At 38.3% G+C, this 66,358-nt stretch overlaps 2 protein-coding genes and 1 pseudogene across 3 annotated transcripts; all 3 read left to right on the top strand.

Annotated features, from left to right (window-relative positions):
• The first annotated feature begins 4,750 nt into the window (after window positions 1–4,750).
• On the top strand, window positions 4,751–6,402 carry PGK2 (phosphoglycerate kinase 2). Its single transcript, XM_027525216.1, has one exon. The coding sequence runs from the start codon at window positions 4,869–4,871 to the stop codon at window positions 6,120–6,122; it is 1,254 nt and encodes a 417-aa protein (XP_027381017.1). The 5' UTR covers window positions 4,751–4,868; the 3' UTR covers window positions 6,123–6,402.
• Window positions 6,403–39,383: 32,981 nt separating this feature from the next.
• Window positions 39,384–66,142, top strand: LOC113881743 (cysteine-rich secretory protein 3-like). Its single transcript, XM_027524816.1, has 8 exons — window positions 39,384–39,498; window positions 50,834–50,904; window positions 57,624–57,740; window positions 59,171–59,258; window positions 60,709–60,857; window positions 61,415–61,509; window positions 62,056–62,144; window positions 64,236–66,142. The coding sequence occupies exons 2-8, from the start codon at window positions 50,836–50,838 to the stop codon at window positions 64,361–64,363; spliced, it is 735 nt and encodes a 244-aa protein (XP_027380617.1). The 5' UTR covers window positions 39,384–39,498; window positions 50,834–50,835; the 3' UTR covers window positions 64,364–66,142.
• LOC113881742 lies at window positions 52,876–54,631 on the top strand (annotated as a pseudogene). The gene has a single exon (XR_003508138.1). The product of XR_003508138.1 is annotated as an elongation factor 1-alpha 1 pseudogene (transcript).
• Window positions 66,143–66,358: the final 216 nt, after the last annotated feature.

The following is a 66,358-nucleotide window of genomic DNA, read 5'->3' as shown; positions in this document are numbered from 1 at the left end:
AGAAGAAAACTTTGAACATAATGGGCGTGCTTATGGTGTTAAGTTGTGGTGATGGTTACATGAGTGTATCTCCCAACTCATCAAGTTGTATACATCAAATATGTACAGCTTTCCACATGTCAATCATATCTCAATAAAGCATTTTATTTTAAAAAGAGAGAGAGACAGAAGAAACTGTGGGGAAAAAATAGACATGATGGAGAAGCAGTTATTGGATATCTTGACAAACAAAATCCGAAAACTTCTGAGCCAGAGCAACAGCAGGATATAGCATTGTCTACACACCTATGTAAACATAGGTAAATATTTGCTACAATAAAACACACATTTCAGGATGACGTAGACATGGGGTGACAGGAATAAAAGCAGTGAAAGTGACAAGGAGGCCTCCTCTGTTTATACTTTTCTCTCGTATCAACAACTACCAAACATCAGTCACTTCAGTCATGTCCAACTCTTTGTGACTCCACAGACTGTAGCCTGGTGGGCTGTCCATGGGATTCTGTCCATGGGATTCTCCCGGCAAGAATGCTGGAGCGGGCTGCCCCTTCCTCCAGGGGATCTTCCTGACGCAGGGACTGAACTCTTGGCTGTTGCGTCTCTTGCGTTGCAGGCAGATTCTTTACCCACTGAGCCACCTGGGAAGCCCATTAAACACCATGCTAGCCCCTAAAAAATATATACTTGTTGCCATGCACTGCCAACTTCTTCTGCTAATATTAAAATAAGAATTCAACTTTTTTCAGTATATTGACTGATAAAGCATGGCAACTAGGGGTAAATGTTGGTGTTTTAGCATTTTCATCTAGTAGGTGATGTTATCAATTGTATAATACATAATTATTGTATAAGCCAGTAAATAGGAAAAAGAAAAAAAAAATTACCGTGAAATGTCTTCAATACCAGGATCATCCTAATTTCAAAGAAGATAAATTGTGAAAAAAGCAGAGTATCTGAAACATGCCTGATATTATAACAAGTGTTCAAAATATTACTGAAAGTTTCTATCAAAACAATTTAAGACATGAATAAAAAAAAGGAAAGAGAAACTTAAGTGATTAAATGATCACTTAAGTCATTTGTTTGTTGCTTCTTTTGAGTTTTCTCTTTAAGAAACTTCAGTAAAGAAGTCCAATATAAAATCAACCTATCAACATAATGTTTTGCAATATTGGCAGTAACTATGGAATAATATAAAAATCCAGTTACCATTTGTAATAACATTAAAAACTCTAGAAATTGTGATTATTACTTATTTAGACAAGTTTTACTAAGATTGAAATACTATTTAGTTCCCCAAATTCATTTAAGTATTCTGGTAAAACAAACCTGTCCCGAGTTGCTTTACTTTTTTACAAAAGACAGCCTCAGTGAGATTAAAATACCTTTATTTAACTTCATTTAAATATGTTGCCTAGATATAAAGATTTTGGTAAAAAGTTGTCTTTTGCTTATTGAACTCTCAATCTGAAGCTTTTTCCTTGCATGTGATCTGCTTTTTCATTTTATAAACTTCAAAAAAAATTTTTTTCTTTCCCTGTCTTAATTCCCTTAGCATAATACCCTCAGGTATCATACATGTTGTGGCAAATGACAGAATTTCCTTCTTTTCTATGTCTGAATAATATTCCATTGTACATATATACCACATCTCCTTTACCCATTCTCTATTTGAAAGTTGTTAAGAGAATAAATCACAAAAGTTTTCATCACAAGAAAACAACATTTGTAACGGTGTGTGGTGATGGGTGTTAACTAGACGTTGTGGCAATCACTTTGCAATATACCCATATACTGAATCATTATGTGGTACACCTGAAACAAATTCAATGTTAAATGTCAATTATATATAAATATAAATAAACAATAGAACTGTAAAAGATTGTTTCTTGACATAGACGTTCGTAAAGGTTGTTTCCAGAGTGTGTGTTTGTTTCAAGTCTGTTTGTACTATGTTATGGGCTCTTTTAGCCTGAGACCTAACATGTTTACTCAAGTACAGGATGTCACTTTTTACAACTGTTCTTTCACCTTCATGCTCTCTCTATCCCTTTATGACGTCTCTGTGATGTATAAACAATTGTTAGTTCCCACACACCTGACTTTGTCCTTACTCTCTTCCTCTTGGTCCTTTTTAAATGTATTATGTAACGATTCCTCCACAAATTATCTGATCACTAATTCATTCTTTAGTTACTTTTTTATCTATTTTACTATGCAACCTATCACTTTGAGTTATACGTTTCAGCATCTTTTACATCCAATGTGTTCCAGTGTTTATGCTTTTTAGCTGCTTCATCAGCCTTCCTACTTACATTATCTTTTTTGCTTTAAGATTATTTTCCCATTTATTTTAATCTTGCATCTAATTCTCATGAATTTGACTTCTGAGTATATTGTGCTGTTTATTGCCTTTCTCTTTTAGTATGGGAGCACTCAGATATATTGAATTTTTCCCCTACAAATACTTTTTTTGCCTTGATTACTAACATCAGCAGGGTGAACCAAACTCAGGTGCTAATTTCATTTGTATGTGTATGTGTGTGTTGAAACTGGAAGAAAATATCAAACAAAAAACCTCTTACATTGCAGTGATTCCCTTTTCCTTATTCCTACTTCCACTGTGGGTATTATCTGTTCTGTAGGAAATATTACAGTTCATCCACTTTAATAACTTCTATCCTCATATCATCAGTTGAAAGGAGAGACTGCCAAACTGAAGTATAACTGTTCTTGACTCCTCACTTTAGTCCAACCCCAGCACCATCCTCATATTCTTCTACAATAAGAGAATTAGAACCAATTCCAAGACACTGGTTTAATGCTTCTCGTGTGGGGTTTCTTTCTCCCTTTTTTTCTGTTTCTTTCTCACTTGACTTTTTTTTTTTCTTTTGCTGAGTTGGGAACCCAGAACTTACTCATCAAGGCTCACGAGTTGTACACTCTTGCTGCTGTTTCTCTTCATTCTCTCCTGGTCACACTCGCTGCAACAGGACACAAGGGAGAGAAACAGTGCAACAAAAATCCTCCAACAGTAGTCCAGTAGCTCTTCTTGGGCTTTGGATTTCTCCCTTTCCTTCTCCCTTTCTGGCCCCCCTTTCCACACCCCTTGCCTTAAGAAACACAAGAGCTCAATAATCTTAGGTTCCCATAGGCCTCCTGTAGGTTTGGTAGCTGCTAACTCTTCAGAGTCCCTTGGACTGCAAGGAGATCCAACCAGTCCATTCTGAAGGAGATCAGCCCTGGGATTTCTTTGGAAGGAATGATGCTAAAGCTGAAACTCCAGTACTTTGGCCACCTCATGCAAAGAGTTGACTCACTGGAAAAGACTCTGATGCTGGGAGGGATTGGGGGCAGGAGAAGAAGGGGACGCCAGAGGATGAGATGGCTGGATGGCATCACCGACTCGATGGATGTGAGTCTGAGTGAACTCCGGGAATTGATGATGGACAGGGAGGCCAGGCGTGCTGCAATTCATGGGGTCACAAAGAGTCGGACATGACTGAGCGACTGAATTGAACTGAACTGAACTGAAAGGAAATCTACTTAATCACACTGGCATCTCCAGGACTAGATAAGAGACAGATAACCAGCATCTATGGCAAACGTCTCCATCTTGTACAGAAGTTATGGATGTCTGGCCATATGTTGATATGTATTCTTCCACAACATTTTGTTATGTTGAGTTCTCAAAATCAACCAATTATTACAATGTATACATTTAACACTTGATAAAATGTATTCATTGGCTAATCCATAGATAATGTTACTGCATGAGTTATAGCTTGTGGGATCTCAGGGACTGAACCCAGGCCGAGGCAGTGAAATTCCAGAATACTAACCACTAGACTACCAGGGAACTTCTCAATGAGTTATTTTCAAACTCACTCTGAACTGAGCAGAAAGTTACACAGTTTTTATACCTAAACCAATCAGCCACATATACTTTCTCCAAAAATAAAAACTCTCACTCATTTTCAATTCAAATATATGTTTTCATCCTCATGAAACCATGCTCTTTTCAGATGAATTTTAAAGTTATGCTGGTAGTGAAACAGAGAAAGAGGAGACAAAAAGATAAGGAGCTTCATCATAATTTTGTAGCCTGAAAGAAATGTCACCACTACATTGAGTGCTTTACTGGCACTCTCTCTGCTATGATCTTACGGGCTTCTCTTGAACAAGCCACCATCGTTCCCTCCCAGTAGTCTGAGAATGGAAGAAACAAGGTAACGATAATATGCTATTCCCACCCCACACCCGAGAATATACCTAAAGCCAAAGTCTAACACAAAACCATGCTCTTAACAGAGATATTTGTCAAGATAAGGAATAAAACAGAAGCATATTATATTGCCTTGAATAAACAAGGTGTCAGAGACCCATTACTTCAAATCTTTCCTTTAATGGGGCACTGCACAAGTTTTTACCCTCAATATAATCAGGATCTGACAGAATGAGGGCATTTTTTTTTCTTTTAAAAGAATTTTAAAAATTGTTAAAAGGGATATGGGAAAGAACCAGCAGGAAGTGTATACCTCAGAACCGCTCTAATTGCAGTTTCTTCACCTCTTCAACAGGCACCCCCAAGGCGCCAGTTCCGGGTTCACCTTCAGGGCCAGCAGTTAGAATCTGCACGACGCAGCACTCCAAATTCAGACTGACAGGACCATTGACAAATCACGAAGCCGGTTTCCTTTCCCTGGTCCAATCATGGCTGGCCTCGTGGGAGAGCTAGTGCTGGGAAGAAAGGGGCAGGCCAAGGGGAAAGGCGTTAGAAAACACCACGCACCCAACATCTCACCAGCAGTAAAGTGGTTCTCTTCAACACCGGGATCTATGTGTTAACCTGTCTTTGTATCGTCAAGATGTCTCTTTCTAAGAAGTTAACTTTGGACAAAGTGGATGTGAAAGGGAAGCGAGTCGTCATGAGAGTTGACTTCAATGTCCCCATGAAGAAGAACCAGATTACAAACAACCAAAGAATCAAGGCCTCTCTCCCAAGCATCAAGTACTGTCTGGATAATGGAGCCAAGTCAGTAGTTCTTATGAGTCATTTAGGTAGACCTGATGGTGTTCCGATGCCTGATAAATACTCCTTAGAGCCTGTTGCTGCTGAACTCAAATCCTTGTTGGGCAAAGACGTAGTGTTCCTAAAGGACTGTGTGGGTCCGGAAGTGGAGAAGGCTTGTGCCAGCCCAGCCACCGGTACAGTCATCTTGCTGGAGAACCTGCGCTTTCATGTGGAAGAAGAAGGGAAGGGCCAAGATCCTTCTGGAAATAAGCTTAAAGCTGAGCCAGATAAAATAGAAGCCTTCCGAGCATCCCTCTCCAAGCTAGGGGATGTGTATGTCAACGATGCTTTTGGCACAGCTCACCGGGCCCACAGTTCCATGGTGGGAGTGAATCTTCCCCAGAAGGTATCTGGATTCCTGATGAAAAAGGAGCTAGATTACTTCTCCAAAGCCTTGGAAAACCCAGAGAGACCATTTCTGGCTATACTTGGTGGAGCCAAAGTGGCAGACAAGATCCAACTCATCAAAAATATGCTGGACAAAGTCAATGAGATGATTATTGGTGGAGGAATGGCTTACACCTTCCTTAAGGTATTGAACAACATGGAGATTGGTGCTTCCTTGTTCGATGAAGAGGGAGCCAAGATTGTCAAAGAAATTATGACCAAAGCTGGAAAAAATAGTGTGAACATTACCTTTCCTGTTGACTTTGTCACTGCTGACAAGTTTGAGGAGAATGCTAAGGTTGGCCAAGCCACTGTAGCATCAGGAATACCTGCCGGCTGGATGGGTTTGGACTGTGGTCCTGAGACCATTAAGAAGTATGCAGACGTGGTGGGGCGAGCCAAGTTAATTGTGTGGAATGGACCTGTAGGCGTATTTGAATGGGATGCTTTTGCTAAAGGAACAAAAGCCCTCATGGATGAAGTTGTGAAAGCCACTTCCAAGGGCTGTATCACCATTATAGGAGGTGGAGACACTGCTACTTGCTGTGCCAAATGGAACACTGAAGATAAAGTCAGTCACGTGAGCACTGGAGGAGGTGCCAGTCTGGAGCTTCTGGAAGGTAAAGTCCTTCCTGGAGTGAATGCCCTCAGCAATCTGTAGTTGACAAAGTGTCCCTTCCTACTCTTTTCTGTCCACAGCCTTTAAGTAAACTTAGTACTTTCACATCTCAACTCAACTTTCATTAAAATGAACTTTTAAGTCAAAACTCAGGCAATATAACCAAAGTATGGACTGACCATCAGAAACTTGTAACATCAGCACAGCAACGCACTCATTTCAGTTATGTCATGCATTTGCTTACTCTCTTCAAGTTCTCATTTGAACTTTACCGTTGTGATTCATAGAAAGTGAGTTACTTATTAAAGTGAGTTGAATAAGCTGAAGCTCTCTCTCTTAATTTTAGACCAACTTTATTATTGTTTCACTACTTGAACCATGGAAACAAGATAAAAAAGGTTGCTGAGGAAGGGCAGGATAGAAGCTGACAAATTATTAAACATATTAAACAATGAAAGAGCCCAAATAAACTGAGAAAAGTAATTACATTTAAGAACTTGTGGGTACCATTAAAGCTCTGCTAAGGGGAAATTTTTTACTAAATAAGAAAAAGAAATAAAAGATACATATTAAACCTGAGAAATTAAAAGGGAAAAAAATTAAACCCAAGGAAGGAAATATAGCTGTGTGTGCAGATATACAAGAGTGCACGTGTGCAGATAAACAAGAAGTGCACGTACATGTCTGTTAGAATGGGAACTAAAAATTAAATCCAGATTTCAAATAAAGAAGAAATTGCTTTATTTTTAAAGTGGGTATTATTTAATAAATAGATAACATAACTGCTAAATCTTAAAATTGGATTTTTGAGATAAATAAAAATTATGTGCATATACATAGTTTAGTTATGGGGAAAAGTAGAGATGTGAAAGCACTTCCATATTAGAAAATAAAATAATAAAATACTAAGAAATGTACAAGAAATGAAAATGCTTATTGGAGAATATTTTGCTTAATTCTGTGAACCAAGAGCTAGTCCAGGGCAATGCTGCTAACAAATTAAGAGTGAAAATGAGCAGTAATTTATCCCAGCTGTCACGGCCTTTGTCCCATAGCCTCTGATCAATTCTATATATTCAACGTTCTGAATAATTAAGTTTAAAATTAAATCTTAATATACCTGAAATTTTACCATATTTCTAAGGACAATATTAATAGTGCCACAGTACCTATAGGGAATCTGAAGCAGTTAAGATATAGACTCACGTATAAAAGAAACTGACCATTACAGTATTTGAAGCAAGATTATAGCATGTTATTCTCTTGCATAGAAGTCTGGGTTAAATAGGTGCTCTCTTCTCCATGAGGTCATCTTGTGAAAAAACTTGCTCCTCCGAATAAGGGAGTTCCATGTGCCTAAGGTGTCCATCTGAGTTTTATTACCTGATAGGTAGCCCAAAGGGAAAGTTAGTACAAGACAGTGTATTTCTTTCAAATACCAAAAACTTGCAAGATTTTTTTTTTCACTTATTCTCTTGGCTGTTAGTTGTGTGATAAGTCCTTTTCTGCAAGGGAAACTTGGGAATGTATTCTCTCCAGTTGAGCAACTTGTGTTCAACTAAAAATCTGTTACTAAAAGGAAGTAGGATAGGAATAAGTACTGGGGTAAAAGTAATGGTTTCTGATGGACTGGTACTCTGGCCACCCAAGTATCTATGTATGAGTATCCATGCATCCCCCTTCCTACATGTAGAAGACATGCCTTCTTCAAGAGACACAATCAAGTATCTTATTCAGTTACTGCATTCCACTCAAAACTGGGTATCCCTGGGTGATACACAACCTTTTCTATGTGATCTATTGGGAAGTCTGGTGAGTTTAAAAAGTATAGTCATTTCTTTTTCTTACACGTCCAAAGCCCCTCTCCATACATACCCACCTGATGATACAAAAGTGGAAAAGAAATGGAATAACTGCAATAAAAATCTTCATCTAAAAAAAATCGTTGGTTCATTACATTTATGAAGTAAACATTGCTGGATAGAAATTTCTAGAACTCCTTGACGTGACAATAGGAGAATTTCCTTGATCACCCTCTGATTTTATTCTTTGGAAGGAAGTTACTTCATTGTCTATTTTTGGCCCCAGGTTTTATTATCCGGGAAATTTTCTTGTTTCTTAATCTTCCATGCCATCTTTTGAAGCAGATATTGGAAAGCTGGGCCACTTTAGCCACTGTACAGCTTTCCTAGCATCATCCTTGCTGATGAAGTTTAAGAAACCAAGAAATTCTTTATACAATCACACAATTAAAAGCCTTTGAAGACCAGACCTAGTGATTTTTCAACTTTCTCAAGAATCAAGATTTCTGATCTATTTCATTCCCTGTGAAAGTGTTCTTGGAAGGACAAATAGCCTTGAAGCAGGATCTTATTTCACTTCCCAGGAACTGAACCCAGCCTCCAGTCCACCAGGTAGACCACCAGACTAGAGGCTAGAAGCAAAATTCCCTGATTCTTACCCCTCTTTGAAACCAAAAATATTTCAAGGAGGCAAAAACTGCAAAACAGATACAAAGTTCAGTAATGGAAACACAGCAGGGAGAGCACACAGAGTAACAGTTGAAGTCAGAAGCAGGGTAGAAATACACACCCGGAGAGGAATGTGGCCATCTTGAATGAGGAGTGCAGTAAGGCGATTTAAATCACTTACATAGGATAGTCCTTCTATTTTTTGTTTACCTTTGGGCAATTGTTTCTTTTTTCACAGCTGACTGGTCCTAAGACTCTCCCAAAAATGCATAAGCAATTTTTTGCTAAGACAGATCCCACTGCAGAGGTCTATGGCTATATATCCGTATTTATCATGAAATGGCACCCCCTTCCCTTTTTGACCCCCAGTGAGCCTTCTTGCGTTTATGCAAACAGGGAAGTTTTCCTTGACCCCAGGTGTGGCATTCTTACCTCTTTATTGCAGTAGAGCTCAGCTTGTGCCACTAGCTTTGTCCTCAGAGTGTCTGGGTGAGAACAAAGCTTCAGTTTTATTCCATTTGATGAACCCCAGAGGTCCAGCCCAGAAGCCCATCTATCTCTCACGTCAAAAGAACCTCACCCCAAAATCTCTTCTAGCTATAGTTCTTAATCCTTTGGCTTTTGCTTTTAATTCACTGGCTTCTTTGCTGGGTCCATTTCCCTCTTCCTCATTTTAAGTGTGGTTAACTCGTGGCCCCCTGAAAAATGTAGGCAGTGATGGAGGGCGTGGGGGAGCAATACCTATAATCACATCTTTGCCTGTGACCTTCCCATATTTTTATCTGGAAAGTCCACATGGGAGATTTTGAGAAAAATTAAGAGTGACATTCTTTCTCTTGCTACTTGTGATATTGAGACAGTTTGCTTTTTCAACTCTGCTCTCATATTCTTGGCCTTCCTCACCTTTCCTGGTCTATTGGCCAATTTAGGTTGCAGACAACAAGCAGATTGTCCAATATTTCCTGACTGTGCTCATTGTTTGCTTAAAACTGCATGTAACAGCCAAAACATGCTGACATTCTGCTTCTTACTAAATGCTTTCCCTATGCTTTTAGGCTTTGTAAGAAAGTGTTTGGTCTATTCCATACCACAGGCAATGGTTTTACCAATTGCCACGGGAGAAAAATGGTCACCACCTTCTAGCCCTCCATGTTGTTTTACTCACTTTCCTTTACCTGACCCCTAGGTGAATGCTGTAATTCATGAGTTATATTAAGGCAGTGTCCTTCTTACAGGCAGCAGTTTCTAAACTAGCCAGTCTAACGATGAGCGAGTTTCAACTGGGGACAATTTTCCCTGTATTTGCAAAGAATGGAGACATTTTTGTTTGCCACAAGTAGGAGAGGTGATGGTGCTGTAGGCATCTTGCAATTGCAGCCAAGGATGCTACAAAACATCCTACAAGACATAGGACAATCTTCACAACAAAGAATTATCCATATCAAAATGTCAACATGGAAATTTCTTTCTTCTTCTTGTGACATTCCAGGGTGGTTATGGGTAAGTAGACACTTCTTGAGTTCATCCCAGCACGCAGGCTAGCAGCATGACTGCCATCAGCTGAACCTGGCCTCCATTTCTGGGAGTAGGAACCATACAGAAGCCCTCCTGAAGACTGTCTGAAGAATTAAAGCTCAAAAGCACATGTAATTCTGCTCAATATTCTATAATCACCCATATGGGGAAAGAACCCCCCAAAAAATTAATATATATATGTGCTGTTCTGTGCTTAGTCACTCAGTCGTGTCAAATTCTTCATGACCCCACAGACTGCAGCACACCAGGTTCCTTTGTCCATTGGGATTCTCCAGGCAAGAATACTGGAGTGGGTTTTTATGCCCTCCACCAGGGGATCTTCCCAACCCAGGGATCAAACCTTTACTGGCTGAGCCACCAAGAAAGCCTAAGAATACTGGAGTGGGTAGCCTATCCCTTCTCCAGGGGATCTTCCTAATTCAGGAATCAAACCGGGGTCTCCTGTATTGCAGGCAGATTCTTTACCAGCTGAGCTACCCAGGAAGCCCTAAATATATGTAAATGTATGACTGAATCCTGAAGCTAACACAACATTGTAAATCAACTATAGTCCAATAAACTTTTTTTAAAAAAAGAATTAAAGCTCATAAAAATGTTCAGAAGATATAACCTCTCATCATCTGAAAATAAACCTCATCTGGAAACTAATCTCTACCCGAATATGGCCTCTGAATGGATGGGTGTTTAAAAGTGCACACACACAAAATCAATGTCAGCTTCTGTAATGACTCCTTTCTTGCACTAAAATGTGTTCCAGTGGTTCTTTGCTACCTTTACCAAAAAAGGAAGAAAAGGAGAAAAGTGTCCCCAGGACAGGACAGTTTCTTCTCAGGACATTCTTCATTTTCTCTGAGGATCCTCATGTCTGTCCAGAGAAGAGCAGAGCAGGGAGTTGGTTGAGAATATTTCTGTCAAGAATTCTAGTTAAATTCTATGGATATTTTAGATATTATTTTTTTCTCTGAAAACATACACAATTCTTTTCACAGAAAGCAATAGGCATAAGTTAAATGTGCTATTTATAGTGGTTGATTAAAAATTGCATTCAGAAAAGCAAAAATGACCTAAAATATTTTTAAAGATGTGTTTTTAACTGAGGTGGTTACATTTGCTTAAAGCATTTAATATTTTTTTTCTTATATATTCAAAAAACCTTAGAATTATTTTGGACACTATGATGTCTTTAGAAGAAACATGATTTTTGTAAGCTTATGTGTATGGAATAAGAGAAAAGGTATAATTATTACATGTGAGGCCACCTGAGCTCAGGTACTAAAAGAGGGAGGGAAGGGAATATGGAAGCAGTGGGAAGAGGTCAGGAGGATATTAGAAACTGTGACAGAATAAGCTGCAAGCGTTGTTGACCAGTTAGAGATGGATTATCAAGAATGCATAGTGATAGAGAATAATTTTGACCACTATAGTAGAAGTAAGGGATATGATAAAATGTATTTTAGTATTCAGTATTTTAAGAAGCATGCATACAGCCACCGGCTTTAAATTAGATAAGTAATTGCTCAGAAAAACTTCAGGTCTTAAAATAAGCCATTAGCAAATAAAGGCTTTAAGTGTACTGCAGAGAGATGATATCTTACCAAAGGGATAAGGCAACGTCGACTTGCCCAGTGAGAAATACCTAGTAGCAAATTCTCAGGGCTTGTGATTGAGAATACTTAGACGAAACAAGCTAAAGGAATCAAAACGCAAGCTGTAGAACAAGGTTCAAAATGTGTTCTTCCCAGGCTAGCAGCAAGAACACCCAGAAACTTGTTAGAAGTGCAGACTACTGGGCCACCCACCAGACCTACTGAATCACAAGCTTTGGGTAGAATCCAGCAATCTGTGTTTTAACAAGCTCCCCAGTGCTCCTATCTCAGCTATTCTGAGAACCACTGGTACGGAATAAAGATCACTTTAAACGGGAAACAGGAACCAGTGGTCATCACACTATTTCCTTGTTAGTTGAGGCAAATAATTTCACTTTTCTGAGTGCACATATATGGAAAAAAATGTTATATTATTCGTATGTTATCTGAGGTTCCTTCTAGTTCCCAAATTACATGGCTCTGAATTCCTTTTTGGTATATTTGAAACTACAAGACTCTTGAAAAAGAGGGGAAAAGGACCAAGAGCTAATAGACACTAAACTGAAAAGGGGAAAAACATCAGAAATTTGGCTTGCAATTTGACTGTACTTTGTGTATATGAAAGTGATTTCCTCTGAACTAGAGTGTCTTGAGAGCTTTCAGTTCAGTTCACTTCAGTTCAGCTGCTCAGTCATGTCCGACTCTTTGCGACCCCATGAATCGCAGCACACTAGGCCTCCCTGTCCGTCACCATCTCCCGGAGTTCACTCAGACTCACGTCCATCGAGTCGGTGATGCCATCCAGCCATCTCATCCTCTGTCGTCCCCTTCTCCTCCTGCCCCCAATCCCTCCCAGCATCAGTCTTTTCCAATGAGTCAACTCTTCTCATGAGGTGGCCAAAGTACTGGAGTTTCAGCTTTAGCATCATTCCTTCCACAGGAATCCCAGGGCTGATCGCCTTCAGAATGAACTGGTTGGATCTCCTTGCAGTCCAAGGGACTCTCAAGAGTCTTCTCCAACACCACAGTTCAAAAGCATCAATTCTTAGGCGCTCTGCTTTCTTCACAGTCCAACTCTCACATCCATACATGACCACTGGAAAAACCATAGCCTTGAGAGCTTAATGACGTACAAATAGAATGAAATATAGTGAAATATATTGCCTTATTAGAGTCATTTAGATAAAGAGAAAATGAGTCCAAAGTTCATGTCTATAGGAGAAAATTGTTTATTCACAGAGGATACTTGTATATTTTAGGATTTGCTTTTATTTTTTTCTTGTGTGGCTTTGGTGGATGTTTAAAGCTCTGATTTGGTTGCTTGTGAAGATAGAAATATAGAGTAGAAAGAGGCTTGGTGTTCATGGAATGCTGTCTTCTAGAGTTTAAGTTGGTGCATGCATCATTTTTTCAACTAGGAAAAATCATCTACAACTGAGAAGAATATGGATTTAACTGGACACGCCTAGATATTACCACTGAAAAAAGCCTTACTTTAATTTCTACTGCCCAATCCACACATCCACAGGAAGGAATCAACCCTTGGGACTTTTGTTTCTTTATGCAAACCACTTGTTTCATGCTAAGATTATTGGGACTTTTATTGTTTACATACCCATCTCTCCCAGCTCTGGACAGTCAGAGTTTACATCTTATTCAAAGGCTCTACTCCAGGGTACCCTAGCACAAGATTTAGCACATAGAAGTTTTCTGTTGATCATGTTGTATTTTATAAACTGAAAGTGTAGCTTACATGATATTTGTAAAACACAAATTGCCCAATGAGAGCAGAAATGTAACAATGTTTCCAGTGCCGCATAAAAGGAAATTCACTCTCACAATCAGGAAGTTTTTTTTTAACTTTCAAAAGAAACTGAATATTCCACTTAGTATGCTACAGAAAGAAAGCAAGCTGGCTAGGATACAGAATGATCAATTACTAGAGAAAAACAGTAAGATTTTTAACTTGTATATAACCAATGAGCACTTGGAGAAGGAAATGGCAACACTCCAGTATTCTTGCCTGGAAAATTCCATGGACAGAGGAGCTTGAGGCTACAGTCCATGGGGTCGCACAGAGTCAGACAAGACTGAAGTGACTTAGCACCAATGAAAACTCATTACTGAAAATCACAAGAAGTTGATATCGATAATAAACATTCTGTATATTTTACCAGAGAAAAGATATATGTATCCTTAATTTCTTCTCTACAAAGTGGAAATGATATTAAGGTATTAGTTGTATGTGTTTATGTGAAGATGATAGGAGACAGTATTTCTAATGCACTCATCACAGTGTTTGGCAGAAAGTTCTAAGAATGTAAGCTTCTTATATCATTAATAGTAGAAGAATGGTTCATCTTTGAATTAAGAATATTCACAATATCAGAGTTCCCTTGGAAAGATGAAGCATTTGCATGAAATAATATATATTTAACAAAGATATAAGCCTTAATAAAAATATTTTGATCCTTCTTGAAATTATGCTTATAACAAGCAAAGAATTAGAGGAAGCACTTTTAGTAGAACTGACCTATAAAAGATAACTAGAGGAAAAGCATGTCTTCTCAGAGGGGAAGGTGAAGTTTGCCTGAGAAATCAGAATTATTTCCCCAAAAGTGACAAACTATTGCTACTTAAATTCTTTTGAATAGTGCAAAAGTGGCCAATGCAAAAAAGAAGTCCCTTAATTATATTTTCCTGTGGTCCTGAAAATGTTATGATTGAGGTTTCCAGGGTTGGAAAGATCACTAGTGCTAACACAAGTTTGTTTAAAGGTTTAAAAGCACTGAGAATTTCAAATCTGAAGGTGAGACTTAGCAGAAAACCTTGCCAACAAAACAGAAATAGCTTGAATAAAGTGTGATCTAGAATTTGTGTTTTGCATAAAATATTCCAAACAAAAGTCCTTACTCACCCTCCTCGGAATGCTCAAACTGAGAAAGTGAATCAAACTGCATTAGACATACTGGGGTATTGCAGACAGACCAAAGATGTCAGTGAAAATAGCATAAAAATATCTGGCAAACTTGGATGATATGCCTAAAACTGAAGCCAGAGAATTTACTCCTAACCTTTCAGTTTCTCAGTTGGGAATTCCTTGGAGGCACCCAATGGTGTTTTGGAACCTATTCTTGTAGTAATTTATAATATAAGCAATTGCATCCTGATTTGAATTCCAAACGCTTTTTACATGCATATCTTTTACACTATGGTGACAGTACTCAGTTCAGTTCAGTCGCTCAGTCGTGTCCAACTCTTTGCAACCCCATGAATTGCAGCACATCAGGCCTCCCTGTCCATCACCAACTCCCGGAGTTTACCCAAACTCATGTCCATCGAGTCAGTGATGTCATCCAGCCATCTCATCCTCTGTTGTCCCCTTCTCCTCCTGCCCCAATCCCTCCCAGCATCAGAGTCTTTTCCAATGAGTCAACTCTTTGCATGAGGTGGCCAAAGTATTGGAGTTTCAGCTTCAGTATCAGTCCTTCCAATGAACACCCAGGACTGATCTCTTTTAGGATGGACTGGTTGGATCTCCTGCAGTCTAAGGGACTCTCAAGAGTCTTCTCCAACACCTCAGTGCAAAAGCATCAATTCTTTGGCACTCAGCTTTCTTCACAGTCCAACTCTCACATCCATACATGACCACTGGAAAAACCATAGCCTTGACTAGATGAACCTTTGTTGGCAAAGTAATGTCTCTGCTTTTTAATATGCTATCTAGGTTGGTCATAACTTTCCTTCCAAGGAGTAAGCGTCTTTTAATTTCATGGCTGTAATCACCATCGGCAGTGATTTTGGAGCCCCCAAAAATAAAGTCTGACACTGTTTCCCCATCTATTTCCCATTAAGTGATGGGACCAGATGCCATGATCTTCATTTTCTGGATGTTGAGCTTTAAGCCAACTTTTTCACTCTCCTCTTTCACTTTCATCAAGAGGCTTTTTAGTTCCTCTTCACTTTCCACCATAAGGGTGATGTCATCTGTATATCTGAGGTTATTGACATTTCTCCCAGCAATCTTGATTCCAGCTTGTGCTTCTTCCAGCCCAGCATTTCTCATGATGTACTCTGCATAGAAGTTAAATAAGCAGGGTGACAATGTACAGCCTTGACGTACTCCTTTTCCTGTTTCTAACCAGTCTGTTGTTCCATGTCCAGTTCTAACTGTTGCTTCCTGACCTGCATATAGGTTTCTCAGGAGGCAGGTCAGGTGGTCTGGTTATTCCCATCTCTTTCAGAATTTTCCACAGTTTATTGTGATCCACACAGTCAAAGGCTTTGGCATAGTCAATAAAGCAGAAATAGATGTTTTTCTGGAACTCTCTTGCTTTTTCAATGATCCAGCGGATGTTGGCAATTTGATCTCTGCTTCCTCTGCCTTTTCTAAAACCAGCTTAAACATCTGGAAGTTCACGGTTCATGTATTGCTGAAGCCTGGCTTGGAGAATTTTGAGCATTACTTTACTAGCATGTGAGATGAGTGCAATTATGTGGTAGTTTTAGCATTTTTTTGGCATTGCCTTACTTTGGGATTGGAATGAAAACTGATGTTTTCCAGTCCTGTGGCCATTGCTGAGTTTTCCAAATTTGCTGGCATATTGAGTGCAGCACTTTCACAGCATCATCTTTCAGGATTTGAAATAGCTCAACTGGAATTCCATCACCTCCACTAGCTTTGTTCGTAGCGATGCTTTCTAAGGCCCACTTGACTTCACATTCCAGGATATCTGGCTCTAGGTCAGTGATCACACCATCGTGATTATCTGGGTCATGAAGATCTTTTTTGTACAGTTCTTCTGTGTATTCTTGCCACCTCTTCTTAATATCTTCTTCTTCTGTTAGGTCCATGCCATTTCTGTCCTTTATTGAGCCCATCTTTGCATGAAATGTCCCCCTTGGCATCTCTAATTTTCTTAAAGAGATCTCTCGTCTTTCCCATTCTGTTGTTTTCCTCTATTTCTTTGCATTGAGCGCTGAGGAAGGCTTTCTTATCTCTCCTTGCTATTCTTTGGAACTCTGCATTCAGATGCTTATATCTTTCCTCCTTTGTAAAGTCAATATTGCTGGTATGATTTCATCACATTTCTTAGGTATGGACATAGTCTACATTTCATTAGTATTATAGAGTCCAAGTGGAATTAACTAAACAGAACTCTGTTTTCCTTCCTGATTCAACCACACTAAGTACTTGCCAATGATTTTGCAGAACCACAGTATTACCCAAATCTGAAGATACAGTTATGCTAAACAAGGAAATGCCATTTGTAACTCCTTTCCTTCTTTTGTGTGATTTACTTTATATACCCAAGACTGGAATGAACTAGATGGTATAATGCCCATTTCATAGTTTAAAATGCAGGTTACTTACAATTATATGTGCTTGTAGTATCCTTATTTCTAAATCCCCAAAAAACAAAATAGTCTAAAAAAGTCACACCAGTAGTTATTTTGAGAGTCCATGTCAAACTTGGATAGTCCCCAAATATCTATAAAATCCTTCTGGGTTCACTTACACATGTGAAAAGTCAGAAGGACTTACAAAATTGTATTTTTTGCAAAAAGATGACAAACTCTTATGCACAGTCAATAATTAATTATTGTAGTCCAAAGAATTACAAGCCTTCTATGCTGAAGGGCAACATCAACAAGGGGGACAAGAATTAAGCTCAAACCAACTCTTTAAAGTGACATTTACAAACTACCCTTTTTCATTTATTTCTTTACAGAACTTTCAATAACTACCAATTATACTTATCCAATCAGTAGAATAATTAATGTCATAAATATAATCATACCCTTAAGACCAAAAAAAGTCTTAATTTCTTTTTTCTGCTTTATTGCTGGTTTTTATCCCTCCATATATAGAAGGTTGTAGAGTGACATAAAGAAAAGAAATGAGCGCTGGGGCCCACGCAGGTACCAGGCTGGCCTGAGCACTCTTCCTGGTTGGCCCTGTGGACCCTCCTCCATCCAGACACAGGAAGGGGCTTTAGAAATTTTCATCCAAAGCATAGTGGCCCCCTGAGATCCATATCACAGCACAAGGAATTATTTTAACAATTGATGTATAATAATGCTGAGCTCATTTACAAGAAATTCTTACCTTCTCATTTGTTCAATTTGTCAGTCTTTGATTTGCCTTGCCATGTAGTTAATCCCAAATTCACTTAAGGTTATTCTCCTTTCTCTTATCATATATAAATATGTCTGGTCTTTAATAAACTATCTTAATCTTATTTTTCTGGTGTCCATCCACATCTCTGTCCTTTTCATCTTCCTGTATTTTTTGTACAAAATAGTTTGTGACATTCTTATTTTTTTTAATACAAATATATTCATTAAAAGAAGCCGCAACCATCTGACAATTTCACTAAGTCTTCTGACATAGTTGTGCACCAAAATTTCTGTATTGAAATATATATAATTTTCCATGAATCAATTTTAGCTCCCTATGACATTATACATGGGTATTATTAATATCAATTTTTAAAAAATAAAATTATGTGTAGATATGTTATATTCAATACTGTTCTTTGACATGAGCAAACAAGGTCCTTGCCCCATACCCAGGTTTCAGGAGGCTCCTGTGTTTTGGAGTAAGGTTCTTAAAAATATCTAAAGTCCCTCAAAAGTGTATCCTGACCCTAAATATGTGAGTCCCATCCTAGTTACTTCACTTTGAGCTACTCTCCAACCCTCTAACCCATAAGTGGGATCCAGATGCTCCTAAAGCATCATGATTGAAACTTTAAGCTATCTTGGACTCCATAGCAAGACTTTAGCTCCAGATAGGCTGCCTGGTAAATGGATTGCTCCCACTGGTTAGTGTGGCTTTTTTTTTTTTTTTTGGTGTTTTAATATAACTATAATTTCAGTGTTACACATCATGAACAAGAGCTCACATTCTGGACTTCACAAGATGTTTTCAGATGCGCATGAGGGGTCCCTAAGCACACTGGCCCAGGTCATTTCCTGCCACTTTATAAGCAAGGACTAACATCAAAGCCAGAAAACCCTGCACATGTTGTAAAGGAACCCTGTTTTCAAAAAATTTCCTCCAAATTATTGAGCATGAATCAAGTCAAGACAATAGCCAAGAATTTAAAACCTAACAATATACCCTGATTTTTATGTGGAAGTGGTAGGCTTAAATATTTCTTCAATCTAAAGGTTTGGGATTAAGCCTGGGATTTATTTAAACTTCCATGGGGCCCTTATGCATCCCATTCTTCACTCACCTGCTTTGCGTCATTCTTTGCACGCCAGACGTACTCATCTCCCAAAGTGGTCCTTAGGGTGCTCCCCCTGTCCCTACTCCTGTCAGCTGTGCCCCTGCCAGTCCTAGGATGGTTCAAACTCAAGCTTCAACCAGGTGTGGATGGGCTGCTGGTCCAGTCCCTCAATCTCACCTTTTTACACTCCTTCCACCCACAACACACACAGCAAAGCAAAACAACTTCTCTTCCCAAGATAACTTTTCCATGGATTACCATTTTCCCCGCTATGTACTCATGTTCAAACTCCAACCTTTCAAAATTCAACTGTTAGTCCTCTCACACATCTCTATTTACTCCCATGTGAGTTAGGACCCTAACTAATGCCTAAAATGTGGCATTTTTTTAAATAGGAGCAAAAGATATTGGGCCACCTGAATGGTGTTTGCATGCTGATTATAGTTGAGTTGAATGGTTAACATAGGAAAGAGTCCTATAAAATATATTTTCTCCGGGCTTTGCATACCCCAGGAGAAGCCCTAGATATATTATACTCTGAATTTATTTTCAAGATAATAAAGGTGTTAAAAATATTTGTGATAAAAAGGAAACATTAGTACAAAAGGTGTCAACTTCCAGTTACAAAATAAAGAAGTCATGGGAATTTGGCAATGTACCAAAAAAAGAAAAAAAAAAGGCAGCCTTATATTTGATAGGGTTGAGAATGATTATATGAGACTAAATAAACCTTGCTGAAATATTTGCAGGGAAGCATTGCTTCTTATTTCTGCAATCTTATTAAAGATTTCTGGAAAGGTCACAGACTAAAGAAGTTTCAGAGGGCAAAGTCTCTAAGAAGAATATAATCACTGACTTGTCTCTTCTTGCCAGAAATACTAGCAGTTCCCTTGCAAATGGAGCCAAGTAATGGAAACAGACAAAGAATTCTCTCTTACATCATTGACATCTGCCAGCATATCTAATCTCCTGATTGGGACCTCTATATTCAAAATATAATTTACATGTTAGTAAAATTCATAAGCAAAATCTACTTTGGAGCAATGTCAAGAGAGAAAAGCAAATCAGTTCAGTTCAGTTCAGTCGCTCAGTCATGTCTGACTCTTTGTGACCTCATGAACTGCAGCACTCCAGGCCTCCCTGTCCATCACCAGCTCCTGGAGTTTACTCACATTCATGCCTTTTGAGTCGGTGATGCCATCCAACCATCCCATCCTCTGTTGTCCCCTTCTCCTCCTGCCTTCAATTTTTCCCAGCATCAGGGTCTTTCCAATAAGTCAGTTCTTTGCATCAGGTGGCCAAAGTAGTGGAGCTTCAGCTTCAGCATCAGTCCTTCCAATGAACACCCAGGACTGATCTCCATTAGGATGGACTGGTTGGATCTCCTTGCAGTCTAAGGGACCCTCAAGAGTATTCTGCAACACCACAGTTCAAAGCATCAGTTCTTCAGTGCTCAGCTTTCTTTATAGTCCAACTCTCATATCCATACATGAATACTGGAAAAACCATAGCTTTGACTAGATGGAATTTTGTTGGCAAAGTAATGTCTCTGCTTTTTAATATGCTGTCTAAGTTGGTCATAACTGTTCATCCAAGAAGCAAGCGTCTTTTAATTTCATGGCTGCAGTCACCATCTGCAGTGATTTTGGAGCCCAAGAAAATAAAGTCTGTCACCTTTTCCACTATTTCCCCATCTATTTGCCATGAAGTGATAGGTCCAGATGCCATGATCTTAGTTTTGTGAATGTTGAGTTTTAAGCCAAGTTTTGAGTTTTAAACCAATAAGAAAAGCCAATATATCCCCACTAAAGCAAATTATGAAGAATTACAAAGCCCATACTGTATCAAATAATTTCAAGAGCAGGAAATTTCTAGTGTCTCTGTGTTTACTATAAAGAGACAAAAAGGACAGTGTGTTCTCCTATGCTAGGCTTTGAGTTAGAAATCAGATGAAACAAATTTAATGTGCTTTCAATCACTGATACATTATGGTTCTAATTAAATTCTGATGTATTTCACAACGAATTTTTATTCTTTTGTAACATATAGTTGCATATCAAATCCAGGAACAATTAGATACTTCCAGTCTAGTAATTGGAGAAGGCAATGGCACCCCACTCCAGTACTCTTGCCTGGAAAATCCCATGGACGGAGGAGCCTGGTAGGCTGCAGACAATGGGGTCGCAAAGAGTCAGACACGACTGAGCAACTTCACTTTCACTTTTCCCTTTCATGCATTGGAGAAGGCAATGGCAACCCATTCCAGTGTTCTTGCCTGGAGAATCCCAGGGATGGGGGAGCCTGGTAGGCCACCGTCTATGGGGTCGCACAGAGTCGGACACGACTGAAGCGACTTAGCAGCAGCAGCAGCAGCAGTCTAGTGATAACCTAGACAGCGTATTAAAAGACAGAGACATTACTTTGCAACAAAGGTCCATCTAGTCAAGGCTATGGTTTTTCCAGTGGTCATGTATGGATGTAAGAGTTGGACCATAAAGAAAGCTGAGTGCTGAAGAATTGATACTTTTAAACTGTGGTGTTGGAGAAGACTCTTGAGAGTCCCTTGGACTGCAAGGAAATCCAACCAGTCCATCCTAAAGGAGATCAGTCCTGGGTGTTCATTGGAAGGACTGATGTTGAAGCTGAAACCCCAATACTTTGGCCACCTGATGTGAAGTGCTGACTCATTGGAAAAGACCCTGATGCTGGGAAAGATTGAGGGCAAGAGGAGAAGGAGACGACAGAGGATGAGATGGTTGGATGGCATCATCAACTCTATGGACATGGGTTTGGGTGGACTCCAGGAGTTGGTGATGGACAGGGAGGCCTGGCATGCTGCGGTTCATGGGGTTGCAAAGAGTCGGACACAACTGAGCTACTGAACTGAACTGATTCTAGTAATTCCTATTTAGGGCTGGCTGGAACCTCAGAAGAAAGGGTTCAAGGATCAAGCCACGTTCAAGTAAAGGTCTAAAGACAAAAAATAAAAAACTCTTCTTCCCTGCAGTTAATGATGGAAATCCTAAAAAATTAGTTACAAATAAGACAGCCTCATATTTTATGCTTAAGGACAGGGAAGCCTGGCATGCTGCAGCCAACGGGGTCCCAAAGGGTCAGACATAACTTAGTGACTGAACAGCAAAGTGTTTTATTTGAGAGGAGAGAAGATCTTTAGCAAATATGAAAAATAATTTTAATAGCAATGATGACAATAATTATTAAATTTGGAAGTAAGAATAGAGTTTAACTTTCAGCTTTTCCTATCTATTAGCTATGTGATCTTGAGATGTTTAACTTTTCAAAGCCTCCATTCTTGTGAAATGAAGATAGTGATAGTTTTCTATTATTAGAGCTTTCATTAGGAAGCATTAAGAAGTCCCACGTGATTGGAGCATCACCAAGAAGGAGGGATGTGACTTTTAAAGGAATCACAGGTACTATTAGTTGAACAGAACTCTTCAGAGTTTGGAGCTGGTAGAACGAAAGTCTACAAAAAGAAAAAAAAAAAACAGATTAGGCAATAAAATAAAGAGGAGCAATGGATGAGTTGAAAGATTGCTCAGTACTAACATTGAGATCCATGCCTATAAAAGTAGTATCCTACTTTCAAATGTTTCCCTAGGCTAAGAGTATCCTTCAAGATGTAGAAATACACAGATAAACAGCCAAGAATAGCTGGAGAGCCAACTCAAGACTGGAGGACAGCAGTGATGATTATACCTAAAAATATAAATATAATCCATCAGGTAGAAGAGACATTTCTTTACCAAATATAAGAGAGAAATTTGTCAAGGACAATATCTCTTGAATAAATAACATGATCTCATACCACACAGAGGGATTAGCCCTAGATATCTATATGCACGAATCTATAATTATAGTCTGTTTTCTCTTCCCAGGCAAGGATCCCAGTGTTGTAAGAACTCTTTCTTTTGCTCATGATTAAAATGAAATGAACATAGGTTACTTTCAATTTTGTGTAACTTAAAAGAAACAATAAAATCCCAGAGTAGAACTATTTAACCTGATGAAGGTTAGATTGCTTTGATTTTTTGAGTATTTTAGGAATAATTGTTAATCTTAAAAAAGTAGGAATAATAATAGACAACCATAGTTAATCTACACACTCCATATTGAAGGCAGATGAGGTGTTTTTCTGATTGAGAAATAAATGCAGTATCAGAGCCACAGGACTGGCTTCTTTTGAGTCAGAGATGACCTTTGAACATCAGTGAATTATTAAAACTAACATGAAAAAGTCATATGCCAAAGAGTAAGGAACCAGTGCTGGGGCATAAATCACTAAATTGATATCTTTATTCCTTGGGCCTTAAATTAAGGGGGATTAAGATTTGACAAAGAACCACGTGCTTAAAAAACAATGAGCTAGCAAGGCCCAAGCAGCCATCAGCTGACCTTTGAAAGGAGGACACGGTGAGCTCAAGGTAAGTACACGCACAGGAAGATTGGTTAATGCTTCACATGGATTTGCATCTTTCTGGGACACAGTGACATTGTATGGAGTTGGAAGCAGGCCTCAAGGAAGAACAAACTGCCAACTGTTATAAATCCAAGGCTATTGTGAGAAGATAAAGCTTTGGATTTACCTGTTCTAGTAGTACAGCTCTGAACTCCTCAAATGCGCAAAATGTGTTGGAATAATTTTCTTCCTTCTCTGTCATTCACTTACTTACCAGAAATTGCCCTTCTCCACTCCCCTAAGTACCTATTTCTCTTTTGTTATTGGCCTCAATGGGAATGGGAATGGGAATTCCTTCACCTCCATTAAACCACGTTTATGGCTTCTGCAAAGTTCAGCTCAAAAATTATCAACATTCATGAACCCCTCTCTAACTAATCTTAACCAACTTTTTCAATGAACTTTTTCAAATGAGCATTCTTTATTCATTAAAGACTATGTGCCTGCTAAGTCACTTTAGTTGTGTCCAACTCTTTGTGACCCATTTGATTATAACCCACCAGGCTCCTCTGTCCATGGGATTGTCCAGGCAAAAATCCTAGAGTGGATTACCATGCCCTCCTCGAGGGGATCTTCCTGACCCAGGGATTGAACCTGAGTCTCTTGCATCTCTTGCATTGGCAGGATGGTTCTTTAACACTAGTGCCACCTAGGAAGACCCATTAAAGACTATCACAGTCTTAAATGCAGAGTACATCATATGAAATGGCGGGCTGGATGAAGCACAAGTTGGAGTCAAGATTGCAGGGAGAAATATCAATAACCTCAGATACGTAGATGACACCATCCTTATGGCAGAAAGAGAAGAGGAACTAAAGAACCTCTTGATGAGTGTAAAAGAGGAGCATGAAAAAGCTGGCTTAAAACTCAAAATTCAAAACACTAAGATCATGGCATCTAGTCCCATCACTTCATGGCAAACAGATGGGGAAACAATGGAAATAGTGACAGACTTTATTTTCTTGGGCTCCAAAATCACTGCAGATGGTGACTGCAGCCATGAAACTAAAAGACACTTGCTCCTTGGAAGAAAAGCTATGACCAAACTAGACAGCATATTAAAAAGCAGAGACATTACTTTGCTGATAAATGTCCATCTAGTCAAAACTATGGTTTTTCTGGTAGCCATGTATGGATGAGAGATTTGGACCATAAAGAAGGCTGGGCACTGAAAAATTAATGCTTTTGAGTTGTTGTGTTGGAGAAGACTCTTGAGAGTCCCTTGGACTGCAAGGAGATCAAATCAGTCAATCTTAAAGGAAATCAATCCTGAATATTCATTGGAAGGACTGATGCTGAAGCTGAAACTCCAATACTTTGGCCACATGATGGAAAGAACTGACTCACTGAAAAAGACCCTGATGCTGGGAAAGATTGAAGGCAGGAGGAGAAGGGGACGACAGAGGATGAGATGGTTGGATGGCATCATCAATCAATGGACGTGAGTTTGAGCAGGCTCGGGGAGATGGTAAAGGACAGGGAGGCTTGGCATGCTGCAGTCCACGGGGTTGCAAAAAGTCCGACATGACTGAGTGACAGGACAACAAAAACAATTTTTAAAAGAACTCACTCTAGCAGTCATGCTATCCTGTTCCTACTAATATTTCTATGGCTGATGTTGCATGTTAGTCACATGACAGAATTTTCAGTGCTCCTGCAAGCAAACCAGCTCTTAACCATTCAATTCCACTTCACATACTAACACCCTCTCACTGAAAATCAACCTCAAGATCCAGTCTACCAAGTCAAACAGCATATACTCTGAAAAGGAAGAGAAAACAGGTAATACCTGGCATAGAAATTCTTCCCCCTGCTTTAAGTATATTTAATTACTGATTTTTTTTTTTTTTTTGGTGGAGAAATTGAATTTGAAATTTCACACCCAGCTTCTTTAGACTAAGAATCTAATCTTTATACTTGAACCTATTAGGATATTCCCATGTTTTTCCTGTGAGCATAGGTTTTTGGAACTGTTTCAGTTAAACCTGATAGATAGGGCAATACTTTATGGCAAACCCTCCACTCTTTAGGACATGTGGGACACTTTTTCATGGATTTACCAATAGCTAAAGAAACTTTCACATTTCTTGATACTTGAAGAACAAGAAGCATATTACTTTTGTCAAAAAGCCACACTAGTTTTTGTTACCATAAAAGATTTATTTTTCTCCATCTATCCACCCAAACTACCCAAAGATACCAGAAAACCAAAAGTCTCCATATAACTTGATCACTTTATGGATGAAAGGCTCAGCTCAGGGCAGCTCTGCTCCCGTTCTAAGCTTATTCTGACTCCTGATTGAAATATCTTTGCTCTACAAGTTTAGGACACTTTATTTGCTCTAAACTTTTATAATTGTAGCAAAGTTTGTTTTTTTGTTTGTTTTTTATTTTGCCCATGGTACATCTTGCAGGATCTCAGTTCCCTAACCGGGGATTGAATCCAGACCATGGAAGTGAAAGCACCAAATCCTAACCACTTGGCCACCAGGGAACTCCCAGCAGGATTTTCAGAAATGGTATGATTTGTTTTCCACTGGAGTTTGTCTATGGGATTAAAAATGGTCTGATCTTTTTTTGTTTGAAGATTATAATGATTCAGTTTCTAATATAATTTACAAAATGAAGTAAGCAAGCCATTTGGATTCCAACATGGCAATGAGATTTTAGTTTTTGAATATAATCTTTCTGGCTCAGAAATGATTTTGTTTTGCTTTATATATTAATGATAAGTACTGGAAAAAGTCAGTTTTCATCCCAATCTTAAAGAAAGGCAATGCCAAAGAATGTTCAAACTACTGCACAATTGCACTCATCTCACATTCTAGCAAAGTATTCAAAATCCAAGCAAGCCTTCAATGATACATGAACTAAGAACTTCCAGATGTTCAAGCTGGATTTAGAAAAGGCAGATGAATCAGAGATCAAATTGCCAACATTTTGTTGGATCATCGAGAAATCAAGAGAGTTCCAGAAAAACATCTAATTCTGCTTTATTGACTACACCAAAGTCTTTGAGTGTGTTGATCACAACAAACTGGAAAATTCTTCAAGAGATGGGAATACCAGACCACCTTACCTGCCTCCTGAGAAATCTGTATTCATGTCAAGAAGCAACAGTTAGAACCAGACATGGAACAATGGACTGGTTCCAAATTGGGAAAGGAGTATATCAAGGCTGTATATTGTCACCCTGCTTATTTAACTTATATGCAGAATACAACACACAACATGCTCAGCTGGATGAAGCACAAGCTGAAATCAAGATTGCCGGGAGAAATATCAGTAACTTCAGATATGCAGATGATACCACCCTTACGGCAGAAAGAGAAGAACTCAAGAGCCTCTTGATGAAAGTGAAAGAGGAGAGTGAAAAAGCTGGCTTAAAACTCAACAACCTAAAAACTAAGATCACGACACCCGGTCTCATCACTCCATGACAAATAGATGGGGAAACAGTGGAAATAGTGACAGACTTTATTTTCTTGGGCTCCAAAATCACTGCAGATGGTGATTGCAACCATGAAATTAAAAGATGCTTGCTCCTTAGGAAAAAAGCTATGACAAACCTAGAAAGCATATTAAAAAGCAGAGACATTACTTCACCAACAAAGGTCCGCATGGTCAAGGCTATGGTTTTCCCAGCAGTCATGTGTGGATGTGACAGTTGGACCATAAAGAAAGCTGAGCACCGAAGAATTGATGCTTTTGTACTGTGGTGTTGGAGAAGACTCTTGACAGTCCCATAGACTGCAAGAGTTCAAACCAGTCAATCCTAAAGGAAATCAGTTCTGAATTGGAAGGACTGATGCTGCAGCTGAAACTCTAACACTTTGGCCACCGGATGCGAAGAACTCACTCATGTGAAAAGACCCTGATGTTGGGAAAGATTGAAGGTGGGAAGAGAAGGGGATGACAGAGGATGAGATGGTTGGAAAACATCCCCGACTTGATGGACATGAGTTTGAGCAAGATCCTGGAGTTGGTGATGGACAGGGAAGCCTGGCATGCTGCAGTCCATGAGTCGCAAAGAGTCGGACACTACTGAGTGATTGAACTGAATCATGAAAATCTTAACAATGATTTGGTTTTATTGTCCTTTTATGTATGTGAGATCATTGCTATTAAATTTCATTCATTTCCTTTCATTGTGATTCCTTAGAATGTATTTTTTTTTTGTAAACCAGGCTTAAATTTTTAATTACTCTGACTACATGTATGGAGTTCATTAAGATTTATTGAATCTTTCTACTCTCCTTCTATAGATGTTTTCCAATATGTGTACATTGTTTGACTATAAAATACATAAGATGGTTCAAATTTAACTTAGATTGTGCCAGACTTTTTAGTTACTAGTGATTCCTGAAATATATTAATAATAACTGTTTCTTTAGCATCAGCTGTGTGACATAGATCTTCATTTACCAATACATTTTCTGTGCTATTTTTGATGGTTCAATACCAAGTATACAGTGATATCAATATATTTGTTTTTTTCTAAGTGATTTTAATACAACTTTCAAGGCTAATAGAAGATAAACTACCTAATCATAATTCCTGAATTCCTAATGGTTTTCAGTGTCCCATATTTACCTGACAGAAAAATGTTTTTCCTATAAAATACTTTGAATATTTTGCCAAAGAATGCTCTTGCCAACTTGCTCTTCTTATGCAATGCATGAGTTGTTTCAAAGAGTACTCCATTTGGTTAGTCTCTCAGTTGTGACCAACTCTTTGTGACCTCACGGGCAGTAGCCCAAAAGGCTCCCCTGTCCATGGGGGTTCTCCAGGCAAGAATACTGGAGTAGATTGCCAGGTCCTCCTCCAGGGGATCTTCCAAACCCAGGGATCAAACCCAGTTCTCCCACATTTCAGGTGGATTCTTTACCAGCTGAGCCACCTGGGAAACCCAAGAACACTGGAGTGGGTAGCCTATCCCTTCTCCAGGGGATCTTCCCAACCCAGGAGTTGAACTGGAGTCTCCTACATTGCAGGCAGATTCTTTACCAGCTGAGGTACCAGGGAAGCCCATGTTAGCAACCCCAAAAAGCTTGAAGAGTCAAGGAATTGATTCTTTCCTAGAGCCTCTAGAAAAAGCACAACCAACTGACAATTTGATATCAGTGCAGTAATATGCATTTTGGACTTCTTGTCTTAGAAACTATGAGGTCATAAATTTCTGCTGTTTTAAGCCACAAAGTCTGTAGTAATTTACTACTGAAAACTAATATAAACTGTTATCATTACTTGATAGTTGAGAGTTACAACCAGACAGACAAGACAAATAATACATGCATTTTAGAGGAAAAATTCATATATATTCTGTAATTTGAGTGGAGATATTTCTTTATTATGCTTTAGGCTTGCAACAAGATCCATTTCTTAGGTTACAAAGACAAGCTAGAAGTGCTATCATGGGTATTTAGAATGGCAGATGGAAAAGAAAGGATACCATTTATGATGACAACCAAAAGGATAAAACATGGGCATAATCTTAGCAATAAACAAATGCTTCACTAGAAACAAGTCAGTGGAAAGACACATTTTCTTGTATAGGAAATCTCAAGAGCATAAATCTACCAATGTTTCCATAGTTAATTTATACTTCAAATGTGATCTCAATAAACATGCCAAGAGTTTTCCCTCCTACCAGGAAAAAAATGTATTTAAAAGTTTATATATTACAAAAGAATTTTAATACTGATGACAGAAAATTACCAAATGAATTAAATTAATAATAAATATCAATTTAAATTTTGCTTGTACTTCTTTTTAAAAGATATGGTATCAAAAGATATTGTGACTTTTAGTGGCTATAGAAGACAACATAATTCACCACACCATCTTTTGTCATGTATATATACCAAACACTAAAATAAAAACATCACTATTTGAGTGAATAGAACAAATTCTTTGAGCATCATTAAATGATCAAGCATATGGGAATACACAGAGGATACTAGTGATAACTGTAAAAATTTCAGGTTATAGAAATCAACTACTAGGAGTTAAACTTGTGCTACCAATACAAAAGTTCAGAGTAAAATGAACTTTTTAATGATAAATGTGTCTTGGAATGTTGACTGAGGAGGGAAAGATGAATGAGAACAGAAAGTAACAATTATTAAAGCATTCTTGTCACTTGTAAAATTCAAAGCCTTTCATTGATGAGGATATCCAGCCTGCCTTGTTAGGTAAAAATTTATTAATGCAATAATAAATTTACATTAAATTATAAATGTAAATTTATAAATTTACACCTGGTCCTAGGGAGAATACCAATACAAACACCTGTACAAGTTGGTTGTACAGGCAGTCATCTTGATTGAAAAATACTGTTAAGATTCTCAGAAAAGCATCACCAAAAAGTTCATTTGAAAATTATTTGCCTTTAATTTCTAATTTGTTTCCTTGCTTTATTTATTTGTAATCACCGTGCTGTGTATTTTCCAAAGGTAAAATATGTCATCCCCGTAAATCATGCTACTCATCTTTTAATTACTTGCAAAATTCTCAATGTATCAGCTTCCTCCTCAGGTAACAAAAGATACATTTCCCTTCCTCATACTTTTTAAATAACAATGAAGGTTTTAATCTCTACCCATAAGTTGCATAGATATATAAGTATTTATAATGACCTTGGTATTTGAAGATACCACTGTGTATGACAGTAATTTCTATATATCTAACACAGCCCTGGGATTTCTTTGGAAGGAATGATGCTAAAGCTGAAACTCCAGTACTCTGGCCACCTCATGTGAAGAGTTGACTCATTGGAAAGGACTCTGATGCTGGGAGGGATTGGGGGCAGGAGGAGAAGGGGACGACAGAGGATGAGATGGCTGGATGGCATCACCCACTCGATGGACGTGAGTTTGAGTGAACTCCGGGAGATGGTGATGGACAGGGAGGCCTGGTGTGCTGCGATTCATGGGGTCACAAAGAGTCAGACATGACTGAGCAACTGAACTGAACTGAACTGAATGATTTACTGCAAATCTAATTCCCAGGTGGCAGTAGTGGTAAAGAATCTGCCTGCAATGCGGGAGACCTGAGTTTGATCCCTGTGTTGGGGAGATCCCATGGAGAAGGAAATGGCAACCCACTCCAGTATTCTTTCCTAGATAATTCCATGGACAGAAGAGCCTGGCGGGTCATAATCCATGAGGTTGCAAAGAATTGGACACGACTGAGTGACTGAGCACTACCTAATTCTAATGAGTGCTATATCCATACTTAGATCATGGGCACAGTTCCAACATACAGGTCAAAACTTACAAAGAGTGATCAAATTAGTCTTCACTTGTCAGAAATTAAGACTTCAGAGACTTCCCTGGTGGTCCAGTGGTTAGGACTTTGCCTTCCAATGCAGGGGGTGCAGATTTTATCCCTGGTGGAGGAGCTAAGATCCCACTTGCCTTATGCCCAAGAACCAAAACAAAAACAGAAGCAATATTATAATAAATTCAATAAAAACTCTAAAAATGGTCCACATCAATATATATATATATATATATATATATATATATATATATATATGTTTTAGAAAAAAAAAAAGGAATTAAGACTTCAGTTGCCCTTCAGATTCCTTAATTTCTAAGACTTCATTATTTCTAGCAATGATTGAGTGCTCAGATTTTAAAAGTTTGGTCTAGAGCATTGAGCATAAACATAGCTCTAATTTTAAAAATGATGGGGTCATGCATAGATCTATACAAAATAAGTAACATCAAGTTCAATTAAAATGAATATGAATATCTTATATATAAAAACAAAATGGTCATAGTTTGATTAAACCCAATAAACATATAAACTGAATTATTAAACCACAAATAAGCCTAGAACTATGGTGTTTCTACTAGTTTAAAATATATTGAAATTAATTAATGATGTACACAGCTTCAATCCCTGGGACAGAAGATTCCCTGGAGGAGGAAATGGCAACCCACTCTAGTATTCTTGTCTGGAAACAATCCCATGGACAGAAGATCCTGGTGTGCCACAGTCCATAGGGTCACAAAGAGTAGGACATGACTGAGCAATTAAACACAAAGGTAATGTCATATTTTGTCATAAGGAAGCCAAGCAGGGGTAGCAAGTTTTCTGTAGAAATACACACATTTTTCCAGGGTAGAGTAAAATATAAAATTCAAGTTGTTTTACTTTGATCTGTCTGGTACCTTGATTGTGGTGAATGTACCACAGATGTTTGCATCTGTCCAATTCATCAGATCCTATATATTAAATATGCGCCATTCTTTGTATCAATTATACCCCAATAAAGCTAGTTTTTAAAAATCCAGCTAGATTTGGTAGCTATGTTAGTGCTCAAAAACTTGTCCATTCTTTAATGACAACTCACCTTCAACTTTCTTCGTGTATGTATGTGTTATTTACCCACAACATGTGCTTCTTTTCTTGAATTCTTACAACCATTGCAATGAGCACCACACATATTGTCACCAATCATCTGCACTAACATATTGTTCTATATTTTTTCAAATGCCAGTCTTTTCTCTTCCACAACCCAGTGACAACTTTTCACATTCCTCATAGCGCTTAGTTCTATATATTGGATATGTCATTCACACTGAATGAATAATCATTGAGTAATTGATTCAGTTTTCTAGCGGCTCTATTCTTTAGAACAGTGGTTCTCAACTTTATCTTCAAATCTAACAATCTGGGGAGATTTTAAAAGTGACCCTATTCAGGATATACCCAGATCAATTAAATCATGACCTCTGTGGGTAGATCCCAAGCATCAGTATTTTTTCAAGACAAAATTTTAGGCTAACGATTTTTTTTTAAACCACAACAATAAATTCCAATATGTACGCAGTCTCTAGGGGAACAGTGTTGTGCCCTAAGAATATTATTTCAAGTTACAGTATTTTTAATGTTCAGAAGCCACAGAAAAACAGATTCAGGTACAAGGGATTGTAGGCCCTCATTTCATTCCTTAAAACCTTCTTTGGTACTGTACTTAAGCTATCCAAAAGAAAAATACAATTAAGAAATTAAGTAAGCAGAAATCATAATATGTTCACATAGATGAGGTTCTTTTTCACATTGTGAATCCCCAGTTTATTAATTCAATTGTGACATCTGAATTTTGCATATTCTTATGTTAACTATTCTGCTTCTCCTCCTTGCCAGGAACTCTCTTAAACCAGATTCTTAAGACCCAGAGTTTATGGGATACCTACTACTATATCTGAACAGTAATCTCTAAAAATATCAAAACTAGTTTCCTATTTTGGACACCAAAGGAAGATTAATAATATTAAGTTTCTTAGTTTTTTTCCTACTACACCTGAAAGGCAGAATTTCAAGGAGCATGTAGCAGTCATTAATACTAAATACATTTGAGTCATGAGTTTCTGCTTCTTTAAAATTTGTTCTGAACTGCCTGAAAACTATTATTTTTTAAGAGAGCAAACTCATTTTAAAAACCATTCAGTGGTAGATGATTATCAAAATACCAGTCTTTTTTATCATCTTCCAAATAGGTCATGTATTAACTATGTTAACTTTGCGGTGAGGAGGGATAGGGCAAGGGGAAAGGCTGACTCTGTTTTATAAAATAAATAATATAAAAGAGACTGTAAGAAATTACCCCAAATATTTACTATTTTTATTTATGAGTGGTAAGATCTTAAATGATTTTTTAAGTAATGTTCTTTCAAATGTATTTTCAGAATGTGTACTCTGTGATCATAATTATAACCATGAAGTTAATTTCTGGCTTTATCATAGGAGTTTGAGCAAGGAGTTCTCAACTAGGGGAAATTTGTTTCCATCTCTTCTACTGATCTTACTTTTTTCTTAGAAAATGTTCAACAAAACACTAACATTTATTCAAGCCCTATTATGTAACTACCATTTTAAAATTTGACTTACCAGACTCAGTCCCTACTATGAAAAATGTCTAGTTGTCTTGTGAAAATCTTGTCTGGTATATATATTTTCATTTGTTGTCACTGAATTTTAGAATACCTAATATAAGGCTTGTTTAACAAAATATAGCAATTCCTCTCCCCACTTTTGAATACCTTTTTACTAACTTCCCTTCTGCAGAGTTGCCTGTTCAGCAAAATACCAGGAAATACAGGTAAAGACACAGGTAATACAGGTATTAAGACACGTAAGTGTATAATCCTTAAGCTGTTTATTAGTTTTATGAACTTTATAATGATAAATAAAAATTTCATCATACTTAAAGTGCATTTTACAAAATCAAAAATCTAGTGCTGAATAGGTCTTTTAACACTGTTTACTATAACCTCACTGCTTTACACATTTCTAATTGCTAGTATTAATAGGACACTCACTACATGCTGAATATTGTTATAAAGTGCTTTCCATGCATTAAATATATTTAATCCTCACAACAGCAAATATTATTTTATCTTTGTTTTACAGGTAAGGAAATTGAGAACTGGATTAAACAGAAACTAGTAAAATTCAGTTACCTAGCAACTAAATGCTGTTGCTCCTGCGTAATCATTAATACATGTCCAACTCTTTGCGACCCTAGGGAAATACACATTTAGATAATGAAAGAAAGGGAGATAGAACCTTGTTTTCTCTTTTCCTAAAACAGAGACTCCCAGAATTTTAGGAGTGGGAAAGGCTTTTAGATTATTTAGTGTGTCCTCTTATTTTTCAGATGAAATAGCTGAATTACGGAGAGGATAAATGCTTGTACCGCTCTTCACATCACCTACATGCATATAGGCACTAGTTATAATAATGCAAATATTGTCCCATATAGTGGTAGATGCTGTTGAGGGATCTCACACAACTTCTGTCCCAGAGGCATTCTCTGCTCTCCAGCTGCTGTAGGTGTTGACTACTGTATCCATAGCCACTCTTTTCAAGAGGATTGCCTGTGGTCTATGGGATTCACCTTGCTGCGAAGTGTCATCATCTCATCAGTGCTAATGACTGCCTGATTCATGGTTAGAAAAGGGTTGTCTGGAACCTCACCCCTGTTGATCGGGAAAGGCTGGACTTTACCGGAGACCAGTTTTTCTTAGCTCTTTGCCCTTCTCAGAAACCCCTCCTTCACAGCTTTTCCCTGAAGGGCACTTCCTTAATGATCCACATGCAGTAATCTGTACCTCAGCTTCTGTTTTTAAGGAACCTGACCCAAGACACATGTATATATATATATATAGGTATGCTTGTACATAAATGGCTCACAACTTACAATTCACATATTTTGCATACCTAGTTAAGTATATGAATATAAGAAGAAACTGGAGAAGATGTGGCATATATATATGTATACATATAACGGATAATATATGGAATATTATCCATCCATGAGAAAAGACATCCTTTTGTATGTGACCACATGGATAGATCTTGATCACATCATGCTAAGTCAGACGAAGAAAAACAAGCTTCTATGATATCACATGTGGAATCTAAAAGAGTCAAACCTATGAAAACAGATAGTGAAATAGAGGTTACCAAGGGATATAAGGTGAAAAAATAAGATAGATGTTGTTTTTAAGGGTACACACTTACAATGAGTAGTAAATACGCCCTGGAGTTCTGTACAGAGTATACTGAATACAGACAATATTATATTATAATCATCAAACTTGCTAAAAGACTGCTGCTGCTGCTGCTGCTGCTAAGTCACTTCAGTCATGTCCGACTCTGTGCGACCCCGTAAACGGCAGCCCACCAGGATCCCCCATCCCTGGGATTCTCCAGGCAAGAACACTGCAAGAACACTGGAGTGGGTTGCCATTTCCTTTTCCAATGCATGAAAGTGAAAAGTGAAAGTGAAGTCACTCAGTTTGTGTCCGACTCTTTGTGACCCCATGAACTGCAGCCTACCAGGGTCCTCTGTCCATGGGATTTGCCAGGCAAGAGTACTGGAGTGGGGTGCCATTGCCTTCTCCTGCTAAAAGACTAGAACTTAATTATTCCAACCACTAAAAAGAAAATATAATTATGTAACATAATTACTGTACAATAGCAATCATATTCAATATTACAATATACAAATACAAATCAGATTAACATGCTGTACACCTTAAATTTACACAATCACATATCAAATATATCTTAATTAAAAAAGAAGAAATTGGTGAATTAACTGTAGGGACTAAGGAAATGAGAAAACAATGCCAATAAATTGGCACTCAAACCCTCCTTTTCCTGGAAATTAATGTCTCTAAATTAAATTATTATATCGAAGAATAATTCAACAAAACAACTCACTTATAAACATATAACTTATTTATGAGATCTTAGTTAAATTAATGCTAATTCTAAACTGCATCTAGTCCTATGCCCCTCAATTTCTTTGTGAGGATACAGAGATGATCAATCATTCTATTGAAGGTCACCCTGACAGTTTTTAATAGAACAGGTCCTTGAACACTTGCACTTCTGATTAAATTATACTGATTGTTTCCTATGACATAAAAGAAGAAAAAAAGATATTATAAACACTCCAGCATTGGCAATTCAATCCAGCAAAATTTATTTATAGAAACACTGTATGGACTCAGTGAATACTAGGCCTTGCAGAATAATAAAGATGTTAACTCCAGATACTGAGTATTATATGCCAGGTATTGTAAGTTTTATGTACATTATACTTTTCAATCACCAAAGCAAGCCTATGATATTAAAATCTGTATTTTACAGAAGAGAAATCTGAAGCTCAGAGGCATTTCGCAGACCTGACAGTTCCCAAAGACTATGCTCTTAACAGTAAACTATAGGTATTTGGCAATTAGGAATTATAAGTCATAGAAAGCTAGGCCATGACAGATCAGCTATATTACAGGGATGCTGTTTACCTTTGTAGTAACTAGTTAGTTTTGAGTGATTAACACAAAAATGCCCAAAAAAGGCATCATCCAGTTCCTACTGTGTCTGAGAGGAGGACCGGTTAGGGAAGGAGGAAGTTCTGCTTTATTTATTCATATTATAGCCAATTTGGTTAGAGTATATTGGTCTTACAGCCAACCTACTTAGGGGGTGTACTAGTCCAAACCCAAGAAGAGAAGATTAATTTTAAGAGGTAAGAAAAACAACATTCCCTAAACAGGATGTACTTTTTAAAAGCGATGGTCACTGAAATACTTAGTTACAAGTTCCCTTAGGATAGCTGGAAATGATTAACCTATATACACAGAAACAAGTGATTTGCCCTTTTGACATAAATCTAGCTAGGTGGCCCACTGGTAAAGAACCTGCCTGCCAATGCAGGAGCCAGGAGACACAGGTCTGATCCCTGAGTAGGGGAAATCCCTTGGAGGAGCAAATGGCAACTGACTCCAGTGACTCCAGTATTCTTGCGTGGAAAATCCCATGAGAGGAGCTTGGGGTCTACAGTCCATAGGGTCCCAAAGAGTCAGACAAGATTGAGCAGCTGAGCACACAGTATATATGCACTTAGATACACATGTAAGAATAAGCTGGCAGATATTTATTGATAAAATTGATAGGGATAGGTCACAAAAGACCAACAATGACCATGCTGGATATAAATACAGAAAAAGAAAAATTATGAGAGGTGAGGGAGCAAAGATGGTTGCAAACAACCATTTTGGAAGATCAAGGTTATTCTGTCATTCCGATATGCGTGCATGGTATTTCATGATTCAAAGGATCCAGATACTTTTTTATACTTGTGTCACTTAACAATAGGGGTATTAATATTTGACAAGTAAGGTAACTTCCAACTAACTGTGTACCTAATGATTGCTTAGATTGTTAACTGAAAAATTTTTAGACACACAAGAGATCTGTGAGTTCAGTTTTATTGGAGGATTTATGAGCACTGTAGCCCAGGATACAGCCTCTCAGCTCTAAGGAACTGTTCCAAAGAGATAAGGGGTGGGGGGGAGGGTGGGGTTCAGGATATATATGATTTGGTGAAGAAGGGATGCACACAATCAAGCACACATCTCAGTAGAAAGCTGCTGCTAGTCAGAGGAGCAGAAGTCTCCATTAATTATTTTAGTGCTTTTTCAGATATGAGACGATGCAAGAAAATGGGCTTATAAAACTTCCCCCTGAAAATATCTATCTGAAGGCCTGTTCTGCCAGCTTCACTGGAACACAAAGGGCCTTATTCCTGATCTCCGCCCTGAACTCCTTTCAGGATGCGTTGAAGGTCAGTGACTGCAGTGGCTGGTGACTTCATCCTTGCAGAACTAGATGGTGAGGGACATTATTTTGTTGTTGTCAAGCCATGTCTACAGGATGTGAGGACGATCTGGTTTCGACATCTGTCACCCCATTGATCGCCAGGGTTGGTTTGGCTGATCTGGCTGGCTAGGCGGGTGTCCCCTTACCCCCTCACCGCGCTCCATGTGCGTCCCTCCCGAAGCTGCGCGCTCGGTCGAAGGGGATGACCATCCCCGATAGCGGAGGACCAGTCTTCGGTCAAGGGTATACGAGTAGCTGCGCTCCCCTGCTAGAACCTCCAAACAAGCTCTCAAGCCATATCTACAAACACAAAATAAGAAAAATTATATTAAGCGTTAATGAGTCAAAACATAGCTCGGTCTCTTATACCATTTTCTATCCACTACTTGGGCTCACCCGATGGCTCAGTATCTGTCGGTGCTACACATATGCTACTTGCAGTATCTGCCACTGCAGGAGACATGGGTTTGATCTCCCTGGGTCAGGAAGATCCCTTGAAGAAGGAAGTGTCAACCCCACTTCAGTATTCTTGACTAGGAAATCCCATGGACATAGGAGCCTGGCAGGCTGCAGTCAGCGGAGTTGCAAAAGAGTTGGACAGGACTAGCAACTAAACAAAAATCCACTTCTTATGGTAATCTCTCACAGAAATACCTATATCTTAGTCAAACCATCTGCCACAAAAATAAAGTGCAGTCCCATAGGTTAAAGTGTTAGGGGCAATTTTGTCCAGACATATAGGGAAAAAAGCACATAAAATAGGAGTGAACTAACACTTTACAAATTTTTACTACATGGCATGCAATTTACACATGTTTTCTCATCTTAGGACTATTAAATAAAATATTATTTTTCCTAATTACTTAATATATTTCCAAGCTGTCATAAAATAATGTGACTGTTGACCAGGCATTGGTCTGTTCTACTGTATTTTTGCATATGGCTCAAGAAATCTAGTATAAACATGAAAATGCACCAAAATTATTGAATTATGTACAACTTTGTGCAATCTATAGGCTAGTGTAAGCAGGCAGAAATGTCTGCCGGTGCTATATATATGTTACTTGTGATTTATTGATTTATACTTCTTCATTTATTAAGATTCAATAGTTGAAATCCTTACATTTTAGAGACAGAGAAAACCTGAAATTATTTGTTCAGCTCTTTTCTGAGATGTGGAAACATGCTTAGAATTACTAAGCTTTCATAGACAAATAGAATCAACTGATGATAATTTAATATGTAATGTAGATGAATGGTATGTTGAATTTCATATAGCCAGAAAATAAATATTAATATCAGGAGAACTTAAAACTTAGAAATACCAATAAGTTATGGAATCTCTTTCCATTCTGTTTTGAAAGACACTGTGACCTTGCATTTATAAAGATAAAGACTAAATTATTCTCCAAAATAAGTTTCAAGCAATTACTAATGAATATATTTTAGATCTCTGTAAGAAAGCATTGTATTCTCTAGAGTTCACAAAAAATGATAAACAGAGATTTATTCTTACAGAAAAAAAAGTAATCTTGAAAACTCTAATGTTGTAATGAGCATAGTTCAGTTAAGCACAGTCAAAATACTGATTTACAAAAATGGGGATAAATTGTAGCAGGATATGCACTTCAAAGAATAAGTGTACAGTAGTTAAATGTGAAATAGCTATTTATTTTTAAAAGTTGCGTGGGGAATCACAAGATAATGTGAAAAGTTCAGTTAGACAACCAGCAATGAAATTTGAGACTACTGGTATTATGACAAATCCGGTTTCCAACCTTGTTGACAGATTTACTTGCACAACCAGAATTGGTCAGAGCAGGAAATAGGTATAATGCATATATACCTAACGTCGTTCTCTCCACTTGTCTTCTTCCCACAGATAAAGCAGATAACTTCATCCTGCCCCAAAGACCAACAGTAAGTGGCAATTTGTTTATTTTTAAAGTGAACATTTTACTGTGACAAAGTACTTAATGCCTTGCCAGTGAAAAAACGATACCTAGTAAATGACTCTGTGGTTTTCAAGACTGTTGATAACCTATATTGAGAGTAATGATCTTAAGCTATTCTATTCTTTTTAAGCTAAGAAAGTAACATATAGCTCTAATATTAACAAAAAGCACTTTTATCTAATGTAATAAATTAGTTTTTACCTTTTGTTCTAAAATAAGCAATATAATTAATTCCTATGTCTGTGAATTTTGGAAACAATTATACCAGAACTTCCTTTAATGCAAAAATAAAAAACTATGGTTATATGTGTGTTCATACTTCCACGATAATAACTTAAGGAACACATTTGAGACAGTTCTAATGAGGTGGATGAACCCAGAGCCTATGATATAGAGTGAAGTAAGTCAGAAAAAGAAAAGCAGATGTTGTATATTAATGCATATATATGGAATCTAGAAAGATGAACTTATTTGCAGGACAGCAATGGAGACACAGATACAAAGAACAGACTTGGGAGAAGGAGAGGGCGGGAGGAATTGAAAGAGTAACATTGAAACACATACATTACCATATGTAAAATAGATAGCCAGTGGGAATTTGCTGTGTGACTCAGGGAGCTCAAACTCCTTGCTCTGAGACAACCTAGAGGGGTGGGGTGGGGTGGGGTGAGAGGTAGGAGGGAGGTTCAAGAGGATGGGGATAGATGTATACCTATGGCTGATCATGTTGATGTATGACAGAAACTAACACAATATTGTAAAGCAATTATCCTCCAATTAAAAATTTTTAATAAATGAATAAAATAATTTTACTAGTATTAACATATATGGACATTATATAATATAGACATTATTAAAATAAGTATGGGAAGCTATTGCTAATAGTTTTAAATCCACCAAAACAAAGTAATAGCACCAATCTTGAGACAAAAATATTCTAAAGATTATCAACCTAAGATAAAATATCCCCTATGAAATGCAGTCAAAAAAAAAAAATTAGAAACTTTTCCAACAAAAGTCAACCTTTTCAGGCATTTATGTTTATATAAGTGATTTAAATATAATATCAGTTGCATTATTTTATATAAGGAGGCAATTTCTATATAAAATTTTATATTCCTTGGCAAATAAGAAGTGATCCTAGATAAGCAGATATCAAGAAACCACATACCTGCCTCTGATGACCTGTGAGCAGCTATTCACTTCACAGAGGAAAGGTTTTACTTTAAAATCATTTTATATTAATGCTTTTCTCCGCTGTGGCTAACTAGCATCCAGGAAGCTTAGGGAAGACATACTATTGCCAGAGAAGATTTCGTGATCCCACTTCTGCTGTTTAAAACCAAAACCAACAATGTCTACCTATATGATTCACACTCTGGAGAAGAATCAGAGGAAATCAAACTGATTTCAAGTTTCAAGTCTGGGAGCTCCTCTACAATAATAAGGCTTCTGAATTGAGGTCAGATTTGTAAGAGGAAGAGATAAATTGTGAGGAGGAGTGGCAGAACTCTTGAGTACTGTTTAAATCCACATAGTGCTAAGAATTCCAGTAACGTTTTTCAGTAAATTCAAGCAAAGAGGAGAGAATTAATCTTTGGGAACAAAAAATAATTGCTTTCTGGGAACTGTCCATGTAGCTGCTGTTATTTAGATATCTTTGTAGATTTCTAAATAAGATGAAGTCTAAAAGGTTTGCAAACTCTTATAGGCTGCTTTCCATTTCACATGTAAGTGGTGAGATGAAAGAATGTGTTATAGTGAAGATTAAATATTACATTAAACTATATCTGAAAAATAATGCATCCCATAGTTTTCTGATGTCTTCCCTGGTGGCTCGGTTGGTAAAGAGTCTGCCTGCAATGCAGGAGACCCGGATTCAATCCCTGGGTCGGGAAGATTCCCTGGAGAATAAAATGGCAACCCACTCCAGTATTCTTGCCTGGAGAATTCCATGGACAGAGGGGCCTGGTGGGCTACAGTCTATGGCGTCACAAAGAATCAGACATGACTGATTGACTAATACTTTCACTTCACATAGTTTTCTGAGCTGTGGTTAGGTATATAAGTGTGTCTCTAACTATAATGTACACATCATGTACACATGTATTAATACTTTTCATGTCTCTTGCATCTTCTGCATTGACAGGAAGATTCTTTACCACTGTGCCACCTGGGAAGTCGCCATATAATGGCACCATTATACATGGCTCACTCAGGGCAAGGGGCTTCCTGCCTGTTCACAATAGCCTATAGATTGCACAAGGTGGTACATTATTCAATAATTTTGGTTCATTTTCATACTTATACTAGCTTTCTTGGGTCATATGGCAAAAATATACTAGAACAGACTTAATCCCAGAATCCTTTCCATTTGCTGCCACTCCTTAGGTTCATTTTAGGAAGAAACAGCATTGAGAGGAAGTAGTTATACTAATTCATACTCACATAACCCTAGGGGGTGAGATGGAATAGGTGTATGAATGTAATAGCAATGTAGAATAGCCCATACATTTCTTTGCATCTGATGAAGGTTATGTTCCCCTGATGCTATCTTGCTGATACATAGCCCCAGGACAGGTGGCTAGTTCTATTGCTACAGAATTTTGCAATAATGGGGAAGCAATGATTATCTTGAGGCAAGAGCAAAAATTAAAAGGTTTGGCTATCGCTACACACTCAGGCCAGCTACTGCCTCAGGATGCAACCTCTTCCTCCACTTCACACCCATCACACACACATCAACACATACACACTAGAGGTCACGAGAGACTTACTTCTCCCCGGATTTTCTTCCTATCTTTTTGATATTTCTTGAAGGTCATGATTCTATTTTGCTTCTGTCATTCCTTCCATATCCATGTTGGAGTGAAACAAGAAGCCCGCCTATTTTGACATCCTGACTAGAATAGAAACCTAAAAATTTGCTTTGTAAACGGATCCTTTTAAGAACTGTCTTCTTAAGAACAAAGCACATTCTCCTTAGTTTATAATTTGAAAATTCTTATTTCCACAAGATAGACTTTTAAGGGAATGTTTGCTTGCATAATTTTTATAAATGTGCTTTTTATCTTCTAATAAGCAGTGATATCATGTCATTAGAGAAAATAATATTTTCTTTTTCAAGTGAGTGTTTCAAACTTAGCAAAGAGCCTGACATCAAGGTGAGAAAGAAATAATATGTTACAGTTTAACTGTATTATATGCATTTTCACTTCAAAAAGACTTGTTCTGCTCTTAGTCATTAGATATTAGGGCTTCGCAGGTAATGCTGGTGGTAAAGAATCCACCTGCCGTTGCAGGAGACGTCAAGAGATGCAGGTTCAACTCCTGAGTCAGGAAGATCCCCCTGGAGGAGGGCATGGCAACCCACTCCAGTATTCTTGCCTGGAGAATTCCCAGGGAAGACAAACCTGGCAGGCGACAGTCCACAGGGTCACAAAGAGTCAGACGTGACTGAAGCACCTTAGCATGCACAAGTAAACCATCAACACTTGGAATTAGAAAATTTTCAAATCTTCTATTTGGCTTTTCTCTAGTCACACTTAGGAGAGATGACTAATCACCTGAAAAGGAAAATGATGAAAAGCAGAAGGAAAATCATGTAAGGAAAGCTGCAATGACTTCTACACAGCAAAATAACTTTTTAAGGGAAATGAGTGAAAAGGAAACTAAAGTTTGTTACTAAGTAAATAGCAGCTGAAACATATAACTACATACATTTAGAAATAGTCTACATGCAAGCAGAGAATAGAAACAAGCATATATTTTTCCTAGTTCTTTCCATTGATTTCGGTGTGACTGTACCAAACATAATTGCAAGTAAATCATATCTGATCTGTACGTTCTATTTAAGGAGGCCACTGAAAAAGAGAGGTGGAATGGACCTAAAAGCATTGGTCTTACAGTTGCTGATGGACCTTTATTATATTTACATCATCTGACATACTTATTTCCAGAGCCTGGGCTATACTGGATTTTTTCCTCTCCTTCTCCAAAAGCACCAGAATGGGTCACAGCAAAAGAAAAAGAAAACCTTTCCCTCCACTTTTGCACACATTTGGAAAGGTTCAACAAGTTCATATTCTAGGTGCTTGAATCATGAGCTGCCCTAATGATATGCTGAGGGTCAGAGAGTGAATGAGAATCATATTCTGTTAACTTGAATATGTCCAGTATATTCTAGCCTGCTGTCATGGATAGTGTGCAAAACTTGATGACTGTCTGTTAAAGGAAAGAATAATAACTGAGTGTTACTGGCTTGCAGAAAAAGAAGGACCTGTTTTTCTCTTTGGCTTTCAATTCTCCTCGAGGCCCACTTGAGCCCATTCCCTAAGGAATGTACATGTCCAGGGACACTAACCTAAGAAAGAGTCCTCTGGAGACTTAGCTTCTGAAGCTCCACCACTAAGCACATAAGGCATTTAAAAGAATGAAAATAGTAGTCTGTCCTTTCCACACTCACAGTCAAATTATAGAAAAAAAAAGTCAAAAGTACATGAAAAAATTGAGAGAAATAAGATCTTGCAGATGGGTCAGAGAAAATGAGTATATAATCAAAACTTTACGTGGTAAGTTTTAAAGGCTCCCATCCGGTGGCAAGATCAGTGTTTTTGGAGTTAACTTGTGAGTTTCTTTGGGAAGAGGCACTTAGAAATGTTTTTGAAGGATGTGGCTAGAATCCAGGGTTGAGAATTAATATAATCTAAGGCGTTAATGGCATATGATCAAAGGATAACTAAAGAAGCCTGGCTAGAGTTAAGGAAAATAAAAAATAAAAAAAGATTATCCAGTGAATGACGTCGCAGGTTGGATCCTCCAGGAACAATATCTGAGAGATGGAAAGTTTATCAGGAAATGTACTTGAGATCAATTCCTTTGGGAGGGGGGAAGCAAAATTAGGCAAAGGAGTGATGTAGTCTCATTGGAGGCTTCAGCCAGGCGACTACTTCTGAGTAGTTCAGAAGTTGGGATGATGTTTCAGAGTTGTCTCTACTTGGAACGAAGAGGTCAGGCCTTTATATCCCACATCAGACAGCCATATGATGAGGGTGAATTAGGAAGAGAGCATGACCTTGGGCCAGGAGGCTGCCTTCAGCAAAGCCAATCCCTGAAGAGCCTAAGAGCTGAGAGATCTCTGCTGGGAGAGCAAGCATCCTAAATAATAATAAAAATAGTAATGATAATGCTAGGATGTGTGGGTATATGTTGATTTTTTCATGTTTTCAGATTGCTTTGATGTTATTTATCTTCTAAAACATCACAAAATCCCTGTGAGGTGACCCTATGTCACCATATTCTAACTTGATAAGTGAATATTTTCAATTTTATGTAACTTGTTAAAGATGAGCTGGGTAAAACAGTATCCCCAATGATAACAACAAAATCCCAGACTTGTCAACACTTACGGCGCTCTCTTTCCTTCATGACAATACCAGGTACCAAAGTTTAGATTTGCTCAGTAAAGGGCCAGGTGTCCCTGAAAAATTCAAATGGCTCTTTTTAATATTAAATTTATGTATCTGCTTTATAGAAACAAGTTCATTTTTCTTTCCCTATTTTTCCTTTTCTGTCTTAATATTTTCATTCCTTTCACCCACCTCTTCCTTTTGCCCACCTAAAATCTAAACAAAATCAACCTTTTCCTATTCCTGTGAGTGAAATTTTAATGGTATAGAAGAGCTTAAAATTTCAAACACTGTAGAAACACTTCTATAATTTGTATCCTTCATAGAACCCTTATAGGAATAAGCTATCAGTTTTGTGATTTCCAATCCAATTACATCCCTTCTCATTCTAGTTATTAAACAGACAAAAATACTTCATTAAAATGCCAACAAAGTCCTCTATTATTTCAACAAAGTTACATAAATGAGGGTTATTATAATGGCCTATGTTTTGAAGTCAAGAAGGATATCCTAAGAAAATATTATTTGCACTCTCCAAGTCTTAGAAGTTTTATATTTGAAAGACAACAGAAAATAATTGATTTAATTGTTAATATTCTCTAATTTTTTTCTAATTTTCTCAAATGTGTTCAGTCATTTATTAGCTATTTATCAGCTGCAAAAAGATTTATATTAATAGTAATGTAGGACTATTTTTGTCAAGGCAGAATGCTTGACATTCTTACCCAGAACTCCACACCTCCCAAAAGTATGATACTATTTAGTGGGAAGTGGTTATTGAGGTTAAAAAAAATCCCAAGTAGCCTCAATCTGGCAATGAGTCTGTCAGAAGGTTACTTAACATCTCTGTGTCTCATTTCTTCACTTACAGAAACATCATAATGCCTAAACCATTAGCTTCACCAGGTGGCAAAAAGAGCAACTAAGACAATAAATCTGAGAAAAGTCAGAGGCACTTTTCCAAGAGTGCCTTCACAATAATTACTTGAATTATAGTAATACAGACTGGTTCAGATGGTAAAGAACCCTCCTGCAATGCAGGAGACCCAGGTTTGATCCCTGGGCCTAGAAGATCCCCTGGAGAAGGGGGTGGCTACCCACTCCAGACTTCTTGCCTGGAGAGTTTCATGGACAGAGGAGCTTGGCAGGCTGCAGTTCATGGGGTCACAAAAAGAGTCAAACATGACTGAGCAACTAACACTTTCACACTTTTCACTTCACAGACTCGTTATAGGAAATGCAGAGAAGAAAATAACACCTTTGCACATGAGGATGAATTCATTCTTTTGTATTTTTGTTTAATTTTATTTCCTGTTTGCCTAGCTTTTTGTCTGATCATTTTGTAAGAGAATGGTCTGAGGTTCTATTTTTGCTGCTGTCCTCCGGATGAATCATAATGTCTGCATTCCCAAACTCCTGAGCATCAGGGTCTCCCATATCACTATGCAATACAATTTCTTCTGTTCAGTTCAGTTCAGTTCAGTCACTCAGTCGTCTCCGACTCTTTGCGACCCCATGAATTGCAGCACGCCAGGCCTCCCTGTCGATCACCAACTCCCAGAGCTCACTCAGACTCACATCCACAGAGTCAGTGATGCCATCCAGCCATCTCATCCTCTGTCGTCCCCTTCTCCTCCTGCCCCCAATCCCTCCCAGCATCAGAGTCTTTTCCAATAAGTCAACTCTTTGCATGAGGTGGCCAAAGTACTGGAGTTTCAGCTTTAGCATCATTCCTTCCAAAGAAATCCCAGGGCTGATCTCCTTCAGAATGGACTGGTTGGATCTCCTTGTAGTCCAAGGGACTCTCAGGAGTCTTCTCCAACACTACAGTTCAAAAGCATCAATTCTTCGGCGCTCAGCCTTCTTCACAGTCCAACTCTCACATCCATACATGACCACAGGAAAAACCATAGCCTTGACTAGACGGACCTTTGTTGGCAAAGTAATGTCTCTGCTTTTCAATATGCTATCTAGGTTGGTCATAACTTTCCTTCCAAGGAGTAAGCGTCTTTTAATTTCTTCTGTTACCCTATATTACAAGGAGTAAACGTCTTTTAATTTCTTCTGTTACCCTATATTCAAACTGGTCCCAGGACGTCCCTGCTGGTCAACGGCTAAGACTTGTTGCTCTCAACACAGGGGGCCCAGGTTCGATCCCTGGTCAGGAAACTAGGTGCCACAGGCCACAACCAAGAGTTTGCATACTGCAACTAAGACCCAAATCAGGCAAATAAATAAATATTAGGAAAAAAACTGACCCCAAAGAAACCTGTGTCATAGAGCTTTTGTCATCTATCCGTGAGAAAAGCCAAGGTATATTGCAATATGGATGATGAGTGGCAGTCAGTAAACACTTAACACAGATATGCAGCTTCAGATTTCCAATGACTACATGTTATGGGCCTTGGAATGCACTTGAAGCTAATCTGATCCTCAATATACATGAGAAAGTATATTAGTCTGCTGGGGTTGCTATTACAAAATACCACAGATTGGGTGGCTTGAGCAACAGAAATTTATTTTCTCACAATTCTCACCTGAGACCAAGGTGCCAGTATGGTCAGTTTCTGGTGAGACTTCTCTTCCCGACTTACAGAGAGCCACCTTCATGGCACACTCACATGGGCTTTTCTCTGGGTTCATGGAGACAAGAGAGACAGACAGAGAGAGGGCTTGAATGTCTCTTCTGAACTGAACACTAATTCTGTGAATTAGAACACATTCTTATAACCTCATTTAATCTTAATTACTTATTTAGGGGCCCTGATGTAAATATAGCCACATTGGGGGATTCCATTCAGCTCAGTTCAGTCACTCAGTCGTGTCCAATTCTTTGCAACCCCATGAATCGCAGCATGCCAGGCCTCCCTGTCCATCACCAACTCCCCGGAGTTCACTCAGACTCACGTCCATCGAGTCAGTGATGCCATCCAGCCATCTCATCCTCTGTCGTCCCCTTCTCCTCCTGCCCCCAATCCCTCCCAGCATCAGAGTCTTTTCCAATGAGTCAACTCTTCGCACGAGGTGGCCAAAGTACTGGAGTTTCAGCTTTAGCATCATTCCTTCCAAAGAAATCCCAGGGCTGATCTCCTTCAGAATGGACTGGATCTCCTTGCAGTCCAAGGGACTCTCAAGAGTCTTCTCCAACACCACAGTGCAAAAGCATCAATTCTTCGGTGCTCAGCTTTCTTCAGAGTCCAACTCTCACATCCATACATGACCACTGGAAAAACCATAGCCTTGACTAGACAGACCTTTGTTGGCAAAGTAATGTCTCTGTTTTTCAATATGCTATCTAGGTTGGTCATAACTTTTCTTCGAAGGAGTAAGTGTCTTTTAATTTCATGGCTGCAGTCACCATCTGCAGTGAATTTGGAGCCCACAAAAATAAAGTCTGACACTGTTTCCCCATCTATTTCCCATGAAGTGATGGGACCAGATGCCATGATCTTAGTTTTCTGAATGTTGAGTTTTAAGCCAACTTTTTCACTCTCCTCTTTCACCTTCATCAAGAGGCTTCTTAGTTCCTCTTCACTTTCTGCCCTGAGGGTGGTGTCATCTGCCTATCTGAGGTTATTGATATTTCTCCTGACAGTCTTGATTCTAGCTTGTGCTTCTTCCAGCCCAGCATTTCTCATGATGTACTCTGCATATATGTTAAATAAGCAGGGTGACAATATACAGCCTTGACGTACTCCTTTTCCTATTTGGAACCAGTCTGTTGTTCCATGTCCAGTTCTAACTGTTGCTTCCTGACCTGCATACAAATTTCTCAAGAGGCAGATCAGGTGGTCTGGTATTCCCATCTCTTTCAGAATTTTCCACAGTTTATTGTGATCCACACAGTCAAAGGCTTTGGCATAGTCAATAAAGCTGAAGTAGATATTTTTCTGGAACTCTCTTGCTTTTCCGATAATCCAGCGGATGTTGGCAATTTGGTCTCCGGTTCCTCTGCCTTTTCTAAAAGCAGTTTGAACATCTGGAAGTTCACGGTTCACGTATTGCTGAAGCCTGGCTTGGAGAATTTTGAGCATTACTTTACTAGCATGTGAGATGAGTGCAATTGTGTGGTAGTTTGAGCATTCTTTGGCATTGCCTTTCTTGCATCATGTTTCAGGATTTGAAATAGCTCAACTGGAATTACATCACCTCAGAATTAGAGCTTCAATATATAAATTTTGGAAGGGCCCATACTTTTTCACAGAAGGCTAAGCACCTCCCATGTATCATTTGATGTTCCACTTTTTTCAAAAAAACTTAACTTCAAAATATAAACATTTTCCTTGTTACAAAATCATCATAAAATAACTTTTATGTCTAATATGCTTAAGCAAAATAATGTGTTTGAATTTAGACATTTTACTCCTGTGATACTGAATATTTAATTCATTACAATATTTACCTTTATAAATATTAATGTGATGAAAAAATATGCCTAAAGCTTTACCAGTGTATATTATTATTTCCTGGGTATTCCAAGAAGTTGAATTAGTGAGGCAAATGATGTGAATATATTAAGGGTGTTCATAGGATTGGGTTGGTATTAATAATACCTTGAAATGTAAGAACTGTATCTTTTATTTTTAGATCCAGAAAGAGAATGTTGCCTTTTTGGAATTTAAGACATTGTAATAAAGAGAAAGATTTGAATGGGAATGAATGGGGACACTGGGCAGAGTTGAAGAGAGGTGTTGAAATTACCAAAGAAAAGCATTTACTCCTTAGTGTATTTACCTAGGGCTCTAGGAAATGCAAGCAATGAGCCAGAGCTCTGACAGGAAAGAAGTGGCATATGTTCACCGGTAATCCGAGATGTTAATTGGGGTTATAAAGGATTAAGCAAGGTGTAAGGAAACCAGCAAGGGCTAGTCGTTCCTTTTTTTTTTTTTTAATGTCCTCTCCCTCCTGAAACTCCTGAACCTCCCACCCACCTCCCTCCCCTCTAGGCTGTTGCAGAGCCCCAGATTGAGTTCCCTGAGTCATATTGCAAATTCCCATTGGCTATCTATTTACATATGGTAATGTATGTTTCCATGTTACTCTTTGCATACATTCCACCCTCTCCCTCCGTCTTCTCCCCACCCCTCTACCGTGTCCATAAGTCTGTTCTCCATGTGTGTGTCTCCACTGTGTGCTTTGTGCTGAGTTGCTTCAGTCATGTCCGACCCTTTGCGGCCCCATAGGCTGTAGCCCACCAGGCTCCTCTGTCCAGGCAACAATACTGGTGTGGGTTGCCATGCCCTCCTCCAGCTGTCTCCCCACCACTGCCCTGCCATGCAAATAATTTCCCCCGGACCATCTTTCTAGATTCCATATATATGTGTGTGTGTTGTTTTATCACAGTTGGGAAGTGTGAAGAAGCCATTCCTAGCACCTGGAGAATAGTTATATGGAAAAACTGTGGAACTAGGGCAGAATTGGACTTCCCTTGTGGCTCAGTGATGAAGAATCCGCCTGCCAGTGTAGGCAACATGGGTTGGATCCCTGGGTCAGGAAGATGCTCTAGAGAAAGAAATGACAACCCACTCCAATATTCTTGCCTGAGAAATCCTATGGACAGAGGAGCCTGGCGGGCTACAGCCCCTGGGGTCACGAGAGTCAGGTACAACTTAGCGACAACAACAGGGTAGAAGTGAGTTATTCATCATCAACATTCAATCCAGTGTTTCCATTTGTTCTTTACTGTCCCCATTGGAGGTTCAGGTCTGGGGCCAAAGCCATCATCATTCTATTGACTCCTGGTGACACAGCCTCTTTTGTTCATGTCAGCTGACGAATCTGGTGTAACTGAGATCCTTGCTCTGTGTGTTTTGTTTTTCCCCTGTGTTCCTCAGAAGCTCATGCACTAAAGATCCCAATGCGGGTCTTTGTTCCTTTGTTTTGTTTTCCCAGCGATGGCATTATTCACGGTGGTTTTGTTCCTGGCTGCTGTGTGGCTTCCATTCTTTCCTGCAAAGGGACAGGTATGGTCAAGGGTAAAAATCTTTTCACAAAAACTCATGCAACTTTGAGGGCTCAGTGTTTGAAAGTAAAAAAGACTGGAGTGTCTGGTACATCGCAAAGTACTTCTCAGTTGCTCACTGCGCTAAAGTCTAAGGCTGTGGCAACCAACATGGTAGCTTCTAGCCCCGCGAGGATATGCAACACGGGAAATATGGATAGTGCGAGTTGAGCCCTGCATAAATTCAATACAGTATGATTCAGTGAACAAAATGGAGGTAAAAATCTCATTAATAATTTTAATATGATCACATAATAAACACTGTAATATATTCATCAAGTGATATATATTATACTTAACAATTTAGTATGTTTATTTTTTTTAATTAAAATCATACGTGATGCCTTAATTATATTTCTATTGACAGCACTAGTTTGTGGATTTAAAAGCCAATGATACTTCTCCTGTCCCAAGATCTTTTCTGATTTACTTTTATTTAATACATTTCAACGTGACTCCCACAGAAAATTAGCAACATATTTATATGATCTCAAATTAGCAAAACTTCTTCCCACACATCACCACATTTAATTTTCATAATTACCCTGTGAGAATAATTTTAAATTAAAAGGCAAGAAAATTTACTAAAGATATTAAGTATTTTGATTTTGCCCATAATTTCACAATTAGTATATGTTAGGTAAGATGTTCTAATTATTTCTAATATGCTGCTTCACTTTAATAATCTCCCAAACAGGATCAGTCATGTTCTCCAATGATTGGTGTGGAGATGCCCATATAAGGTGTTGACCTCCTGGTCAGAGAACCTCTGAATGTGAGGAGCTTTGGCCACTGCTGTCTGTTCCCCCACCCACTCTGGGCACACAAGATTAGCTAGGACTCCTCAGACCACAGGTTTCTGACATTGCATTTAACCTCATTAGGCATTTACAAATATAGCTATTGTGTTACCATAATCAAAATTTCAATCCAAATACAATATATTCATCAGCTAGGGTTTCATTCAAGTCATTTGCTGTGTTCCCAATTTCTTCCCTGAAGATTCCTTCCATGGCCCTTTCCAGTCCCCTGTTACGTGTCCAGTCCATCTCCCAGTCTTTATTGATAAAAGTATTTAAAAGGGAGATATCATTTGGGTCCTTTACACCAGTAAATGTCTCTTGATCAGATACTCTACACACCCTCTGCCCAGAGCATCTTCTCCAGATGCTTAGAAAACACAATTTATCTCTCAGTATCCCAGTCCAGACCATATGTTGTGAAATCTTTTCTAAGCTCAGTCAAGAAGAATTAATCCCTCCTCCCTTTATATCTAGTAGATCCCTCCTATCATTTCAGTTATCAGGTCATAATTATCTATTTATGTCATATTGCCTATCCAATATAAACTCTTTAAGGATGAATAGATACCATCTTTTATCCATTGTACTCTCAACACTTTTCCTATCACCTGTCACTTAATAAAAACTTTATCGATGATCATTTTTAAAACCAACAAACAAAAGACATATCTTCTTCAATAGAATTTATCTACAAAGCAAGATAGGGTAAGAAGCAGGAAATAATGACTTTTCAGAAACCAAATTTTGATATGCTTTGAAATGAAACTACATTTTTCAGAGTCAAAAGGACATATCCAGGGAGCTATTTTACAATTTGATATATTTAGGTTAGTGCAAAAGTAATTGTGGTTTTGCATTGTTGAACTTTGCTATTTGATATTGGAATAATACACTCTTAAATAAACATGGTTAAGCATACATCATTTTAATATGCATTTATCAAACTTTTTTGCTAATCACATTGCTTGCTGTTTATTTTGTATTTATTTTAGACTAGGGAAATGATGTTAGACAAAAAGCAAATTTGAGCAGTTTTCCTATTTGAGTTCAGAATGGGTTGGAAAGCACTGGAGATAACTCTCATCATCAACAATGCATTTAGCCCAAAAACTGCTAAGAATGTACAGTGCACTTTTTCGCAACGGGTTTGCCGCCAGGACACAGGTGTCGTGAAAACCACCGTTAAACCTAAGCCAAAATGGGAAAGGAGAAGACCCACATCAACATCGTTGTCACTGGGCACATAGATTCAGGGAAGTCTACCACGACTGGCCATCTGATCTACAAATGTGGCGGGATCGACAAGAGAACAATTGAAAAGTTCGAGAAGGAGGCTGCCAAGATGGGAAAGGGCTCCTTCAAATATGCCTGGGTCTTGGACAAACTTAAAGCTGAACGTGAGCGTGGTATCACCATTGATATCTCCCTGTGGAAATTTGAGACCAGCAAGTACTATGTTACCATCATTGATGCCCCAGGACACAGAGACTTCATCAAAAACATGATTACAGGCACATCCCAGGCTGACTGTGCTGTCCTGATTGTTGCTGCTGGTGTTGGTGAATTTGAAGCCAGTATCTCCAAGAACGGGCAGACCCGTGAGCATGCCCTTCTGGCTTACACTCTGGGTGTGAAACAACTAATTGTTGGTGTTAACAAAATGGATTCCACTGAGCCACCCTACAGCCAGAAGAGATACGAGGAAATTGTTAAGGAAGTCAGCACCTACATTAAGAAAATTGGCTACAACCCCGACACAGTAGCATGTGTGCCAGTTTCTGGATGGAATGGTGACAACGTGCTGGGGACAAGTGCTAATATGCCATGGTTCAAGGGATGGAAAGTCACCCGTAAGGACGGCAATGCCAGTGGAACCCCCCTGCTTGAAGCTCTGGATTGCATTCTGCCACCAACTCGCCCAACTGACAAACCCTTGCGTTTGCCTCTCCAGGATGTCTATAAAATTGGTGGTATTGGTACTGTCCCTGTGGGTCGTGTGGAGACTGGTGTTCTCAAACCTGGCATGGTGGTCACCTTTGCTCCAGTCAATGTAACAACTGAAGTGAAGTCTGTAGAAATGCACCATGAAGCATTGAGTGAAGCCCTTCATGGGGACAATGTGGGCTTTAATGTCAAGAACGTGTCTGTCAAAGATGTCCATCGTGGCAATGTGGCTGGTGACAGCAAAAATGATCCACCCATGGAAGCTGCTGGCTTCACAGCTCAGGTGATTATTTTGAACCATCCAGGCCAAATCAGTGCTGGATATGCACCTGTGCTGGATTGTCACACAGCTCACATTGCTTGCAAGTTTGCTGAGCTGAAGGAGAAGATTGATCATTGTTCTGGGAAAAAGCTGGAAGATGGCCCTAAATTCTTGAAATCTGGTGATGCTGCCATCATTTTTGATAAGGTTCCTGGCAAGCCCATGTGTGTCGAGAGCTTCTCTGATTATCCTCCCCTGGGCCATTTTGCTATGTGTGACATGAGACAGACAGTCGCTGTCGGTGTCATCAAAGCAGTGGACAAGAAGGCAGCTGGAGCTGGCAAGGTCACCAAGTCTGCCCAGAAAGCTCAGAAGGCTAAATGAATATTATCCCCAATACCTGCCACCCCAGTCTTAATCAGTGGTGGAAGAACAGTCTCAGAACTGTTTGTCTCAATTGGCCATTTAAGTTTAATAGTAAAAGACTGGTTAATGATAACAATGCATCGTAAAACCTTCAGAAGGAAAAGAGAATGTTTTTGTGGACCATATGTTTTGTGTGTGGCAGTTTAAGTTATTAGTTTTTAAAATCAGTACTTTTTAATGAAAACAACTTGACCAAAAATCTGTCACAGAATTTGAGACCCATTAAAAAAAGTTTAATGAGAAAAAAAAAAAAAGAATGTACAGTGCAGCAATGGCTCAAGAAGTTTTGCAAAGGAGACAGGAGCCTTGAAGATGAAGAGCACAGTGGCCAGCCATCAGAAGTTGATTGACCAGTTGAGAGCATCATCAAAGCAGATCCTCTTAAAACTACATGAGAATTTGCCAAAGAACTCAACATTGACCCTTCTATGGTCATTCAGCATTTGAAGCAAATTGCAAAGATGAAAAAGCTCAGTTAATGGGTGCCTCTTGAGCTGACTGAAAATAAAAAATATCATCGTTTTGAAGTGTCATCCTCTCTTTTTCTATGCAACAACAACAAACCATTTCTCGATAGAACTGTGACATGCAACAAAAAGTGGATTTTATACAACAACTGGCAATGACCAGCCCAGTGGTTGGACTGAGAAGAAGTTCCAAAGCAATTCCCAAAACCAAACTTGCACCCCAGAAAGATCATGGTCACTGTCTGGTGGTCTGCTGACTATGTGATACACTGCTGCTGCTGCTGCTAAGTTGCTTCAGTTGTGTCCGATTCTGTGCTACCCTATAGATGGCAGCCCACCAGGCTCCCCCATCCCTGGGATTCTCCAGGCAAGAACACTGGAGTGGGTTGCCATTTCCTTCTCCAATGCATGAAAGTGAAAGTGAAGCCACTCAATCATGTCCGACTCAGCGACCTGGTGGACCGCAACCAACCAGGCTCCTCCGTCCATGGGACTTTCCAGGCAAGAGTACTGAAGTGGGTTGCCATTGCCTTCTCCTATCCGATACACTACAGCTTTCTGAATCCCAGCAAAATCATTACATCTGAGAAGTATGGTCAGCAAATCGATAAGATGTACTGAAAACTGCAACACCTGTGGCTGACACTGGTCAACAGAAAGGACCCAGTTCTTCCCCACAACAACACATGAGCACATGTTGCACTACCAACACTTCAAAAGTTGAACAAATTGGGCTATGAAGTTTTGCCCCATCTGCCATATTCACCTGACCTATCGTCAACCAACTACGATTTCAAGCATCAAGACAACGTTTTTGCAGGGAAAATTCTTCTGCAACCAGAAACAGGCAGAAAATGCTTTCCAAGGGTTCACTGAATCCCAAAGCAAGTATTTTTATGCTACAGGAATAAACAAACTTATTTTTTGTTGGCAAAAAATGTGTTGATTGCACTGGTTCCTATTCTGATTAGTAAAGATGTATTTGAGCCTAGTTATAATGATTTAACAGAGAAGGCAATGGCACCCCACTCCAGTACTCTTGCCTGGAAAATCCCATGGATGGAGGAGCCTGGTAGGCTGCAGTCCATGGGGTCGCTAAGAGTCAGACACGGCTGAGCGACTTCACTTTCACTTTTCACTTTCATGCATTGGAGAAGGAAATGGCAACCCACTCCAGTGTTCTTGCCTGGAGAATCCCAGGGATGGGGAAGCCTGTTGGGCTGCCGTCTACGGGGTCACACAGAGTTGGACACGAATGAAGCGACTTAGCAGCAGCAGCAGCAGCATAATGATTTAAAATTCATGGTCTGAAACCACAATTACTTTTATACAGAGATTGGTATTTCACATTGGCTGCTGCTGCTGCTGCTAAGTCGCTTCAGTCGCATCCTTGCTAATTTAGGAATCGATAGCTGGGAAAGCGCCCAGTCTGGGAGTACCATGCATTCAATATTGGTCCCTGTCTTTAGGAACATACAAACAGGCAGGGGAAATGGACACATAATGAGATCGTGGCAATAAAGTGTGGTGAGACCCATGTTCACAGTATTTGTAGAACTTTGAGGAGACTTAGCACTGGGGCAGGGGGAGAATAACTTATCCCAGGGTGTCAGGGAAAATCAGCAAAAGGCCCTGTCTGGGCTTACAAAATTTTGCTCATGTACATATAGCATCAGACTCTTCTGTAAATTGAAGTCACCAAATTGTTCAGACTTTCTGAGAACTAGTCACACACCCTACTCTACCTCCAGACTCAAGCCTTCCCAACATACATGCAAGGATACACCAAAAATATCAGCACCTGACTTAATATCCTGTTAATTATATTTCTGTTACTAAAAGGAACAAAGTCAGCAATAGTTCATTAATTGGAATGGCATTGCTCCCTCCAAATTGCTTTGGAGATTTTTTTGTAATATTGTTAAACTGTCTTTTGAGAGACCCCATAAAGTCTGTCACATAATAGGTAGAATTATTTACTGGAGTATTGAGTGCACTTGGACTCCACCTAAACATGGTTTTCCTAAATACACACAGCGTGTCAGTTCAAGGTTCCCCGAACATCTAAAACAAGGGTTCCCAACCTCCAGGATCTAGGGTGGAGCTGATGTCATAACAATAGAAGTAAAGTGCACAATAAGGTAATATCCTTGAATCATCCTGAAACCATCTCCAACCCCCCAGGTCCATGGAAACATTGTCTTCCACGAAACTGGTCCCTGGTGCCTGAAAGGTTGGGGACCACTGGTCTAAAAGGAGCCACCTACCTCCACCCTTATCACTCCCTTTCTGCAGCCTGATTGAGTGTGAATGAGAATGTTCAGTGGCTCCAATCTTGTAACTTTGTCATTGTGTTTTCATTCATATGTCTAGAAAGCTCACACTGAGATGTCCCTTCATTCTAGAAAGTGACATTTATAGCCTCAGAGGTGTTTTTATTTTTTGACTGCACCATGCAACTTATGGAATCTTAGTTCCCTGAACAGTGATCAAACCCGTGCCCCCTGAAAAAGAAGCACAAAGTCATTGGACCACCAGGGAATTTCCATCGAGGCATTTTTAATCATCACGGCATGAATTACAGCCTGACTCTTAAGATTCAACACTCTTTCTTTCTTAAAAATTATAGTTTGGGCTCAGATTCATTGGCAGTGCTTAATAATACTGACTTGAACTGAACATGTCTGAAAATAATCTTTTTTCTCTTAAATTAACTTACACATTCTTCTATGCAATTTCAAAACTTTTAAAAACTAATCCTAAGCTGACTTTCCTTCAGGATCGACGTTTTGCTGATTTGTCAAACACCCTGAAAAATGTCCAAACTGAGATTGTAAACAAACACAATGACCTAAGGAGAGGAGTCTCGCCACCTCCCAGTAACATGCTGAAGATGGTAAGAAGCAGACACATAAAGAAAGTGGCTTGAGCTGGCTGTGGTAAGAGCTGGCACCTAGTAAATTACATCTCTTAAGAACCTTTCAGTTTTGGAAGTTCTGGCTCTGCTTTGTTATTTCATTTGAGCTGTGTTATGGACAGGGAAGAAATTCTTCTTTTAAATTCCACATACTATTTTTTGCTTAAAAATCATACTTCCTCCTTCTATATTCTATTCACTAGAATAGTTTAATCTGTCCGAATCTATAATCTATCATGCGTATTTCAGAGTTTACCGTCTTTGAAAGTGGAATTTCTCCTCCTAAAAAGAAAAAAATGCATCTACATACATACATATACAATCAGTATGAAGTTTCAGGGTGCCCATGGAACCCCTGAAGCCTCTCCATGAACCCTGCCACTGAGGTTAGTATGTGCCTTCTGACCTTAGTAAGCTGACTTTTAGATACTTTCACTAGGCTTTTTCTGTTGTTTTTTATAAAAACAGCTTTCTCGTAACTTCTGTGGCCTGTGTGCTCCCTTCCTTCTATTTCCCCTCTGTACAGTCATAAGTACAACACCATCACCCACACCATCCTCATGATTAATGTCCACGCCACCTGGGCTGTAATTTATGACCTAGCCCTTTTCTAGAAGATATGTTATAAATAGGGGAAATCCAAGTTTTGTTAACTTTAAGGAAGAAAACATAAAAATATCTTACCACTGCAAATGTTACCACTTCCTTCCCCCCAAAATGGCCAAACATCTTCTGAGGTGCCCTCTTGCCACTCTGAAAGGGCCTGTGCAAGTGAGGAGCCTTCATTAGCTCACTGTCTCATTAGTCTCCTAAATTTTGCTTTATTATAGTGAAGCAACTTGTCCAGTTTTAAGGGCTATTTCAATTGTGGGGGGCAGAAGTAAAAGCAAATCCTTAGATATCAGTGAGAGATGTCTTTCTGCTCAGTATTTCTTCTAACCCTAGGTTATTAGGGTTATTACCTTTTGATCTAGGGCAAATAACAGCCCACTTTTCTAGGTCCAGTACTGAAGGCCACATGTCTCCCAAATGTACTTACTAAAAAAAAAAAAAAGGAACTAAGAGTAAAGTATGCCAGCTCAGTACTATAGGAAAAATAATCTCAACATCTCCGTGTGTTGATCAATATTTAGAGAGGACTATTATTAAAAACTGAGGTGTGTCTACTGTGCCATCAAAAATAGACCATTAACTCTCCTAGATTTTTTGATTACTTAGGGTAGATGTACGATTTTGTGGAGAAGAAAAAGACACGTGAAAAAGATATCTGTGACTATCATGATAAGCAGAAGATGCACATAGAGAAATTTTGTACTCATATAGACTAGTCCACTATTCAAATCATAAAACTTATGCTCCTTTGTAATTTAAGTCATTGAGTGCATCTGTTTTTTCTCTTCTTGTTTTAGCAATGGAACACCACGGCAGCAGCAAATGCCCAAAATTGGGCAAACAAGTGCCTTTTCAAACACAGTAAGAAAGAGGATAGAAGAGTAGGTATGTAATTTAATATTTTTGTTGAGTCCATGAACAAGCAAGACCATAAGGGCTATTTTTGACCTTACATTAAGAAAGCTTTATGAATAAATGTTGCTTCTAATGCTGCCTTTTTCAATTTAAAAACTCTCTGCAGGAGAAAGAACTCCGAGAAGTACCACATTGTGCGTGTTGTGTGTTTTATATTTTACAAAAACTGGCTCACACAATATCGTATTTGTGCCTCTTAACCATTGTCTAAGTAAAGCAGTCATGAGTCATCTCTTCCTCTATTTTATAAAATAGAAAACAGTTAGAGAGAAAACAGCTTTTATTTTTAAACCTATTTATATTTGTATTTATAACATATGTTTGATTAAATCATTTTGATGACAGAATGTCAAGTCTTTTGTATATTCTGGGTGCCTGCCATACAATCATTACTATATAGATTAAAAATCTGTTAGACATGACTTCTGCATCAGGAAACAGAAACAATGAGATGAAATATCTTATTATTAAATATTAGATAAAATATTTACTGAAATGATCAAAAATGACATAGATTTAGGCAAGCCCAATTTGAAAGAAGCAAAAGACTTACCTGTTTTAAATGTAGAACTGTCATTGTTACTTGTATTTTTTTACTATAATTTAGTGAAATCAGGAAGAAGGATGACTATATTCGGTAGAAAATTGGAACAAATTTTCTTGAAGATCCCAATCTACTGTTAAAATCTTAGCTTCTTTCTTTCCTTCTTAAAGGATTTATCCAAGAGTAATTTAGTTTGCACTCCCTTAAAGTAGCATGTAGACATTATATTTAAAGCCATCTAATTCAAAATATTCAACTTGAAAATATATTGAGATATATATTGAAAATATCTTGAAATACTTCTGTTGTGCTACAAGGCACTTCTTTCCGAGTAAGAAATTATTCTCAAAGAATAATTTGAGAATTTGGCCTGCGATGCTCTTATTTGCTTATTAAGGGGAGACTCATAATCTTTGAAAATATTGTCTCTTCTAGTGCCATTTGCTTCATATTGGGGTTTTTAATTAAAGGCTGAGTGCTAGCTTTTTTTCAAAGTTCATACAGAATGGCAATCATAAACATTTATTTAGGGTCCTATGTATAAAACAATCTTTGATGAATGTGGGCAAGAGTCAGAAATTGAGTTAGTCTCTGCCTTTAGCATGCAAAGCAGAGTATGCATTAATGCATACACTCATGAAAATTTAAAGTGTAAACAAATGAATCTAGGGAGAGCAGATACTAAAGAAAAAAAAAACTTGATGTACTCAAAATTGTGCACATTGAGGCCATTCTTAAGGTGTTAACCACATCTGGCTTCTTTCCAGCTTATAGCTGATGAGAAACTCCCTCATGGATTAACAGCTATGAGCGCTGCAAAGGACAGGGACTTTGAATTTTTACAGCTCTCCCCATGAATGATCTGTTTCTTCTCAGGTACAAGGAACTGTGGCGAGAATCTCTTTATGTCAAGTTACCCTTCTACATGGTCTAATGCAATCCAAAGCTGGTATGATGAGGTCCATGATTTTGTTTTTGAAGTAGGGCCGAAGAGTCCTCAAGCAGTAATTGGACATTTCACCCAGGTAAGGGAACAGATAAAAACATTCTGACATCAATACTTTAAAAAGGAGGCTTCTCCAAATTTTGACTGATTCCAGTGTTGAACTGAAAGGAAGATCTCAAATGGGTAAAGAGCAGTTTTACTATGTTGTGGGTATTTCAGCCGTGAGCTGTCATTTGTCAAAAGCCTGCACACTTTGAATGCGGAAATATACCCTGTATTTTTCTTACTGCCTAAATGGATTAAATAGTGAATGTACATGGAAATGTAGTATTTTAAAAGATTTTTAGGGAATTTCCTGGCAGTCCAGCAGTTAGCATTCGGCACTTACACTGCAGTGGCCTGGCTTCCATCCCTGGATGGGGAACAAAGATCCTGTAAGCTGCATGGAGTGGCTAAAATAAAATAAAAATAAAAGGTCAGTACTTCTACTCAATAATTTAACTAAATATATTCATAAGGTATGCAGAAATACAATATATCAGTAACATTCTTTTCAGCTTTATATTTCTTATTAGAGTTTTTTAAATATATTTTCTTCTCTAATGTACTCTCCTATCTTCACTTATGTGCTCATAGATTGTTTGGTACTCATCTTTCCTTATTGGATGTGGAGTTGCCTACTGCCCCAAACAAAGTCTAAAGTACCTCTATGTTTGCCAATACTGTCCTGCGTAAGTATATGCTTTCCCGTTTGTTGTCAATACATAATGCCTTCAGCGATCTAAGATTTGAACATTGTTATGTAATGGACAAACCAGACTTTTAAAAAAGAATTTTTCAGTAGAGGGGAGGAGGGAATAAAAGTTTAGAAGAGTTTTTTAAATTTGAGGCACAACCAATTTCTCCCTGTCTCTTGATGGATATGTTTACCTCTTGCCAGCATGTAGGGGTGCACAGGCTTACCAATTCCATCAAGTTTACTATGAGGTAGAAACTGTTACCACACTGAAATGCACTCTGTAAATTTTAGAGCCTTTTATTAGCCCATTTCGGCTCAGGCTGTTAGACTAGGGTCAAGAAAGTAAGTGCACATGTGAATTATTCTTACTTTGCATTGGGATCTGAGTACACTTGGGGAATGTTAGTTTTTCAGTCATTTGACATGATTTAAAACCCTGAAAGATATTTAGGTCCATATGATGATGGATGCTTCCCTTGGAGCATAAATTAAACTTAAAAAACGAAAAATGCTTGACATTTTGTATTTCAAATTTCAGTGGTAATATTGTTGGCAGACAACATGTCCCTTACCAAAAGGGAACACCTTGTGGCAGCTGCCCCAATCATTGTGACAACGGACTATGCAGTAAGTTTGAAACCATTAACTTGCTAATATAAATGACCTGACATGGCTAAGCATTAGAAAGTATTCTGAATGTAACCAACTTCAGCAATGCCTTCCTCCAAAAGGCAAAATTAAAATTATTCAACAGAGTGCCTTTAAGCAAAAAGTTTACACTGTTGAGAATTCTTACTTGCAATGAAGTCGGTTACTGTACATAACCTAAAGAAACATCTACCACCAATGTATATCTGTAGCTGTGTTGAACCCGTGACATATTGGCATATCTGAAAAACTTTCAGATTTGGGATTAATCATTTGGGAATTTGGGAATTAATCATTGCAACGGAATATGAACTTTCTTTTCATCAAAGTTAATGCCATTATAGCAAAGATGGAATTTTAAAAAGAGAAATGTGTACAAATATAAAGATGTGATACCACCGAATATGACTTAACCTGGAAAGACATATTGAAAATTATAATTCCTTATATGTGAATGAGTTCATCATCCTAAATTCCTCATTTTCCCATAGGGTAATTTAATCATCAAATTTAGTTTAATGAACACTTGTATTGTTGTCTGCTAATAACTTTTATATGCTTTTAAAATGTCAATCAAATCTGCTTATAGTGTTATTAGCTCACATAAACTTCAAATGTATCTTAGCAAAAGGAGTGAAATTAATGTCATATAATGTCTTATTCCATGTTGTTGTTAATAGAAGTACAGCATTGGTATTTTTGTTTAGTTGGCGTATGTTATTATAATTATTGTTAACAATGCAATTAACCCATTAACTGAGATTTCTACCTTTTAAATGCATTCACCTAACTGAATTACAGCACTCTCTCTGGAAGAATTGCTCAGCCATAATTCAGAATAGTGATGATATCAAAGCTTTGTATAAATTAACTACAGAAGAAAATAATTACACCTGGGCTCAATACTATTTGTTGAGGAGCTCGGAATTTATCCTAGTAGTAACAAGCAACCAATTGAAAGATTTCAAATGGAAGAATGATGAAATCAGAATTTGTGTTTTACAAAGAGCTCCTGGCAATAGCATGCAGGAACAAATGGATGGGAATCCAGCTTGGAGACTGTTCAAAAACATGGGTTTAAAAGCAAATATCTTTATTCCATGACGGCAAAATGAATGAAGAGAAAAGGACAGTGATAAGAAATAGGAAGAATGTAGAAGAGCCAGTGTTTCTTACCTGTGCTTGTTGCACGCTGATGAAAAATAGGGGGAAAACATAATCAACTATACTTCAGTTTAAAAAGAAAGAGAGAGAAACTAAAAATATAGAAGGGAAGGAGTTCGGGTTAATTCCTAGTGCCTGGATTAAATTATGCCACTTCTCTGAGTCTGGGTGAAAGGAGGGGAGAGTTGGGAAGCAATACTATAAAACTGCCAAGTTTGTAGGTAGGATAATCTACTTGGCTTGAGATGTGTTGAGTCTATGGCCACTGAGGGACATCTGAATGGAAATACCCAACAATCATGGTGTAATTTCCTTTTGTTTTTGCAACTTTGCACCCACATCTTCTTACAATGATTTCTCATTCCTGAAAGAAAGACTAGTAGTATTAGAGTCTACAGCAACAGAGTCCAATATAACTTTTTGCATTCATGGAAATGTTAAATAAGTGTACTGTCTCTTAAAGTAGCCCTTGGCCACATTGGTTATTGAGTAGTTAGAATGTAACTAGTATCACTAAGGACCTGAAATTTATATTTTATTTTATTTTAATTCAATTAGGTTTAAATGTAAGCAATCACCTGTCTAGTGCTGATCATTTCGGACAGTGCAGTTCTAGACAGATTCATTTAAATTCACCATACTCTGTTTTCTGAGGAAGGAAAAGAGGCCAATTCATTTTAGAAACATTTCAAAAGATTAAAATTTTAAAATAAATGATGAGCTAATTGATTAGTTTAACTAAGAGACCTTATGTGTCCTTCAAGCTATGAAGTGCTCGTCACAGTGTGATGATGCCAACATGTTTGCTCAATTTTCTCTTTCTCACTCACATTGAATTCACTGTTTGTGTTGCTGCTGTGGAGGAAAATGATAATGAAGTGATTACTTTCTTTGCTTTTATTCCAGCCAATAGTTGTGAGTATGAAGATACCTATTCTAACTGTGCATCTTTAAAGGAAACATGGACCTGTGCCTCTGATTTTGTGAAGACCAATTGCAAGGCTGCCTGCAATTGTCAAGGCAAAATTTATTAAATTCCAAGCACTGACCGAGCAGGGCTACATGATGGAAGGCTGCATCATCTACTCAGATTTGATATTTACTAACAAGGAAATCACAGACATGTTAGCTATAAATTTGATTTCAAGTTGTAAAGAGTCTTTTTCTCCTGGATCTGCTTTTTATTTTACAGAATTTTTTTTCATACAAAAAAAATTAATGTAACCTAATCTATGATAACAACTTTGGATTTTGATATCAATTGGGTGATGTAAATTTAATTGAATTTAATCAAGTTGAAGATTCTGAAAGTTGTATTCTCTTACAAATATGATCACTACAAATTTGAACTGAAATTGAGAATCATGTATAAAATCAACAAGCTACAAGTATATTTTGCATGGCACAGGGCATGTAGCCAATATTCTATAATAACTATAAATGGAGTATAACCTTTAAAAATTGCAAATGGCTATGTTGTACACCTGAAACATATAATAATTGTACATCAATTATACCTCAAAAAAGCCTGAGGAGGAGGTAAAGAGTTATATCAGAAAACTCGGGAGCCCCAAGGCCTGGGAGATGGGACAGAGGAAGCTCTGATTTAAAACTCACTTTTCAGCTCCTACAAGCAATGCCCAGACCAGCTCGCCTGCCAGTCTAGGGGTGTTCTCCCAGGCTCCAAGGCTTCCTGCTTCTCCTCCATCTCTCAAAACCTGGCTTGGGGCCCTTGGCTTGAGAGTAACCCCATGCTGGGGATGTGCTAAGTCAAAAGAAAGAAAGAAAGAAAGAAATTGAGAATCATATTTCTAGAACGAGATGTATGAAAAGGTCAGAATGTGATATCATTGTCTCATGAATCCTGAACTACAGTCCTCATTCCCAGTCCCAATTTATAGCTAAACATGTTCAAAGATACATATGCTATCTTTAATTCTTCCTCTCCCAGCCACCTTCTTCCCACTGATGTCTCCCATTTTTACAATTAAATTCAAATCATTCTTCCTAAGGTAGCCTCCATCTTCATTTTGCCAAAATCAGTGAAGACTTTTGGGTCTTCATCTGCATAAATTGCACAGTAGAATATGACCATGCCTTCCTTTTAAAGTCTCTCTTCTTTTATACAAATCTTCCTTAAAAAAAATTCAAAATAACATATTTTGAATATACCTCTTCCTTCAGGAGGTAGAACTTTGTCCACCCGCTATTGAGTCTGTGCTGAACTTTGGGACTCGCTTCCAAAGCGGAAGGTATGAACAGTGGAGAAATCTGGCAAATAACATCTTAACTAAGTGATCAAAATTCCACATCATTACTGACTCAGCAATGAGCCATATGGATTCACATATCACCGTATATAATATAATTAGAAGAGATATCACTTCTGTGGTGCTCTTTGCAACCCCAGTCTTATTATGCAATAAAACATCAAGCAAACCTAAATAGAAAATACCTTGATCAGGACTCCTCAAAGCTGTCAAAATCATGAGCAATAAGGAAATTCTGAGAAAACATTACAGACCAGAGGAGAATAAGGAGACAGAACAACGAAATACAATGTGGTACCTTGTATCAGATCCTGGAACAGAAGAGGGACATTAATGGAAAATTGATGAAATCTGAAAAAGATCCAGGGTATTTTTAACAACAGTGTTGGTTTCTTAGTCTTGATCAATGTACCAGAGAGATGTAAAATGTTAATGTTAGGGGAAACTGTAACTGGGTCGAGAGTGTATGGGAATTCTCTGTACTATATTAGCTAAATTTCTGTAAACCTAAAAATACTCCAAAATAAAAATGTTAGTTACTCAGTCGTGTCAAACTCTTTGTGACCCCATGGACTGTAGCCTGCCAAGCTCCTCTGTCCGTGGGATTCTCCAGGCATTCCCTTCTCCAGGGGATCTTCCTGACCCAGAGACTGAACATGAGTCTCCTATATTGCAGGAAGATTCTTTGCTATCTGAGCCCTAATAAAAGGTGCATTACAAAATTCTTTATTCCTTGGTTCCATGACACTTCATACTTTT

The sequence above is a fragment of the Bos indicus x Bos taurus genome, chromosome 23 (genome assembly GCF_003369695.1).
Source record: "Bos indicus x Bos taurus breed Angus x Brahman F1 hybrid chromosome 23, Bos_hybrid_MaternalHap_v2.0, whole genome shotgun sequence".
Classification (NCBI taxonomy): domain Eukaryota; kingdom Metazoa; phylum Chordata; class Mammalia; order Artiodactyla; family Bovidae; genus Bos; species Bos indicus x Bos taurus.
This window is presented reverse-complemented; position numbering and strand designations above follow the sequence as displayed.

Bases quoted from the DNA above. Each gene is read 5' to 3' on its own strand.
- PGK2 (XM_027525216.1), top strand. From the start codon at position 4,869: ATGTCTCTTTCTAAGAAGTTAACTTTGGACAAAGTGGATGTGAAAGGG.
- LOC113881743 (XM_027524816.1), top strand. From the start codon at position 50,836: ATGGCATTATTCACGGTGGTTTTGTTCCTGGCTGCTGTGTGGCTTCCA. The intron at 61,510-62,055 runs GTAAGTATATGC...TTCAAATTTCAG, and splicing joins GTTTGCCAATACTGTCCTGC to TGGTAATATTGTTGGCAGAC. The intron at 62,145-64,235 runs GTAAGTTTGAAA...CTTTTATTCCAG, and splicing joins TTGTGACAACGGACTATGCA to CCAATAGTTGTGAGTATGAA.